Below are 61,663 nucleotides of genomic sequence, written 5' to 3'. Positions count from 1 at the left end.
TAGTAGTGCCTGCGACCTATACAGCTGCCCGCTACGTTAGAAGCGCCGTGCACCAACAGAGCATAAATTGGCATTTTCCGTGGAGTCCACGTTCCGAAAACTTTTGTGGGCGGGTTACATATAGTATAGACACATACAGACACGGGGGCCCAGGGTGGCTTGCCAATATCATTCGCTTCCAGGTTGGACCAACAAATCACTGGACTGCCGAAGTCAGTCGAGCGATTTGAAAGACTACGTTGCGTCATCCTGAAGTTGCTTTGGTTGTTTGTAATTTCCGGTCTGACGCACGACTTCCGGTTTTTACTTTACATTAAAATAAGTTTGCCCTTGAAAGTGTTCTAAATGACAAAATTTGTTCACTCCTGGTAAAGAAAGCTACATTACCAAGCTCACGATTGGGTGACTAGGGCTTTTTTTTTTTTTTTGCGCGGCTATCTCAGTCACGTGAAACGCGTGAAACGGCCTTGACACTCTCTCTAGTCCGGGACATGGACGCCGCTTTGGAGCTGAGGGTCTCTGATGACAGTGGCTCTCCTCGCCTGGCGTTATGGTAACATGTTGTTCCTCCTGAACTGAAATAAGCAATTATTAAATCATCCGTAGACTGCACCTTCCTCTCTATAAGCAAAGCTTGCGATGGAGCCTTGTTCGGAGGGAACGGTTTAGTTGGTATTCCACACGAAACGCTGTCAACCGGAAGGGCACCCAGTGGTGGTGAAGAAGGTACCTTATCTGCGCATTCTCTGGTATAGACTGTATAGAACGCCACCTGTCAATCGGGTGCAGTATTAGTAGCATGCGAAGTTTTGCGTCTATTTTCTTGTCCACCAGTGGGCGCCCGTTCAGTTGACAGTCGGCGTTGTGCTGTTCTACGTGTCCGTGCTTGCGCTTTCTTTCGTAATGCAGGTGATGGGATTTTGTAATAACGATGCCACCCAGTCTACACGCACCAGTAGACTTTTGTCTAAGGTCTCTGCGCTTCCTATAGCCCCAATCAACGCTCGCTCAGCTTTCCTTTTTTTTTTTTTCAGTGCTGCTTCCCAGGCAGGGATCTCGTAAGCGGCAGAGAACGTAGCACTCACGTTGGAACATTCTTGCAGCGGCGTGTAGTGCCGTGCGTTCTTCTTGTCGATGTCCTTGGTACCGCTTTCGCTGGCAACCCAGGAGCTGAAATATGAGAAAATTCGATCATTCCACAACCGCTAATTTCCCAGGAGCACGTAACCAAAATACGAGTCGAAAAATCCGGCGTCGTTCGCGTCAGCACGAACGGTCCAAAAAAGACGCAAAGAGCAAAAAAATGTAACGTGATCTCATCGATGACGTCGTGTTGCGACGTCATGAACCGCGGCCATTTTCGTCGTCATGAATGAGTCGTCTGATGACGGCACCTGATGGCGTCATAACATGACATGAGAGTATGCCAGAATATAACACCACTAGCATCCTCGTGAGACATAATGTAACCCACTTGATCATTCAAGCACGCCACATTCAGACAGAACAAAATAATTACATTACCGATCCATCCATCGCTGTAACAGAAAAGGGAATACAGTACCAGGCAACGAAAGCATCGCCCGTGCTCTCGTTGGGACTGCGATCGAGTGCGAGAGCACGTGTTCTACGGTGCACCAAACGTTTCGCTGTTTTCCATAACCTGCTTTCTCGTATCGATGCACTGGCTAGCTCGTTGGAGCTATCCACATCATTGAAGCTTGTGGGGAATCCTCGATAACCACCAGATCACCACCCTCGCCCATATCCGTACCGGCGGTGATAAGACCCAGCAGCGAGCGCCACTGCGCATGCGCCTTGCTATGCACATGCTTCATAGACAGGCACGGCGAGCGGCCAAGGGGGAGTTGCCGGCGAACTGTCGTGAAGTGTGCGCGTGTGCGCGGCGTGCGGTCCGCTGGGGCCAGGGTTAGCGGTATCAGCGCGGAAGTTGTACGAGCAGACTGTTCGGACGTTTTGTACTGATGTTTTACCCTATCGCCGTAACGTGTTAAAGTTATCTTTTCACTAATAAATTGTTTTCGAGTGGTCTAGACGTCGACGAGCAGTCCATTTCTTTGGAGTTAGACAGCGAACCCCACACGCTCCAAGTTCTACTAGGTAGCACAACGTGATGGGCTTGTTGGGCAAATTCTATATCTAGATGCATTTTGGAGCGGCACACAGACGAAATGATTAGAAAGACTGTGCGTTGTCTTGTCTGAACCGTTCGTCTGTCTACTTCCTTGCTGGCCGCTTATGGCTAAGCTACTAATCGCTGAATTTGACCACTAAGAGAGGAGTCGATGCAGGCGAATTCTCGACAAACCAGGCAAGCAACAGGGCCAAGACCACAAAACGATGCAAGGCATAAACTTATGCGAAATTGCATCAGTAACAGAGGAACGATTTTTTTTCTGTGACAGAACTGTAAGAATGGGCTACTCACTATATGGCGTCGAGGACAATTTTTTTCACGGGTTCCATTTGAGCAACGCCAGGGTACTCGAGGCAGTGGTGCAGCTCGCTCGGGTTCATGTGGTCGAAGCGGACGGCGGCCATGAGCTTTTCGCTGTGGGGAGACCGCTCGCCAGGCGCGTGGTTCAGCCATCGCATTGCCGCCTCGAACACTTCTTCCTCACTGCACGCAGTTTGGTGATAATTAATGAAACTTTGTTCCACACTTGGAATGGAGAAAGTCGGGTGGCAGTCGACAAGGCACAGTGCAACTGTGGCCCTGTACTGCTAGTTTTTAAGCATTAAATTGTTGCTTGTCTCAGACATTGATTAATTTCAGAATTTCTTATGAAATCGTGCGAACACTTCTGTTCTGACTATGCTTTGTTAATTATGTTTTCAGTAATATTTCCCTTTGGGAAAATTAGCTTTTCAATGTTATAGCATGTGTATTGTTCATTGACAATATCGTTGAAATGCATTCTCCTTTTGCTGTCTTACTGCCACAGTGAACCTGGGGAGATTGGGTCTGGTCAGTGTGTTTCGAATGCAGGATTCTAAGCTCCTGCAATGCAGTATTGCGCAGGTGCATGCTAACGCGACTCCTCACCCGAGGAGTGTCGCCAGTTTCTCACCAGCAGGCTGTGCAATATTTAAACGGTATACAGACAACGTCGCGAGGTCACCTTAATGCAGTAGTGTTAAGGATAATCGTGATAGTTAAAGAATAAGAATCAGGGTTCGAGCCGGACTCGAACCCAGGCATTCTGCGTGGCAGTCAACTATTCGAAAATAAGAACATTGCACTCTTTGAAACGTCCAGATGCTTTTGCAGCAAACTAAAGAAAGTACAAGCGTCTGTTGATAAACACGAAGACAACTTGGCAGACTCCACGTGGAAAACGCCAGCTTAAAATTGTCCTGCGCTCGAGGTATACCTTTACGCCCATAAAGTAGTCTGCATTCTGCACAGGACAATTACGAGAAAGCGAGGTGACACTCCTTGCGCGACCGCTTTCCTCTACATGTCCCGTAGTTGAATCGATGTTACAGGGCTTATGTGACATGTGTGTTAGGCCGCTTTCGAGATGCTGAACGCGCGTCCTTAAACACATACATGTGGTCAGCGAAAGAAGTGCGAAAATTGTTACGCATTACGACACATTTATAGGCACGCAAAGGGCAGCGTCCTATTTCGGTCCGACTGAGATATGACTGTGTGCCACGTTATCGCATGTGCGTCTCGACACTTGGTTACCAGTGACATCCAAGAGCGTCGGCGGAGAGCAGCCGGATGACGTCGTCGGCGTCCAGTTCGAGAAACTCGCGGGTGGCCACGGCCGACATGAAATGCGCTGTGAGGAAGTGGTAGGCCCGCTGCTCCTCCTCGGCCATGTTCAGACGTCGCGCCGCGGAGAACATGAGGATCTGCTGACCGGTCGGCGTCGTCTCCGTCTCCATCTGTGCACACGCGCTCAAAGTAAGCCAGCTTTCTTGCTGTGCACATATAGAGGTTCGCATGTACTCGAAGGCGTTCTTAAAGTTCTGACGGACGACGTGTCCTGCTCAATATTCGCCGCGAGATTGGGCTACAGGTGGCAGCACCGTCGCCGCGCCAGTGTGGATAGGCGGTCGTCGGCGCGTACGCAAACGCACACAACAGCGCTTCGTTGTGAGCGATTTGGCCCGATTTCCGGCAAACAAAATGCGTTGACTGCAGCTTTGTGGTAATATGTGCGCTCTTCATTCCCGAACGTTACTATTACCTGTGATAGAAGCGCATTCTGCCAACGAACGGGGTTGCTCTCCTTCGGCAACAGTCGGCGTTTTCGCAATGGATGACGTTTTCTTGTTTTATTTGTACATGTTCAGCTTGTGTTCCACCTACTACGCACTGCTGTAGCGCGACTGGATTAAGTATTTACTTGTTCATATGGATACCCCCAACAAAAAGAAAGCCCGTATTCCTGCACGATGAGTTCAAATAGCACTTTGTGCACTGCGTGCTCAAATATTCATCCGCATTTCTTATTCAGTTCTCCAAAGTAGAACATTTGATAGATTCACTGAGGAAAGCTACGTGGCTGACAGCGCTTTAGCGCTACAGAAGCGTTTAACACGCACACACTTGTTTTTATTCTAGTAACAGTACACAAAGGTAAATGCACACCACGGAACTTTGTTTGATTAATTACTTGCACGACAGTAATGGAAGAAAGGCCCGGTTATTTTACGGGACCAAAGTACGTTTTTTCACGCGAATATTGTTCACTGCCTTCCGTCAATCTATTACAACGCAACACAAACGTTCAAGACAATGTAAAGCAAAAAAGATGTGGCTTCGCGTGAAATTACTGCGACATAAATGTAAAGTACGCCGTTTGGATTAATTTTGACCATCGGGGCTCTTTAACGCGTACCTTAATCTAAGTACGTGGGTGTTCTTGTATAAATTTCGCCACATGTTAAAACTGCGCAAGGCAACTCAGTTTTGCGATTTCCGTACAATCCATTTTCTGTTATTTTAAGGGGACAATTTAAGTACCGAAGTGTCAGACGTGACTTGACAGAAATATTTCTGTGTAGTGGGACCAGGACCATAGACAACTAAACCTCGTCGCGTGACCTATAAACGACAGTCCTGAAGTTATAGCACCTAACCACAACCCGCAAGTGCATGAGAGCCCTTTTTTTACTACTGAGCCGCTAAAAGGCTACATTCACATGAGATTTAATACTTCTCACCTTTAGGGCAACGCCAAGTGCACTTTGCAATGCGCTTGAACCACAGAGCGGCACCTACGCTGATATAACTCGTGAACGGAGGGTACGACGACCACACACAGTATTCTTGACAAGTGCACTCACTGATCTTATTGCAGTACATATACAGCCGATCAAGGCCAAATGCTTCATTACGTCGCGTTAGGCATACGTACGAGCGGTTAAAGTTGCACTAACGCAACGGAACAAACCGCCTTTTGAGGACCTGCATGACGTACGCGCACATGCAAACACAACGTGGCTAGCAGAAGACGCATGGAGCAATCCACACTAGGCGCGGTTCAGTCAGAAGCCGCCAGGTGGCAACTCCGCTCGATCTCGCGGCCAATAGTGTTGCGGTAAATTGTTGGTAAAGTCGCATAGTGATTTACTGAAAAGCGCAAAATAACCAGGACCAAAGAACGACGGTAGACGGCACTGCGCCCGTCCTTTCTTTTGCCCTGGTTATTTAGCGATTTTTAGGGTCCACCATTATGGTGTATTCCTCTGGCGCGTTGTACGCAGCAATTACGCCTTCTCGGCTATTGAAATTTCCTGTCGGGGGTTTTAACAAGAAAGTAACGCGCACTTGCAACCGAAAGAACCCAGCGGACAATCAGGTCAAGGAAAGCACAAGGGACACATTACTGTGTCGACATTTTCTGCTGAACGATATTCGCTCCTTCTTGTTATAACCGATTGCTCACCTGAATGCAGTGCTTGACGACATCAGACATGTGAAGACGGAAGGCCGCGTTGAACACGTCGTCCACATTTTCCGGTGTGACTTGCAGTTCGCCCGTGTTCATGTACTTCAGTAGCACGGCAAATGTCGCTGCGGAGACGCCCGACAATTTGAGCTGGAAGCAGAAGGAGCCGCATGCGTTGCCGTTGATCCTCGACTCGTCAGGGAAGTGAAACACATTCTAGGTTGGGTGCTCTCGATAGGCCTAAGTTAACCAAGTGAAATTTATATGCCCCCGTCTCAGAAAGATCAAAAGAAAAAGACTACAAGCTATCGCGTTTAGTTTATGCGAGAATGGTGGACTTGCTTTCACGAAGCTCGCGTTCTTCATTTGTGAAAAATGAGAATAGATTCCCGACCACGAGCTTCGGTGCTTAGATTTAAACGTGCGTTCGTTCGAGAACTGCCGGTGCTCAAAATGAACCCTCACTACGGCGTGTCTCACATCCTGGGTTCGGCACGCGAAACCGCACTGTTGCATTGCAGCATTGGAAGGGCGCAAAACGGAGATCTGTGCCTGCAATAAATACACTTTTTTGCATTTTCCGATAATGAAGTTTACGGCCCTTAATAATTGATAAAGAAGGAGTAATTCTATATATTTATATCCCAAATGAACGCCGAGAAACGTTTAATTTGTCTTGTGTATCGTGTTTCTCGAAAAATGAAATATACAACATGTCTTGTATATGCAACATGTGTCTTTAAAAAAAAGAAAACGAAAGAAAAAAGACACCGTGAGGTAAGTCCTCATTTGGTTGAAGGAAGTGTATGTTCACTGCAAAACAAAACTGCATAAATACGAAGTGAACTAGTCGTCCGGTCACCGGCCGGCACATCCTTCGAAGTGGGGCGGACGGCCGGGGCCGAGAATACCTACAGGGTATTTTTTAGACAGATTTTTTATAATAAACAACCACGCAACTATCGTTTTCGCGCACGAACTTTACGTCGGAGCGGAGATTTTTTTCTCTGGGTCCGATTGGCCACCGAGGAAGAACCAGAGTGAAAATGACGCAACGCGCACATATGCTGCGCAGCCACGCCCACCTAGCGCTTGAGATCGCGGCTCTCAGTTCTGAGCGCGCAACGAGACATTCCTTTGATAACAGTCTGTCGCCAAGTGCGAAGTGCGTGCCGTAATTGGATTTCTGCATGCTGATGGGTGGGGTGCAGCTTCGACGAATAAATAATGTGCCCGGCCCAGCTTTTATGCATAGCGGCAACAAGGTGTGGCAGTGGTTTCTCTGCTGAGCAGTTCATTTTCCGAAATTTCGCTGTCATCCCTTTACCACCGTGAGTGGCAGATACCTGTGCGAAACCGAAAACTCTGTGCGAGGTCGGTTCCCAAGATGCTGAGCGGCCATCACAAAACGCAGCGAATGACCTTATAGGGACTCTGAAACGGTTTTCACGATTTTGTACAAACGCACTTGAGCCGGTAAACAAGTCCTAATGATCATGTGCAGACCAATTTAAGCTCTCTGCGTCAAGTGTATAATTTGTTTCAAGATTTTAAACATGTGAATCGCTACAGATCGCAGCGGCTCAGCCGAACAAGTTTTCAATTTACAGCTTCCAGTCTACATAGAATTGTCCCGTTATACGTAGCACCTGCGATCGATCCGATTGGATATGCTCCGTCTACTTCACTGAACCTCTGGTGCACAGCGAACGTCGTCTGCCCGTGTTACAACGCGCTTCGTGTTGAGTTGAGCTGCGCCACATTATTCAGTTCAATTCAATTCAAGGTCTATTTTTCTTTCAAAAGAAGAAAGGAGCAGTCCCAAAAAAGCTACTGCAAGGAGTAGCTTGACGGGCTGACAGGCCCCTTAAAATGACAGCGACAGTGCGTAGGACAAAAAAAAAACATAAAAAGAAACATTGGACAAATGGTAACAAGAAATAATGATACACGCTAGTGAAAGACTGTTGAACATTCGTATAACAGGAAACATTGGTGTAAAAGCAGCTTTAGCTAGATGAAACAGATCACGTAAAAAAAAAAAACGACAACGGTGAAATAAGGCAACATATATTTGAAAAGATTTGTACAAATGGACAGTCTAAGAGGAGTAATGTTGTACGATTTTTATATGAACATATCACGAAGCTCTTGTAACGTTATGTTTGCAATTTCAACAGCATTTTTTTTTGTTGCAACCGGTTTAACGCTGATGGTAATGGAGCATTTGCTTCCCATAGTTGGTATGACTTCGTGCTACTTCCTACTTCTCCGGATTACCCCTCGCGCTTGGCGTGAGAAACACCCTGGTATGAGTCGGATCCTTCCCAGGAATATGTAGCCGAAAGAATTTTTCGAAAAGCTAAAGTAGCACCGGAAATATAGACCTTTTCTTCGTGGGCGCCGCCATATTGCCTAGCGAGCGGCGCCGTCTCTGGTCTGGCTTGGATTGAGGTATGACTATTTGTCGTGCATGCAAATGTAAGAAATGAACTTCTTCATGCAATACAAATTGGTGAAACACTGCTCACTCAATTTAACGGCTTGTGTTTTATTACCAAACAATAGAACAAATGATTTACACAGAACACTTTGTGGAAAAGAAATAGGTCACAGGTAGTTAGGCAACAAGTCATCACTGTGTTCTAGCGTAGATTGGGTGATATTTCATCAATCGTAGCCTAATTGAAGGTGTCTCTTGTATAAGTGAACTTGAACATAATGTGCAGGAGGACGAGGGAGGGCACATACGACCGAGTTTTTCCAGTTTTGTGCCTATTTGCTATAGTCCTCGTCTTTCTGTGTTATGTATGTAAAATTCTGAATTGCGAACAAGCCAACCTGTCTACTGCTTTGAATATAGTATACATGCAACTCAAACGAACCATTATTTTCTGAAGAACAGCTATTTCATTGAGGAGGACTGTAATACATATATATTTTTTTAAATTCGTGCTGCGTCATCTGTGCAAGGGGAGCGCCAAGTACACATGGACGTTCAGAAGGGAGAAGTACAAGGGCATTAACCTTTTTATTTTGCGGGAGACATGTCACTGGTAAATTTGTGGATGTTGTGCTTGACCAACGTTACTAGATTATCTTGACATCGGGGCAAGCTTTTGGCATTCGCTTTAAACGCGGCGGCGTGATGCTTAAAAATTGGGAAACGCTTAAGCTTCACCTTTAAGAGTTGAACGCGATAGCGATATCCTGCCCCTATAGTGCGCACTTCGAACACTACGAGTGTTTAACAGAATGCGCGCACTAAGGTGTGTGCCTTAGTAATGGGTAGCATGCTTTCAACCAGGAGAAATTTTTTCGAAGTTGCGATGCACCCACTACGTGGTCTTAAGGGAATACGCGCAGTAATGTGTGTGCCTTTTGTAATGGGTGGCTCTCTTTAAACCACCAAGTCGTTATGATATTGACATGGTGTGACGCCCGATGGCAATGTACGCTTGTACCACGCAATATTACTGCGATATTACATCTCGTACTGTGACAACTGTATACAGGAAGCGTATTTTTGGGAAGCATGAAAGTTACTTTCAGTGCAGCTCCAAGCAGAGGCGTGGCTGTGTGGTAGAACACCTGCTTGCCACGCAGACGGCCTCGGTTCGATTCTCACTCGGGCCCAACATTTTTTATTATTTATTTTATTTGCGGCTTTTTCGATTTTTCGGTCACGGACAAGATGATAATTTTTTGCTCACAACCAACGGCGCCGACGCCGACGGCGGAATTTCTGCGATACGAGCTCTTTAACGCTATCGCGTTAATAACGGTTAATTAGTAAGATAGTAGGTAGTCTCCGAGTATGAAAGCAACTAAATAAAAAAATATCAGTTATAAAGATCCGTTGTATGCCACGCTAAAGCGCGAATTGCAAATAAATGCTGATTGCGGAAATAGATTATCGTTCAGCTGCTCAGAAGGCGCCGCTGCCACTGCGTGCAGCTCCCGACAGTAGGTGCGCTTTAAATGCACTTAATGTAGGCGCGTTACAATATTGCCGCGCGCGTTTCTTATTATCACTTTGCTGCATTCGGTTTTCGCCCACAAAGACTGTCAGCAACGCTCAGCGCAAACCGCGCCTCATTGTTCGAGAAGCTTCGCGATTATTGTAGATCGTTTTGTTAAGATTGCGCGCAAAACGCGAACACTCGAGCTTATTCTAGAACTTGTGCGACAGCCAGCGATAACGGTGGAATATTCGACGGCGCATGTATAAATGCCGACACGCTTCACCGCTTGTCAGTTTTTTGGCGGTCGACGCTCTGTTGGCCGCTATCAGCGTACGCTGTGTATCAGTGTATTGCTGTAGTTTGACTTTCAGTTTCCCGGCCACAAGTTCGGCCAAATAAAAAGTTTCATCTCGGATACGCTGTCTGCTGCCTTCGTCGACGTCACGACCACGTGACAATATCCTTGTAAGTTGTGACTGTGCCGTCTGCGTGTGTAACTTTTATATGCTATGGGAGCGGCAGCCGCGAGCGCGTTGACGGTAAAAGAGAACGATGGACACGGGCGCCCTCGCGGCTCGCGCTCAGTGGCCGTTGACAGTGAGTAGCGGTCGAGTCTTGGAATGATAAAGACGTGTTGCTCAGTGTCTCGTCCTCGTCTCTGGGGGGTTCTGCGCGGCGGTGGGCTGAGACCCCTACAATGCAAACGCAAGTCGTCTTAGAACAGCTCAGAAGACGCTGCTGCCACTGGACGCGTGCAGCTCCCGGAAGACATTACTAAATTTGCCCCACAGCATACGTCCATGGAATGCACATACGTTCGGCCAGCTGAAGATACCTTTGTCACGCTGGCATCCACGAATTTCGGGCGAGCGAAGCATTGTCGATATATGGAGAAGCACTCAAGAGGGCACACATCTATCATTTCTATAACGGCACGACATGACGAACCGAAGAATTCGGAGCCGAAGGTATTCACTTCGGCCTGCATGACACCCCACAAATTATGTTGTGGCCTTACGTAAGCTTAAACACGGGCCTATGGTTGTTCTTTAAAGACGACTGGAAGCAAAAGTACTCTCAGTGAGTTGACAGTGGAATTCAGGTTGTATTATTTCGACCTTACCGCTGAATCCATCTTCGGGATATTTTTGACGTGAAGTGTATTATCCAAGGGTTAAATGATCGTGTGTATTCTCTGGAATGATAATCCACCCCTCATGGCTCACGAGGGGCCGCTTTCCGGCCTGTTAATAGATAACCTGCTTGCAACTCGATCTGTGCACGCACTGATCAAGTGAGAACGAGATACACACAAGTTTTGTAAGATTTGAGGCCAGTTACGACATTCAAAACTAATCGGAACAAGCGAGGCACAAGAGGCTGCGATACCGAAAAGGCAGTGTGGCCAAAGTTAGGTTACGCTCGAACGTGCGCGGGCGCGCTGAGTTCAGCAGACGACAGTTGGCCTCTACCGGAAGTGAGTCATCTTTTTGAAAACTCGCAACAAAGTTTTACCATATTTCAGCCTGTTTATTTCCCTACAGCAACTATTATACTAGAGCACTGCACGGGCCCGGGCCGACCCGAAAGCCCGAGCCCGGCCCGGCCCAGCCCGCGGGCCGGGCCGGGCCGTCCGAAGCGTTTTCCGGCGGGCCCGGGCTGGGCTTGGGCTTGAATGTGCGGGCCTGGGCTTGAAGCCGCGGGCCTAGGCCGGGACCGGGCTTGAGGCTGCGGGCCGGGCCGAACTCGGGCCCGCTCAATAAAAGGCCTAAGTCGGGCCTTCGAGCACACGCGAACGTTATGCATTTCATAGTCTAAGGCATTCTGTGCCAATTAGCTTGATTGTATAATTATATTGTACACGGCGATCACGTTTCCGTGACGATGTTAGAATATGAACGATTTATATTTTGATCGGCTTTCGGTGGGCTCTTCACCATATGTAACGTTAACGTTTTTTATCTTGCTGCAAAAAATTATTAATCAGGAGCCTCTTTTAAAAATATTGTGTAATTAATGTTTCCAACGCGAGTGTAGAAAACAGCATTAAAGAAAATGTCCCAGGTTCGCTTCTATCCGCTTTTTCATGTTAGTTGTACACTTCTTTTAAATAAATTTTGTTGCTATGTTTTATTTTTACTATACTGAATGACTTTGCCATATAAGCAACATTTCATTTATATTCCTTGGTATTACGTGCTAAAACCACGGCATGATTACGAGGCGCGCCGTAGTGGGGACCGGATTAACATCGACCACCTGGAGTTCTTTAATGTGTACCTGAAGATAAGTACACGGATGTTCTTGCATTTCGCCCCCATCAAGATGCCGACGCCGTCGCCACGGGAATCGCACCCGCGTCCCAGGACCACGACCTCCTCTATAGGAGGTCGTGCCCAGGACTTAACAGCGAAACAGCTTAACCGCTGAGCTACCACTGCGGGCAAAGCAACATTTCTATGCATGAACACACCGGATTTTCCGTCCGATCGGCCGCTACAAAGCGCAAGGCATCATTAACAATCATCATCAACAACTAATATCCTCTAGCGGGCCGGGTCCGGGCCTGGTCATGAAAACGCGCGCCCTTGATAAGTTTAGTAATGAACGCCCGGGTCCGGGCAGGGCCTGGGCTTAGAACCACGGGACGGGCCGGGCTCGGGCTGGGTTCGGTCATGCACGCCCAGGCCCGGGCTGGGTTCGTTATGTACGACCGGGCCCGGACAGGGCCATGGCTTGAAACCACGGGCCCGGGCTGGGCTCGGGCTTCATAAAGCGGGCCCGGGCCGAGAAATCAGGCCCGTGCAGTGCTCTATATTATACACAGTGTCAGCGGGAACAAGCGCATCTGATCCGAACGCCGCTCTCGATTTATGTCGGCTATCGGCCAATGAGGATGCTATGTCTTTTGCGACGTAAACTGGCAGATCCGCGACGTCAACGTGCAGACGCCCCGCCCACCGACGAGAGTGAGAACCGGCCTCTGTTTGAAAAGAGGGCGCCTGAGAAAACGGCTGCTTCGCGTTACGCTTGTAGGCTTTACGCGGCGAGCACGACTGCAATATTTGGCTGAGCAGCCGTGTCAGCTTTCCGCAGGATGTGTTTTTTCAACAAGCCCAAGGGTGCTTCATGACCCTTTAAGATTGGCTATCCTTTGCGAAGCGTTGTCTTTGCCTTTTGTGCAGAGTTTGTAATAACGGAATTGCCTGTATTCGTAAAGTGATAGAAGTATTAGGACGCGAAATTTTACAAACTGTTCAGCTGTATGTGACAAATAGGGAATCTTACAAGTTAGTCTGATAATTTGCTTTTGCAGAAGAAACAATTTTGTAATGTTAGCATTTGCGGCTGTGCCCCACAAAAGAGCACCATAGTTCACAGTGAAGAGAATAACGAGTTATAAAGGAGTAGATTTACGGTAACCGGAAACGTTGCACAGTTTCGCTAAAAAAAGTCGAATAGTACGCGAAAGATTTTTAACCAAGAAAGTAACGTGTGCATCCCATGACATTTTAGCAGAAAAATAGATGCCTAGAGTTTTGAAGGACTGAACTTATTCAACTGATGTACCATTGATAAATAGCGGATACGCGAGACATTCCATATGACGCGGACGAAACATGAAAACAACTGGAGGTTTCTTTTCTGAGACACGATTAATTGCCCTAGCTGCGCTATGTGCTTAAAATCTAGCGAACGGCCACTTGTAAAGCTCCGAACTCGTGTAAGGCAACTGGCGAGCGGAGTCGCTTGAGCTCGTCGGTCTCGTCGGTGCACCGGGCTCTCGCTATCCGATGAACGCCAGGATGCACGCGTCTGCGGTTGTAACTTCACCCCTGAAGACCCAACCACAGTGCCACGCTTCTCGGTGATCATTCTCAAATACTTCCAATTCGTCCGCATATTTGGCGCTTGCATATTGTCGGCGTACAGGAGACTGAAATGGGAACGGTTGCGGCACCTGGCGGAGCAGATCACAACCACCTGGTGATGCGCTTCATCGCCTGCGACGTCTGCGCGTCCAGCGAGTGAATGAGGAGAGCAGGGGCGTAGCCAGGGGGGGGGGGGTTCAAACCCCCCCCCCCCCCCGAAATTTTTCAATTTTGCTTGCGTATATATACACGCACACATACAAACGCACGCACGAACATACATAAAGTATGGTTGAACCCCCCCCCCCCGAAAAAAATTTCTGGCGACGCACCTGGAGGAGAGCCACATATTACTGGCCGTAGCTGCCTTAAATTATCGTGCGATCGATTTGATGGTGCCTACAAACTTTCGAAAAGCCGTTTCAGGGTCCCTTGAACGTGTCTCCAGCGCTACCATGATGAAGCATTAACACGGCAAGTTCGGCTAGTTGGTACGCTAACAAAAGCGCGGTTGAGCGCTTTTGTCTACCAGTTTTTGTCCCTCGTCTGTGCCGCGCTGCACGCTGAATAAAAGCTGAACAGAATAGTCACAGGGGACGAGGCAGTTTCGAAACTGAAGAAGCGAAAGCGCCAGGGGAAGCATTCTTATTCTCTGATAGCAAAGTTCAAGAAAACTTTCTCCAGCGGCAAGTGTAATAATAATATTAATAATAATAATAATCAATCAATCAATCAATCAATAATAATAATAATAATAATAATAATAATAATAATAATAATAATAATAATAATAATAATAATAATAATAATAATATCTCGGGTTTAACGTCCCAAAACCACGATATGATTATGAGGGACGCCGCAGTGGAGGGCTCCGGAAATTTCGACAACCTGGGGTTCGTGCACCTAAATCTGAGTACACGGGCCTCAAAACATTTTCGCCTCCACCGAAAATGCAGCCGCCGAGTGGGATGTGTATGGCTGCTGTGTTCTGCGATGGCAAGGGTCTTGGTGGAAATCATGGAACCTGGCACGAACATCAGTGCAGCCTCGTACAGCGTGTCATTTGAACGTCTACGAAGGGCAATTCTGAGCAAGCGACGATGAATGTTGTTAGGAGGCATTTTCCTTCTTATGACAATGCGCGGCAACAAAGAAGCTCAGGCAGTGTTTTCAGTGTTCGATGAGCCAACATGGACTTAACTCCCTCTGATTGCCATCTCTTTGCCCACATGAAATGCTGGCTAGGAGGACAGCGAGCTGCAGAAGGGCGTACAGCTGAAAGTACAGGCCTTCTGCGAGGAAGGCTGGTGCCACGCTCTTACGACAAATTTCTCCATTGAAATGGCGACTCTCTAGAGCTGGTGTGTGCGCCAAAATGTTCCCAATAAAGCAGTTTTAATTTTCACTCTGATTGTAGAACGTGACACTTTATGGCATACTCATCCTTTAGAAATCTCAAAAAACATTGTAATTTGAAATATCAATCATCGATATTTAAGGCCCCCATCGAGGCGATATCGAAATTGAGCGCGCCGGGCGCTCAGGAGACGCCACCGCTTTGTGACGTCAGAACTTCAGGTCACGAATTAAAAAAAAGCCGAGTCGCAGCAGGATCAGGAAAAACGGCAAGCCGTCTCAAACACGCAGGTGGACCGCTTATTCTTTAGGCTTGACGTGTAGTACTTTCTTAAATTTTAAATAAGCGCAAAGAACTCTTTGGCTTGTCTGCGCGAAGAAGCGCCTTAGTGGCTATAGTGGCTGCCCCTACGTTTTACGCTGTACAGTGAAAGAAAAAGTTGAAATTACGGTTTTCTTGTGTGCAGTGCGAAAAAATCATAGAAACACGAAACGTCATACGCAATGCATGAGCGGTCCGTTTGTGTATTTCAGACGACTTGCCGTTTTTCCTGATTGGATTCTGCTGCGACGCGCCCTTTTTTTAAAGTTTGTCACGTGAAGTTCCGGCCTCACGTAACACCTGCGCATTAGGCGTGCTCAGTTTCGATGTCGCCTCGATCGGGGCCTTGAATTTCGATGATTAATATCTCAAACTACGTGTGTTTCTTGGGATTTCTAAGAGATAGGCACGCCATATATTGTCACGTCTTACAACTTTTCCATATTGTTACAACTTACGTCGGGAAGCGTTAACTGAGAATGCTCGGCGGCGGACGGCGAGATGGGGTGAGGCTACGGAAGCAGCAACAAAATCCTCGTCCTCTTCTTCCACCACTCATCTGCCTCGCTGCAGAGGCGCCGTTGTACATCTCCTCGCTCAGACGAAGCCCGCCGGGCGAGTCAGGTGCCCTCGTTGTGTGTATGGCATTAGCCGGGCGACGTGCGTAACTTGAGTTCTTGCAGAACGTCGGCCGCTGGGTGTGAGGCGCGCTATCGTATAGTTATAGCTATCGATGATGACAAACGGTCCAGCATAGTGTGGCAAGAACTATGTGCACAGACCGCGCTTCCGTACTGGGGTCCACAACCACACAGTGACCGGGATAGTGCTCACAAGACAGTGCTTACTGCCGTATATCTGGTCTTTGATGTGGTCTGGGAAGCTAGAGTGCGCAGCCGCGCGAGTCGTCGATCTTCCCCAGCCCGACAGAGAGCAGCTACTGATAGATTATCAGCGGTCATCAAAGGGAGGATAGTGTCCAAGGTATAACGAGGCGGGCATGCGTAAAGAAGGAAGAATGAACTATATGTCGTTTCGTGTCTTGCTGTGTGGAACGCGTATGTTATAAACGGCAATATCTCGTCCCAGTTCTTATGATTGGATGCCACATACATTGAAAGCATGTTGGTAAGCGTCCGGTTCGCACGCTGGGTAAGTCCATTTGTTTGAGGATGGTAGGGCGTTGAATACCAAAAAAGGAGAATCACACAAGCGTAATAATGCCTTCACAACATCTGCAGTGAACTGGTGTTCACGATCGCTGATTATGACTCGAGGCAGCCTGTGCTGGATGATGACGGAGTGTAACAAGAACAGAGACGGCAGCACCAATCCTGGAGGGGACAGCGGCCGTCTCGCAGTAGTGAGTCAGATAATCGACGCAAACCCTAGAAGATCGATGCCCACTTGCTCAAAAGGCGAGCACGCAGGCGACACAGGCTGGAGATGACCGGCGCGAACTTTCGTAGGATGCTTGTGACGCTGACACTTCGTGCAGCTGGCGACAGTGTTCGATAGTCTGACGCATTCGCGGCCAATAAAAACGCTCTTTAGCTCTGCATAGAGTCCGCGCTGCTCCCAAGTGGCCTGAGGTTGGGTCTTCATGGCACAGAATAACGGAAGCTTTCCGGTACAACCAATAGCAGCGAAGGCCCAGGTGCAGTGTAATTCTTCTTGCATAGTCTCCATTGGGAGCACAAAAACGACGCGCTATCGTGGAATTTTGAGCGGCGGAAAAGTATGTCTGCAACTTTGGGTCTCTCCACTGTTCAGCATCGAGCTCGTCCACGTCGGGAAAAGCAGGATCAAGGGTAGATAGGTAATGGTGAAAGTTTTCCGCGTCGTGGATTTTAGTGGCAGTCTTGAAAGGCAGCCAGCGTCAGCATGGCACCGGCCGGTCTTGTAAGATACAGTGAAGTCGTACTCGTGCAATTAGAGAGCCTAGCGCGCAAGCCGACCAGATGGATCTCGTAGACTCACAAGCCAGCAGAGGGAGTGGTGGTATGAGACGATCGTGAAATGCCATCCGTAGCAGTATGACTGAAATCTTGGAACTGAGAAGACTACGGCAGGGCATTCCTGACCGGTCACAGTGTAGTTGCGCTCCGGCTTGCTCAGTGAGCGGCTGGCATAAGCGATAACATGTTCCTTGTCACCAATGCGTTCGGCGAGTACGGTACCGACGCCCACACCACTAGCGTCTGCGTGAAACTTCCATTGGGGCGGAGGGGTCAAAGTGCCACAGTATCGGTTGTGACGTCAAGAGACACTTGAGCTGTCGAAAAGAGGCGTCACGTTCGTCTGCCAATGGAACGGATGATCTTTTCGCAGGAGGCATGCCAGCGGGTGAGCGACGTCAGCAAACCGATCAATAAATATGAGCAACAAGTCCAAGGAAACTGCGCAGCTCCTTCACAGAACGTGGTGACTGGAATGCTTTGACGGCCATAGTCTTCTGCGGGTCAGGTCGGATACCATCTTTGTCGACGAGGTGACCTAAAACGAGTGCTTGCCGCTCACCAAATGGCACTTCTTTGAATTAAAAAAAAGCCCAGCGTTCCTAATACAGGCCAGAACAACATCGAGACGCTGACTGTGTTCACTAAATGTTCGTCCAGATACAACGTCGTCGAGGTAGCACATGCAGATCTCCCATTTTAGAGAAGAGCTATAGGTGGCTAGTTCGTGTTGATTCATCTTCAAAAGTGCGCTTAGTGAACACAAACACAAACGAAAACGTTGCTTTATGTCCTGTATTTCTTTCGTTTGTGTCTGTGTTCACTAAGCGCACTTTTGAAGATGAATGCCATTTTAGGTATCGCATAATTGTATCCATAAAGAGTTCGAAGGTTGCGGGGGCATCACTCAGTCCGAAGGGCATAAGAATGAACTTATAGAGCCCATCCGGAGACACAAAAGCCGTCTTTTCTTTGTCCGCCGGATCCATCGGTATCTGCTAATAACCTGCCCGCAAGTGAACGGAGGAAAAGTAAACGACGCTGAGTGAAGGCAGTCAATCAGGCACGCAGGTAAAGGGGGGGGGGGGGGGGTCAGGGGGGCCCGGCCCCCCTCCCTCCGAAATTCGTCTAGCCTTCTATATTCCTGGGCAACTTTTTTTCTTCTTTCTCTCTAACAACTAGGCCTTGCACCCCCCCCCCCCCCCCCCCCGAAAAAAAATCCTGGCTACGTGCCTGCAGTAATGGCATCGTCAATTCGAGAAAGGGGATAGACGTCTTCTTTAGTGACTGCATTGAGACGTCCACGCAAAACTTCCGGGTGCCATCTTTCTTTCTTACAAGTACTACTTGGCCTGCCCCAGGACTGCACGACTCTTGAATTACCCCCTTTTCCACCATTTCGCGAATTTGCTCATCTTTGGTTCTGCCGGGGAAACTCGATAATATTATCGGATGCACCGCACCTGTGACGTGCGCGAGAATCAGGGATCTGAAGCATTTTGTCTTCTAGCGCAAAGTCGAACAGAGAGAGGTGCCGTGGCGGGGCATCGACCAAGGTGCGGTACTTACTCGTACTGTGTTACGTGTTGACCATGCGAAGAACACGCGAGTTCGAAGGCTGTAGATTTACCGCCTCGCCTGGAGCATCTGCATCTGTCAAGAAGCCACCGTAGAAAGCGCATCTGCTCGGAAGGAAGCGAGTTTCATACTGTCCAGGAGTATTGCGGGCTTTGTGGGGTAGTTAAATGTTCACAAAGCAGCTTTTCCATTATCCAATAGCACCAGGCAATGCAGGATGACGGTGTTCTTTTTAGCACAGGCTGAATGAATGGAATGCACAGTGCCATCAAGCGGGGCGCTGTTAAGAACAGCGCAAGTCACCCACACAACTGATAGGGGTGGCACGGTGGTATTCCCAAAGACAGCAAAAGTGTACTTTCGTGGCCGGGGTTGCTGTCCTTCAATAGTTCGGAAGGAAGGCTGTCGTCTACTGATGACTCCCCATTTCGGCAATCAACTTTCGCAATCAACTGTAGCGCCGCACTGCTTCATTAAGTCAATACCCAATATTTCGTCGTGAGAGCACCCAGAGATTATCAAAAATTCGGACGTGAAAAGCCTACCGCCCAAGGATAAGTCCACAGTATACATTCCAACAGGAGAGTATGATTCGCCGCCCACTGCAACAAACATTCCTTCTTGATCCTACCGAAACATCACCTTGCGGCGTAGAGCCCGCTTAAGTACAAGATTCATTACCGAGACACCTGTGTCCACCAAAGCCATACTCCATCGACATTCACATGCACCTTGTTCCTTGATATAAAAACGGGAGGAGGTATATCTGTTTACAGCAATTTTTCAGCGAACTCACCCCCATCGGCTAAGAACTCACCCCCGCGCTGCTAAGTTTTACGGTGGTGGCGACGGTAAGCGACGGCCGTGGCGATGGAGAACGACGCGGTCGAGGTCCTGATGGCGGCGTCAAGCTCCGGTAAGAGCTTTGTGAGGCGTTTCTGAAGCTTCTTTGTGTGAAAGCATTCCCGAGTGTCGTGTGGACCGGCCATCGAGAACCGGTGTGCCCATCATTGCGCCGAGTACCAGTCGATGGTCGTTCGTATCGAGATGACTGCTGCCGCTCGCAGAACGGCGCGGTGTTACCAGGCACACCACAGCTATAACACACCGGGGAAGACGGTCGCTGCACAGGCGTCTCGTCCAAGTAATCATGGATGTATGGATACTGGGGATAAGCAACACCTTCGAGCTCCGCCTCATAACCAGTGGGCGGTCGTCGATATCGACGGTTGAAGCGAGGGCGCGGTTGGTATGTAGACCTCAGCGAAGGTGGCGTCATTGCACGTGGCACTTCGGTCTGATAACAGACATCTGTAGCGTTCACCGACTGCCATGCTCGAACAGGGCTTGGCAGTGCTCTGAGCAGGCACTCGTGAGACGTGGTGCGGACGAAGTTAGTTCTTCACGCCGAAGCAGCTCTTCTCGAAGAATCTGCCGTATCGTTGAGGCAAGGTCCGACGACGAGCTCGCGTCAAACAATTGCCCTAATAATCGAGGACGTTAATTAACGAGTTTTTGTTAATTACCTAGTACAATGTAACTTCGAAGACGACAGGCGCTTAGCATTTTTACAGTGTAAAAAATCCAACGATGATGGCGCACCTTGTGCTTGTTCCGGTTCTCCGGCCTGTCGAGGGTCTTCCTGAAGAACTGGCTGTGCCTGGTGAGCAAGGGGCGGTCGACGTGAAACGCCTGGCCCTCGACGAACACGACCAGGCTGTTCCGCCGCCCGCCACCGCCGCCGCCGCTGGACAGCGACGACGCCATGGCGGCGGCCGCGCGCCCGCTGCAACCAATTAGATTAATTATATGCAGGCCCTTCCCACGGGCCCCAACTTTGACTACAGTTCAGAAATGTAAAGAAACAAAACCATATTCACAGAGCGAGGACCAAAATGAACAAGAAATGCACATTCTACTTAGATTAGCTGTTAACGTGGACAGGAAAACAACGCTTATGATAAATACCTATAACGCCCTAACAGGCTGCATATGAAGTACGAACAACACTAATACGTTTATTACAGTTTGAAGTCTGAATAGCAAATGGTGTTAATGAATGCATTGACATATAAGGCTCCGTGCAGACGTAACTCCGCTGCTCGAGCGAAGGTGCCCCTAGCGGCAAGAAGCGCAGATTTGGCGGGATGCTCTCACGCGCTCGCACTGGGGTGAAATCGAGGAACGCTGCCTTCTACGATGACTATACTTTTCGTGCTTTTCGCGCTTGGCCAGTGACGAGAGCGACCGTCCGTCCGCGTTATCAACGCGATCAGTCAGCCGCAGGTGGTTAACACTTGCGATGCGCTGTTTTTGAACACGAAGACAGACGGAAAAACAACAGGTAGTGTGTGCTCATTGCGCTCGTGTGTGTACTACCTAATGTTGCGCTCGTGTGTGTAGTACCTGTTGTTTTTCCGTCTCTCTTCGTGTTCAAAAACAGCGCGTCGCAAGTGTTAACATGTACAACCAACTAGCCCCTACCATGGCCCTTCCCGCAGGTGATGGTGAATAATATAGCATAAAACATCGCTCCGCGATTGCACCTCTGCTCGCTCCACGCTCCTGCTGTGACGGCGCGAGGTATTTTCGCGGGCAGTTCGTTTTGTGTCGGTAGCGCTGTTCGTAGGAATGCCGAACTCCAGGAATAATTGCTGCGTTGTTGGGTGCAATAACACCTACAGGAATTCTCCGGGCACGCATGTATACCGCTTTCTATTTAGAGAATATGAACGGAATCGGCGTGAACGGTGGATCGCACTCGTTCGACGACAAAAGTGAATTTTGTGAAGAGATGTTTTTTTTTTCTTTGCGAGTGAGAATTTATGGATGCTACAATGCACTACAGCAACGATGGGTCTAATTGGGCACCCGGGCTGTACAGCAGAATATGCAGCAGGCACTTTGTAGGAAATGCCAAGTCAAACGAAGAGGCGCACCTGGCATGCAATCCATCGATATTTCCTGAGTGCTACAGGTTCACACAGATGGAAAGCGTTTTTTCATTCAGCTGCCGTGACAGTGCAATTGCTGGTATCGCCAGTTTCATGCTGCCACTCAGTTCTCTGCTTGTTAGCCCGAGGGGGATAAGCTGTGATTGTTTAGTGAGCGTGGCGGCCCGCGTTACACGTGCGCAGTTTCGCTCAACGGGCTCGTCACCTCCGTTGTCTTCCCCCAGCTCATGCATTTTATGTTGCCGCGTTCGCTGAGGATACACGAGGTTTGGCGAAAAGAAGCACACGCGCTAACGCTACGTTCTCTGACAGCTGCTAACAATTTGACATCTTTTGGAAGCAAACGGGAACGCCTCAAGCGAAGCATCAAAGCACGGCGCAGTGGCTTGCCGCCGCCTGCGTCGTCTGCTACCTTATCCCGCCAAATCTAGTGCCGTGGGCGCTATGGCGCTGGAGGAAGCGCGCGACTGTGGCGGCTCCTAACGTATGCACGGTGCCCGCATATTCCCAGAGAAAATTGTGTGCGGAAATATTTATGAGTGTAACTATGAATGGGTAGTTGGCATACTGCTCTAGTTTGATTGTCAGCGATGCATGTCGCTTAATGTTTCCATAAGAACCAGCGAACAAAAATTTTAGTCTAGAAAGCACTCTGCGTCGAACCATGTCAGCCTTGAAGCTCGTAATGCTCATTTGACGTGAATATTGGGAAGATACTATGAATATGCTTTCATCAAGGTAGGTTTTCTTGCTGTGGTAATTGTGCCGCCGGGACTTCACGCTTGGACGGCGCATGAAGCCTATACAGGTCGACGGGCCCCGGTTTTCCTCTGCAAAAGATGCTCACTCCGACTGTGGTTGAAGCCTGCTTTGGACTGTTGGGGAGAGTTGGTAACTCATTGTGAGAGAAACTGCGCAAAAAGGCGTCCACAAAGGGAGAACAGCATAGCACAAGCGCTTTGTGCTGTTCTGTTCTCCCTTTGCAGACGCCTTTTTGCGCGGTTTCCCTCATATTGAAGCCTGCTAAAGTAAAACAATAAATCGGTCAGACAGAAAAAAATATTCTTCTAGAGCACTACTGTGATTGATTTCGCCATCATATATTACTTACGAGAAGAAAAATGACGGTCAACATCTTTCATGGTTGAATTCCGCGCCGAAACTTGAGCCAATGAACGTCAACGTGACATCGCGAATTTCAGTCCTTTTGCGTGTTTTGGCCGCGTTGGTTGAATGAAACTTTCTGAAGCTTGCTATGTTAAGACCCTGCGTCTCTGAGAACATACTGTAAGTCACAAACGATTCCTGGCAGACGCCGTCAACATTTGTGACCACATGGCGACGTCGCCACCTGCATTTTATTTTCTCGCTTGCTAGGCGCATCCGTACCTCGTAAATACTACGACGAGATTTTCTCCGTCTCATTGGAAGCTTCGTGTTAAGCCCAGTTGAACAAACAGCCCGCGAGTACCTTCGTCTTGTGCTCAAGTTCAGTGCTGCTGTCGCCTCTTTTTCAGCGATTTATTCACACCTGATGTAAATACCAAGGTAGGCGTAAAACTTGGCGACATTAAAGTATGCGCTACGCCTGTTATCTGCAAGCTTCTTTACAACGCAGATCTAGCGAAACAGAAAGAAAGCCGCATCGACCAACCACGTGCAAACTTCAAAAAAAGGAAAGCGCCCGCTTTTGGCGATGACATGAAGCAGACTAAAAGTAGTCATCATAGGACACACTGCGGACTTGGTCGTTTTCACATGCAAACTTTTTGCCACGTGTCATGTGCATACCGCGACAGTGCAGACGAGCTTCGCTGCGGTCGCGATAAAAGCGAGCTTGGCTCCATTAATGGAGCCTTGTCATGCAGCTGCACTACGGAAGACATCGTATGGCGTCGCGGCCGCTGTCTCTTCGTCGCTCCGAAAGCTGCAGGATGCATGTTGGTGCCGGAACCGCATGACAGTTTCTTTTTTCGAAAGCGTGCACTGTGACTAGTGCGGCGATGCAAGATACGCGATCAGCTCAGTTTATGCCCGTGTGTTGGATTAGGCTTGAATGTGGCGTAGGGGCGAATGAGCAAACGATGACAGGAAAGCGATCACTCTTCAATTGTAAACAGCTATGTCGTCTGAATCCGGTGTAAACGCTCATGGCTACAAAGACAATTGCTACACCCTGTTTCACTGTGTGCGAGAAAATACTCGCGCAGTATTTTACGTAATCAATTCACCAGCTCACACTATGGCTCACACCAGCTCAAAGCGTCGGTGTTGCGTAGTAGGTCGCCTCCGTTAGAGGCAGGCAAATTAACGGTTGACATGGCGCGCTCCACACGGCCTCCAGAGGTTTCGGCGTGAAAAACGATTTCTCTCGTATTAGTAAATTACTCCTTAGTAATACTAGAGTGTACTAGAGCTGTTGAGTGGCGAGAACGTGCCTCGCCGCCTTATGCCTTCAGCGTCGACCGTAGCGGCGGCGCTGCAGTCGCTGAGTACTGAAGGCGCGTGGGTGCAGCGCGCGAGAACTGCTAAGCGCGTCGGTGGCACCAGCGCTATTTTTTATGCGGATTTTGTACTGTGTGCGCCGTTATTAACTAGGTCTTGTCGTAAGCCTTGATGGACGAAACTTTAAAGCTTTTAATGGATGCTTGCTTCGTAAATGCCCTCGAGAGATACTGCAAAATAGTTCTTGTAGCCGAAGCGACTGGGAAGGTACGCAACATATAAAAATGAAGACGGGGTGGTTGCTAGAGTGAAGGTTCACGAGCTCGGTGTAACTGAGCTAGACTCGTTTCTGGGCTAGTTGTCACATTACTCTGAATTAACGATAGACGCCAGGAGAAAGAAGTAGTGGCAAAATAAACAGAAATGGTCCCCCTTATCATGAAATCTTTCTGTTGGTGGTGGTTGAGCGTCTATTTTACTCAAAGCAATTGAGCCGCTTTATTGGAAGTTAAAGGGACACTAAAGAGAAACAATGAATTGGTTTAGATTGATAAAGTTTGCTCGGAGAACTCTTGTGTAGTTTATTTCACCACCATAGGTTTATTATTAGAGGAGAAAATCAAGTTCAAACTTTCATTTTTAAATTTCGCGCTGAACTTTGTAATTCGTGACGTAAAAGACTTCAAAGAGCATTTGTATTTTGGCGCCACTGGCTCGACGAAATTTCCACAAACTCGTTATGTCAAGTCTCTGGCCCCCTCAGAGGACAATGTACTTCGATTTAACCGATTAGGAACTACGTAGACCCAAGCAGGCGCCGTCAAAAATATGTGACGTCATGTCAATTGGTGCGCGAATTCTAAGGTGGTGTCGCCACCTGTATTATTTTCTTTTTGCGCGTTTTCTCGCTTATTAAGCGTCTTCACGCAGAAAGCATGGTGTTTTTGGTATCTTGGAAGACTACTTTACTAATGCGAGAAAAATCGTTTTGCTCTTTAGTGTCCCTTTAAAGGAGCACTGACACAAAATTTCGAAGGCGAGATAATGAGTGAAATAGATGTATGTGGAGCCTGTACACAACGTCTACGAAATATCAAGGGCCAATATAGCCTAGAACATATTTTAAGTCCATTTTAAAGTGCATGCCGCGCGACTGAGCGAGATGCGAGCGCTTCGCGACGCCGACATCAACGCGGCGGATGTGTAAACAAACCTACGTCACGAGTTTGTGTCGGCTGGTGGCTGGTTGTGCCCTTGCGCTTGTGCCGTGCTACCTGCCATTTCTTCCTCCGTGCCTGCGGCTTTGCGTGTGCTAGTTGTGTTCTCTTCCGCTGTTCGCTCGTCGTGCCCGTTGGCAGATGTTATGGCCCGCTCACGCTAGCGGCAAGCTTGCCGCAACGGCGCGGTGCCGCAGAACGTCGGCCGTCGCCGCACGCGCGAGAGCTGTCCAACTTGCACGGCAAGCTTCGCCGGTGAGGCATTCGCGCCTCCGGAAAACATGGCAGCACTGCCAAAAGCGGTTGTCGTCCACTTTGGATCTATCAAGTGGCCGCCGTGCGCTCTGTAACGTGTAAGTTCCGAACTGATGCTTCCATTTGCTTTAGATTCATGTCCCTAAGCTTCGACAGCAATGTATTCGTCCCGATTCGGCGCCGTGTTTGAGAGCCATAGTCAAATAATCGATGCTGTAAGCTTTGCGAGTCGAGATGGGCGCTTCCGAATGCTCGGAGGACATAGATTACGCGTTTGTTAGTTGTTTCTAATCCTCCATAGCTGGCGCCACTTGACCTGGTTCGGCGCCCACCGCACCTAGAGTCACTGCTAGCAACCACAGCTATGCGGTGAAGTCGCACTCCATTTTTGCAGGCGACATGCCTACCGCGTCGCCGATAAACATGTCTGGCGTGTCGAAGGCCGGCGATAAACATTGGCTGTCGATAACTAGTGTTAATTGAGTGAGCTGCAGCGGCGTCGTCGAGAAATACAAAAATTGGCCCGAGCGTCAGCTTCTCCGCAATGCATGGTTGCTAGCGGCGTTGGAAAACAGATGCGCAACTCTGCTACCTAAAGGTAGCATATACAGTGACTCTAGAGTAGCGCATAGGTCCGGCTAGCAACCACAGCTATGCGGTGAAGCCGCACTTCGTTTTTGCAGGCGACATGCCTACCGTGTCGCCGATTAACCTGCCTGGCGTGTCGAAGACCGGCGATAAACATTGGCTGTCGATGGCTAGTGTTAATTCAGTTTGCTGCAGCGGAGGCGTCAAGAAATAAAAAAAAAAAAAATGGCCCAAGCGGCAGCTTCTCCGCAATGCATGGTTGCTAGCGGCGTTGGAAGACAGATGCGCAACTCTGCTACCTAAAGGTAGCATATAGGCTTCCCAAGCAACGCTTAGCGGCGCTGCTGCTCTTGACAGGCAGCGCCATCTCTGGCAGAAAAAGAGAAACTGGGGCGTGATCAGCGAGCGTTTTCCCTTCTTTCCACCGCGTTGCCGCTCGCTTCCGTGCACGTGCAGAGCTCTCGCGGTGCACTTGCGGCGTCTCACAATGTACCGCGTGCAGTGCGGCTTCAAAAGGATCTTCAAGCTTGACTGGCGCTTCCGAAAAGCGAACTTGGTAAAATGAGAAAGGCTATCACGTTAACGGTGAAGAGCAGACGATCGACGACAACCACGCCCGATTCAAAGCGAAATGCATTTCCCAAGTCGCGATTACAACGTGTAGGACTTATACTTCGAGGTAAGTCTCATTCTGTCATGTTAAAGATGAATAATGGTCCACATGCACTCCGAAATGAAGCCGTACACGCTATCGATGTTCTGCGGCGTGGACTACGAATCATATGATTGTTGTTTTGATATGGCATGCTTACAGTAGCAGCCGTGTACTTTCGTGAACAAACGTTTGCGGCGTGCGAAAAAAAGATTATACGGCCATGGCACTGCTTCCTGAGAAGGTTTGAGTCAAGTCCCCCGTGCCGCTGGAGAATCACCCGCCGATTAAGACGCGAGGCAGCTAGCTGAGCTTCAACCACTGTGAAGCAAGATGAACTGCTCGCCTCGTTTTTTCGGCTCTCGCGTCATGCTTGCAGTCTCTTTTTATTATATCGACTTGACAGGCGTATAAAACCTGTTGCGCGAACGCGGCTAGAAAATCGCACAAAGTCAGAAGGTGGTTACTTCAAGGTTGCAACTGCAAAGCATGTATTAAGTGCCAGTTATATTTAGCGGCTTAAATATATATCACCCTAGTAAAGTGACAACAAAGCAAACCTGCAGAACGATGTCAAAGCTTGCTGAAAATGCACAGACGTCCGTTCCGGCGTGATAAAGCAGCCTTCCCGACGCGTGAAATGCAGGCGCCGAACTTCTGACGATGTGCGGAGTTCAGTTGAATTCAACCGACCGCGCAACGCTAACGGTATAACGCGAATGTGAACGTTCAACAACGACGGGTAGGTCTCACGAGCACGGGGAATCAAAACACAGAGTTGCTTCACCTACAACCGTAACTGGACTTTAACAATGCGAGAAGACAGCGAGTAATCATTACTGTAGTCGCTGCGTGCATGCGCCCCGTTACTTACCGATTCAGGTAGTCGGAACGAACGAAAGCGATGAACTCAGACAGCCAAAATAGAAGGGGAGACAGCGCTGTCAGCAATCCACGCTTGCCGCCTTTATTTCTCGTGCGACACGCCCGGGAACCGATACAGTTTAACACGTGAATCGTGTGCCTTGTCTGCACTGTTGTGGCTGGCCACTAAACCGCAATACTTCGGACCACGCTTGCGCTTCCGCGGGGTCGCTTCTGCCATCGTGGAAGTGCGCAGCTTCGCACAGCAAGCCTCTCGGTTCAACGTACCCAGCTGACGGCCTCCCAGTTACCCGCACCGAGAGAAGAACGCGTGCGCACGTGCGCTACCGCTACCGTGAAAGGGGCTGAGTCGGCCGCGCGAAGGTTCAGAGCTTTCCGACAGAGCCGCAGCGCGGCTGGCGCGGCGCTGTCGTCGCGCCGCAAACTTGATGCTTGGGTTCCCTATACAGTAATTCTAACCGCACCCACGCTCGCGCGCCGCCTACGTCACAATTTCGCGTGTTCACGTGGCCAGCTGTGTTTTCCCGTCCACCGGAGGATGCTGCCTAGCTCGGTGCTCTTTGAAACCGAAACTGCGACTGGGCACTCTAAAAACGTCTCTACATAAATAACCGTCGCGCACTCGCGCAAACGAGGTTTGCAGCCGTGATAAGTGGATCATAAGCTATGTATTGTAACAAAAAAAACAAGGTGCAAAATTTTTGTGTCAGTGCTCCTTTAAGTGTGATCAGAAAACTTTGTGTTGAAAATATTATCCTGCCGAAAGCACGCGAAATGTTTACCGTTGGCGAAGCTGTGTATGGTGTGTCTCTTTACACATGCGCTGTGTATATGTGACTTTCTCGACATTATGGAGGCTCGAAGATATCACAAGTCTAACTTAATTGGATCGCGTACAAATAACGGTCGTTCGCATCCGGACACATTATTGACTGTATTTGTGCGTGTGTATATTGCATGCATATACAAATTAACTAAATATTGCAAAGCGTAGAGCAACACCGCCCCTACTGGCTACATTTTTAACAAGTTATAGATAAAACAGTTGAACTTAATTATAATATAAAACATCATCACAGACAAACGTGCACTTGCTTGCAATAGCACCAATAGAAGACCTGGAAAACAGCGAAATATCAGCTATCGATAGAAAAGAAGCACTGGTTATAGTGAATTTAGGCAGAATAATAGACGGGCTATATATGCATCTGTGTATTTTAGTATGCCTAAGATTTTTATTATGCTCAGCTTTCTGGTATTTTAACCCTTTCGGGCCTGGCGTCGTCAATTGACGATACCGCACAAATGTTCCCCTAGCACCTTGGAAATCAAACCAAAACTGCTCATTCTTTGGGAAATACTTCTTCAATGATCCCCACTGTGATTGACACCAAAGTTGCGACATATTTGCGGAGCTGGGAGCCACAAAGAAGAAAAAGCTCGACCGAAGTCATGGGTGACGCCGAGGCGGGTCAGGTGAGGCGGCGCGGCAAGCGCCGTTTTCGGGACGTCGTACAGAAGCTGTTTCAAAGAGTATCACACAGAAAAAGGAGACGTGGTTCACATTTTGTGTACTCTAGTGAGCAGTAGAAACAAAGAAGCCATTTTCCTAATTTCACAACCGCTGAGCCCTGATGACCTAATTTGATTCCATGCTAATTAATTCATAAATACTTGCACCACTTGCTCAATTTTTTGTTTTTGGTCTTCTAAGGCCTTAACTATCAGGAAAACACTCACAAAAAATGTCTACGGCCAAAATAAAAATCCAGGCCTGAAAGGAGGTCGCATAACGGATGGGAGGTCGCATACCGGATGCACAGTAGCCACTGAACCACGCAATTGAAACAAGATATCCTTTCGGCATTGTAGAAACAGCACAGAACAGGCGCAATAAAACTGAGTCCTCACTTATATAAATGTTGTGATGGAGTTATTTGTGCTCAGGTTACTCGTAAAACAATATAGGGATCAATGCTCTGTATATCGTAGGGAATGCCGACAGAACGATCGTAGGCTTTCCTCGCCGGTTTGATACTTCGTTACTCTTCGTAGTGCACACGTAGTCACTTGTGATGTAGCGCGGCACGAATTTTCGCTTCCAAACAATACAACATACAGTGAGCAGTCAAGCGAATTCCGAGTGCGAATTCCGATTGTCGCCTTCTTTGTGGGTCGGCAAACGGGGGATATCTCGGCGCAATTTAGGCACACCTGCATATTCACTCGTGCACCATGGCGCGTAGCAGGCGTTGAGACTCCGATTAAAGCTCAGTAACGCATTATACGCGCTAAAAACGCGTAGTTACACGCTTTCGTGGGCTACGACGCGCGCGCGCCAGGTGCAGACGCTCTAGACAGCTTCAGTTTTTCCAGTGACTCTAAGTACAAAGTGACTACAGCGCCGCCGCTACGATCGCCCGTCGGAGCATCATGCGGCGCAGCCGCTTCGTTCGTTCCACTGCCCCCCCTTCTAGTACACTGTAGCAATACCCAAAACCATAGAGTTTCATACAATACCTACTAGAGGGAACTCTGGCGCTAGTGTCTATGGGAGCTGCAACGCATGGCGCTTCAGACACCGTCGGAATGATGGGTACTAGTACACGGATTTGTCTAAACTTCGTTCTTTCGGCTCCGTTTGGCTCCGCGTCGCCTGCATCCGCTTTGTCGCAAAACAAAGTTCAGCAAAAGTCAGCAGTTCCACTTCCCCACTTTAACTTCTTTAGGCTCACCGATTCAAATCTGGTCACGATGTTCACAACGATCCATTCTTTTATTCGAAAGAAAACCAAAACACAACAATAAACAAAGCCACAAGTGCGTTCGAAGCCCGAAAGTACGAAGACTAGGCAAATCCGTGTACTACCCATCATTCCCATGGTGGCTGAAATATCGCAGCGCCAGAGTCCTCTGTGGGTAATTTTAGGAAACTCTACGCCCAAAATCCCACGCTCGCTGCGAGAAAACGCTTGGTAAGCGTGAAAACGCGCAAAAAGAAAATGTGGGTGGCGACGCCACCTCGAAGTTCCCGCACCGGTCGTCGTGACGTCACTGACTTTCACGGCGCCTGCTAGGGTCTGCGTAGTTCCTAATCGGCAAAAAGTACATTGTCTACTGAGGGAGCCAGATGCTTAACATGCCAAGTTGTGAGAAACCTCGTTGAGCCAATGTGGCCAAAATACGAAAAAAACCCACTGAAAATCAGTTACGTCATTACCGGAGATTTGGGCGGGAAGTTTAAAAGTTATTTTTTTTTTACCATTGATGTCCTTAACTATTAAAAAACCTATGATGGGGAAATTAACGGCACTAGAGTTTTCAGAGCATCATTTATTAGCCTAAACTAAATTATTGTTTCACTTTAGTGTCCTTTCGAAATCGCGGAACATAACGGAGACAATTTGCAATCTTTCCGTGCCATTTGTCGCGAAACCAAGTACACGAGAGCTCGAAACAGTGACAAGTGATTTCGCGGTATTAAAGAATCTGCGCATTCACGCTAAATTTTGTTCTAAACCATGCCATACTTCACTAGTGAAGCAAGCACAGCGACATTTTGTAGCGGCGACTCAACAGCCCCTCTTGACGGCACGGTTGTTTGTGTAGCGCGGAGATGTAATTGCGAAATCAGCGTTATCGCTCACCTTGTGGCGTCTAGGACCTTTGGTGCTAGATTGGGTCCGGCTGGGGCCGGGACATCTTGGCACCGAAGCTTCCAAACCACCACGCGCTGCGCTGCGTACCTGGCACGCGGCAAGGGTGCACTTTGTCGTCGGCGGGCTGATGTCGCTGATCATCGTTCCCATGTCGAGCCCCACTGAGAACAAAAAACGATAGCGTGAATTAATGAGGAAATGCATGCTTTTATTGTGAGATTAGGTCACGGACAACACAAGGAACTTCGATGTCCATAGGGCAGGGTTCTCCGATAGAAGGAGCGCCCATTGTGCTAAATTTTGTTTTGTCGCCTAGGGGAACTGGCTCATACCCACGAGAGGGATTGACACCACTGTCCATCATAAAGGGAAATGGGCGAGAAGCATTAAATGAAGCAATACTAAACGCTTTGCAACATCAAAGAAAAGGACGAAACGCGGCGTAAATAAAAAGAGATAGCCAATTAAAAAAGGGCAAGGTTCTCCCTGCGCAAATATAAGAAGAAGCGAACGAGCTCACCGACGACTCTTAAATGCGCCCGTCGCGCTCCTCGCGCCATCTCGCTGGTAATGAAGAAACGCTTATAAGCGCCTGCCGTCTCTGAGTCCTGCCATCGGTAAAGAGTGTGTATGTAACGCTCGCGGTTAGCTACCTGAAGGATCTTCGCTTTCTGGCGTAGTGGTTAGCGCCACGCGCTGAGGAAACGAACGTATGTGCACGTAACATTGGCCGTTTCAAACTATCCTAAAATGCCCACTGCAAGTACAGTTTCGAGGTGCCCACTACGCCATAATTATTCCTTTTGCGTATGAGCGAAGGGCCCACTACAAGGCAACACGCGAACCTACGCAGCTGCTCACTTTGTTGATGCTTTTGCTGCTGATGATGATAAAATATGTCTTAGCGCTTAGTAATGGGCGGGCCTTAAAAATAACCGCTCATTGCACAATTAAGATGCTTTGACACCTTGCGCGATTCTACGCTTCTGCCATGCAATATTACAACCGTTAAAGGGGTGGTGCCATCAAATTTCGAGGCTATAACAAGCCTGTTGTGGGTTTCCTCTGTATGCAAGGACATTCCACACGAAGGGTCGGACACAGCAAACGTTTAGAATATATTTTAATTCACTTCCAAAGTGTACCTAAATGCTCATTCTCCCGATCGAAACCCATCGCTAGCGCGCCAACAGTGACGTAGATCTGTAGGATGGACAACGAAAGTTGTAGTGACGTCACACCAAATCTGCTGTAGTAACGTGAGTGACCTCCGGACCTCCGCCACTTCCGCAACGTACGTGCCGGCTGTAATGAACTAGAATACATTCTAGTTCACTGTAGTACCGGCAAAGCAGCGGTTGCTACATCACTCCCCGAGTTTCGATCGCTTCCTGGCTATGTGCGTCACAGCCTTGTGTGGTCACGTGACCACGCCTCCTACACTTCTACGTCACTGCCCAACCTCGGCGCCCAGAAACCGAAAACGAAAGTTGTCCAAATCAAAAGGCGATATTAAGTTATTTAGCGAGAATACATGAATCTTGTTGCGTGCATCATGCTTCCTGGAGCTATAGGAAACGCTTACAGCAAAGAATGCGCAAGCCACAAATTTGGTGGCACCACCCCTTTAAGGAGACGATGCTCCCACTACATGACATTCATATAGTGTTTCTTTTACGAAACAGTTTCAAGCAATGTCGCAGCTCTTTGGTAAAACACCTGCTTGTCACAGAGAAGGCATGGGTTCGATTATAACTCATTTACGGTCGCTCAGAGGATTTCACGCTTGACGGTTGCCTGGTCCGCGATGTCCGCTCGCCGATCGGGGCCCCGTCGGCGATCTCCTCTAACCCCTCCCCATCTTTCCTATCCATTTCTTTTAATCCCTCCTTGTCCCTTCCTTTGTGAACCACTGCTGAGGTGTCCTACTCTGCAAGCGACAGTTGGGGGGTTCACTACTCTCTTCATTTACTTGTTATTTTATTATAAGAATCTCTTTTAAAAAATTCTCACTCGAACCGAAGATTTTTATTATTTATTTTATTTTCATGTTTGTTTATTTGCAGAAAACGCTGGTTTTTCGCTCACAACTGCCGACGCCGACACCGTAATTTCTGCAAAACGAGCTCCTTAACGTTATCGCGTTAAAACCATACCGGGCAAGCAGTCTCTGAGCAAGAGCACTACTGCAGAGGAAACCATCCAGAATTTTTTTCTTCTCTTTTTCTGATAGCGACGGAGTGCTGATGCACTTAATCCCCGCTTTTGCTACACAAAATGCTTCTATAATCTTTCGCACTGTATTATCGCAGGCTCGCTTGAGGAACTTAGTTCTGCTTGGACGCTCAGATTAAGTTGCCGCTCGTCTGTGTATTATTGCGTGTCGGTCTGTCCGTCCTCATCCGTATCGCGCTGAAAAAAAAAAAGCAAGGATAAAAAATGCTTCCTGTGGTCGGTAGCAATAGCAGCGTATGTTCCGGATGCTTGAAGCAAGTTATGTAGCGCAGTCAAAATAGCACTGTGGCTTGCACCAAACTGATTGGTCCCAAACGACAACAGGCTAGAAGTATAGCGAATGTTAACCACAGCCCACAGCTTACCAGTCGGCATTCCAGGAAACAATCCGCGGAGTGAGGCAAAATGGCGGCACGAGAGTAAAAAAGTGATCTATCGTTTCCGGTTGATTGCAAACTGTACAGAGGTCAACGTTTTTAGATTACTTCAGTTGGCAAAGAGCGCGGCCTTCCAGTGGCGCGGAGCGGCTCGCCGCGATCGCCAACCAGGCGGGGGCGCTGCGGTCGCGTTAGGATTGGTCTCGGCGCGTCGTCTGCTACTGCGCTACTGATTGAAAGGGGCCGACAAGCGACTACGATAACGATTAACTCGATGTGGTAGTCGCTCTCATTTCACCTGGCTTGAGTTAAATGCGCCGTTTTAGTTGTATCTCAGCATTATAACAAGAAACAAGTAGCATGTAAGACAGGGCATGAAAATAATAATAATATTAATATAAGTGAAAGATAAGGCAAACAGTGCGCTTACCTTCATTCCGTTTCCCTTTGTAACCGGGATTAATTTTTGGCGAGTATATGCGCAAATCATCTATAGGCTCCCGTGATGCTCAGTCATATCCCAGAAATCACCTGAATACGTATTACGCCTGCTGTTGAAAAGCCTACCAAATCAAAAACCAGCAAGACAGCCAGAAAAACACGTCTTGTCATTTTCATTCGATTTCGTGAAACAGAATGCAATAGGTACATTATTTGCAGTGGCGTATTCACGGGGTGTGAGCGACTATTCGAAAATTTCGATATTGAAATGAAACAGTGCCTTCTTCGATTCTATCATCGAATCGAATAGCCCTCATTTGTAAGCCCGAATATTTTATGAATATTTCAAAATGTCAACTGCAACGAAGTAAGGCGAAAATTGGCGCAGAAGTACGATAACTGTCATCCCTGTAGCTGTCATCCCTATAACTGTCATTCCAGAGCGTTCCTCCAACCATACGCCTACAAATGCTGTGTACGAATAGCATGCGCCTATTCTAATACGTATCGACCTTCTTTTACAGCAAACTGGTATATGAGTATAGGCGAAACCCAAATTTCGACAGGAATTTTCGACAATGTATATACTTTCATGTATTCATGTACCCACTCGCACGGGCCGTGAAGGGCCTGCAGTATACTTTTAAAAAAAGAAAAAAAAAGACGAAAACAAAACATTGAATACCCTTCCATCTGACATCGTCCTAACCGACCTTTATGTCTGGCATTACTTGTCATGTAATGTCTAGTTTTGAGACATTTGAATATATTTAATTAATTAATTAAGATAGGAATAAGAGGACGTGAACATCAATTTATATTTGTTTAAGAACGGCTGTTTCAGATTCGTGGCTTATTAAAAATATATATACCATGTTCAATTCTATTCGCTTCTGTCTCTACTCCATTCGGCCTCAAATATCACTATTCGCACACCCCGCGGTCGCTACGTCGGTTCAAGCTGGTTACGATGACGGAACTGTACGGGAAGCCTTCACATTAGCTTTAATTTCTTTTCTGCGGATGCGACCTATTCTGAATTAAGACCTTAGGCTTTTGCAAGCGTCTTTGGCAGCAAAATGTATTCTTAACACCATGTATGAGTGAAGTATTAAGCTCTGCAGCAGTGGTGGTCCGCCTCGGTGGTGCAGTGGTTACGGTACTCGACTGCTGACCCGAAGGTCGCGGGTTTGATCCTAGCCGCGGCGGTCGTATTTCGATGGATGTGCTAGAGGACCGTGTACTGTGCGATGTCAGTGCAGGTTAAACACCCGATGGTCTGCATTTCCGGAGGCAACAACGGCTCGCTTCATAATCATATCGATCGTGGTTTTGGCACGTAAATACCCCAGATACTATTGCAGTAGTGGTGTCCTTGTGAACGGGACAACCGACACTTGTCACATCACAGTCTCGAAGTGCGCCAAGAAGGGTTCAAAAAGTGTCGAAACTGACCCGGTCGAAACTGACCCGGCTAAAGTGAAAACAACTTGGTTTCAATGCCTCTAAACATACAAAAAGCTCCCATGAAGAAATGTCGCGGTACGGGACTTACCACAGCCGAAGCATACACCGAACAACACGGCGCGCTGCACCTCGGCATGTCGAGAATCCGCGCTGACACTTCGCGGTATCTACTCAAATACGTATGCACGATCACTGCAAAGAGCTCATGCCTTGGTGGAACGCGTGGAACCTCACAATACTGGAGTGATTAACGCGCGACCACAAACCAACAAGGCAGCAAAAGCACGCGGCTGAAACAAGCGTCGCCCGTCGTACTGCATCTCAACCGATCTCAACAATACGCCAGCGCAACCTCTCGCGACGGCGACAAAACCTGGCCGCCTCTCGAAGCTAGTTTGCAAACTGAAAATAATCTAAAAACGGTGACAGAGGTTAGTTCATGAGAAACCAGATTTGCGAAGGTAGAAATTTAACCTAGGAACTCTACAGCGAAAGCTTGTGAGGGTCACCTCGCATTGACGTGAGAAACACAAGCTTTGCAATGGATGCAAAAATGAAGTGATGACGTGCTCCTCAGCCTGCTCAAGGTCCCCAGCTTTACGGAGATGGGCATTAAACAGTTCTCGATCACTGCTGCTCGGCAACCATTGCCGTCAAGAACTTGCATAACGCTCTACTTTGAACAACTGAATAAGGTTATGGAGCAGACTTGGCTGATTAGGCCTCCCCACCCCAATGTGCACGCGCACGGCTTTGTTCATGCCTACATCAGCTTCGATAAGGCGTGTTGTTTTTAACACGAAAGTTGGTGTGCACCAAGACTTTCATGATGTATTTCCGTCACGGAAGTACGTCAGCAAAATGAACGCCATCAGATGGCAAAGAAAAGAAATCTATATAAAAAGTCCCGTTCACGGGAGTCGAACCCATGACCGCTCGGTCCGCGACGATGGCTGGCGGGCGTTTAGCCCACTGAGCAACCGCCAAACACATCACGGATGCTACATGAACGCGCCTTTTATCTTTCACACTTTCCTCTCGCAGTGCTCTTGGATGGATAGATCGCGGCTATGAGCGTCACCTTTATAACGGGGCGGTGACATCTGTGCCACCGGGCTCGAAAAAAAAAAAAATGCGCCGTCATAGACCGTCCCATTCGGCGTGTTTCCAATACAAGTTTAATTTCGTCAGCGCTTTAACACACCGTGAGGTGGCGGCTTTAGCCCGAGCCTCACTCATAGCATTCATCCATATCGAAAAAGTTACACCATCTCCCGCTAAAGGGGACCATGAGGCGATGCGAGGCAGCGTTTCGGCATGTCGAGCCCGCGTTTCACCCGTAGCAGTTTCCCGTCGACGTTGCCGTTGGCGCCGGGCTTCCCTAGCCCGGAGCTCGGGGCCCGCTTGCCGGCGTTTACGTTGCGATTCGGCGCGTCGAGCCTTCTGCTGCTCCGCGATCTCTGCAGGCGTTAAGGTATTACTGCAACTGGTGCCGACGTTGACGTTGGAAATCATGACACAGACGGAGCCGGCGCAGTGACTGACCGTGTGTACGACCTAACGCGAACGTTTTATCTAAACGAGGAGGGAGGAGGAGGCGGAGAGGGGGAGTGGGAGTAGAGAGGAAGTGTTTGGAGAGGGTTTGCGCATGCGCAGTAAGGGTAGTCACGCCGCACCCCACCACCGGAATGAACTCCGCCATAAGCTGCTTCGCATCTAAAATAGCTCCCCAACGCTCGCCTGGCTGTCGCACCGCGTTCCCCGCTCGCCCTGTGAGAAGTAACGGCCAGGCTAGAGAAAAAACACGGCGCACGTGGCGTTTCTCTTTGCATTTCACGCTGCTTTGAAGGAGTGCATATCGAGTATCAGTGTTTATTGTGTGCTTGTTTATGCCATCTTTGCGCGGGGTTCACCATATGCGGTGTCCACGTATATGTTAAAAACTTCAGCTACCGCAAGGGTTAAATCATGATCATGGGCGTTAGTCGTCCGTACGGAGATGTGCCACTAGGCGTCAACGTGAGCGCGATGTGTCCACATCAAGCGGTGCTATATCTGCCCAACAACAGTAGACATTGTACAAGCTCTCACGCCCCGCCACGGTGGTCTAGTGGTTATGGCGCTCGGCTGCTGACCCGAAGGTCGCGGGATCGAATCTCGGCCGCTGCGGCTGTATTTTCGATGGAGGCGAAAATGTTTGAGGCCCGTGTACTTAGATTTAGGTGCACGTTAAAGAACCCCAGGTGGTCTAAATTTCCGGAGCCCTCCACTACGGCGTCTCTCATAATCATATCGTGGTTTTGGGACGTTAAACCCCAGATATTATTATTATTATTACAAGCTCTCACACACTAATGCACTATAGACAATAAACTACTTCTGTGACGACACGTTTCACCTTCGTGTTATACCGATTCCTATGACGGAGGGATCAGCTATCTTTTTATTCGCACGCAAAAACTTCGCAACTGAACAAATATTGCTTCTGCCAGCAGACTTCTTGTACAGTCAACCACAAAAGTTTACGGACCACGCGAGCGCGAGAGCTGCGATCGACAGCGGCGCAACGCCCAATACGCATCCCTCTTTTAATCAATGACCTGGCTATTTTCCCACTGGGTACAAATATGTTCCACCTTTCATTTTTTAACGCGACCCGCTCTTCGGCAGCCGTGGCTACGTGCTTCTCTGTCTGGAGAGCAGTCTATCCGCATAACAGTTATCAGTCGCAGTCTTCCTCACAAAGTGACATCTACGCAACCGCCCGTCGTTCGAAACAAATTGTGGTAGCCTTGATTCTGCTACGAAAGTATGTACAAGTGTTACGCTTATACCGCAGATAAGCTCTTTTCTGCGCGGCAGTAGAAAGTTGATATACCGCTGAATAACAAGAACTGTAGTAGGGTACGCATTTAGGTTTAGGTTGGTTCATGATTACAAGTGAAAAAAACGCAAGGCCTGCGTGGAACGCACAGCACAGTCACAGCGAAAGCTGGAAGAGTGGCATTTCTAGAGCCCGTTATAAGCTCTTCTGGGGATACTAATACAGGTGGTCGATTCCACGAAAGATAAATAAAAGTTGTATACTTGATGTTTCCGATTTTCCTCATAATTTTGTGTGGCGTGCGCATACGACTGCATAGCACGAAATCGCAATTCGTTTTCAAATAAACAATTTTTCAATACAGAAAAATTCGACAAGCGTTGCTGGTTCACGACGACCATTTTACGAAGAGTGCGTTTTCGTAAACTCGCAACCATGCCGACCGCCACCGAAGCTATATATCACAAATATATTTCTTTTTAGCGCAAATAAAAGTGAAGAGGAAATAGCTGTTATGATTTTATGGAATTCTGAGCAAATTTTGTATTTTTAGAAATTCTCGAAACACGCTGGGTTTTTGAAAATTAGTCAAATTTGGGACGCTATGGCTACTTCTGTGAACATCTTAGCTTGTTCATATTTGCAGTATGAATATGCCTTTATGTGAATAATGAACCTCTGCATTTGTATTTCTCTAATAATTTTGAAAGTAATAAATTGTCAAGCTCGTAACATAAGAAAGACAAAAGAGCTCCTCGATTCAAAAATCGATAATAAAAATTAAAAATCCGTCTCAATTTTGATCAATGTCACCCAAATTGTTCTCAAAGCACTGCAGAATGTTATTATGTAAAAACTTGTCGCATCGTTTTTATTCCCAGTTAAAAAAATAATTGGAACCAATTGGAAAATTTCCACCTGGTTCCAATTGGTTCCATTTGTGAATTAGTACACAATTGGGCCATTTGAACCAATTAGGCCAATTGGTTGTATGCCAATTGGGTCAAATGGTGCAGCGGTACATAACCAGTTGGGCCAATTGGCTGTATTCCAATTGGGCCGGTTGGTTGCACTCCAATTGGGTCAAATGGTGCAGTCAGCACATAACCCTTTGGGCCAATTGGTTGTATTCCAATTGGTTCAAGTGGCGCATGCCCAGGTGAAATTCTAGGATTAATTATAAAGTAGAATTCAAATTGGCCAGAACTTGCACCGATCTCAGCTGGCTGCTATCGCATGTAACTTAGTTGGTTCCTACTTTGATTGGCTCAGGACCTGCTGGTCCAGCCAACTGCACACAGCCAAGGCAGCATGGTGGGGAAACTCAGAATTTATTTGAACACTTGCAGCAGGTTTTCTTATAATTGGAAGATATCCTTAGATGAGCAGTGTGCTTGCACGTATCCTTGTACGCCACCTGAAAGAAATTAAGGCAATGATGACTCATCAAACGTACAGCAAACGTATAGTTTTACCAAATAACATGCGTGGCATGAGCCTATTCGCGTTTAGCAGCACAACGTTAAAATGGCCCTTAATTAGCCCAGTCTGACAAACACTCGCACAGTTTATGCTGTAGGAAAACTATGTAGCGATTATTAAACGTTCGCCGTCGCGACGGTCCATCATTCACAGTGTTCGGCAAGTTGACCCGAAGGAAACGAGTTCGATCCTGCCCGCAGCGGTCGCATTTCAATGGAGGCGAAATGCGACCCTTACGGCAACCGATTATTTTTCATTCAATACTACTCTGACTAGACGTCAAATGAATTCACTTGTACATTCAAAGTTCAAAGTTGCTGCTCGCGAGACAACACCCCCCTCCCCCTCGTGTCTTTTCGTGGTCGTTAAAGACAGGCGGGGCGTTTCCTGTCTGCTTAGACGGCAGGCCTCCCGAGCGGGGTGATGTTATCGCATGCACCCTCCGAGCGACGGAAATGGGCCGGCTCGTCTGATCTCTGCTTCGGCCGCGTTCGTCGCCCGAGCTCGCGCGCTTTTGCCCGCGGTAGAACATGCGATGCGCGAGGGGATCTTATCAATTTGGACTTCGTACGGGACATGACGGCGACGGCAAAGACCCGTCGAGCCTGTCCATATAATTGCTATCGCAATAAAAACAGTAGCAATTAAGACAGGACTATTCAATATCATGTTAATTACGACCTACCTAATTAATAACACCAATATTAAGACCGAAATGACACGGTCTTTACTCCGAAGCAGACCAAGCATACTAAGTTGACGAGCCACGCAAAAAGATGGAAGAAGCTAGGTGATCACAAGCTCCTCCGATGGCTCCAGCCTTGCACAAGCTGTGCAAAGTGACCAAATTATTTTGTATGCAAAGAAGTTGCTGAGTAGCGTCCACCGCATGAAACGCTTAAAGGGACACTAAAGAGAAACAATGAATTGGTTTAGATTGATAAAGTGTGCTCGGAGAACTCTTGTGTAGTTTATTTCACCACCATAGGTTTATTATTAGAGGAGAAAACAAAGTTCAAAATTTCATTTTCAAATTTCGCGCCGAACTTTGTAATTCGTGACGTAAAAGATTTCAAAGAGCATTTAACGTATTTTGGCGCTACTGGCTCGACGAAATTTCCACAAAATCGTTATGTCAAGTCTCTGGCCCCTTCAGAGGACAGTGTACTTCGATTTAACCGGTCAGGAACTACGTAGGCCCAAGCAGGCGCCGTCAAAAGTACGTGACGTCACGGCAAATGGTGCGGGAATTCCAAAGTAGCGTCGCCACCTGTGTTTTCTTTTTGTGCGTTTTCTCGCTCATTAAGCGTATTCTCGCAGCAAGCGTGGTGTTTTTGGTATCGTGGAGGACTAATGCGAGAAAAATCGTTTTGCTCTTTAGTGTCCCTTTAACAGGCACACCGGCACTATGACAGTCACGAGTTGAACTGGGGCCTTTTCAGAATTAACGAGTTTGTCACCGAGTTCGCGCGTCAATCAGTTTGATTCACAGACGCCCACGGCGAACATCTGATCCGCCCACCGCGTTTGCTCTTGCCGAGCAGCTGTGCGAACGCCGCAACGCCAGCGAGCGGCACGATTCATCTATGAGCTTAATCGCACAGACTATGCACACACGCACGAAGAATTAAGTTTATATCATCACGTGGCTGCGATGTCTAGCATTCAATTTCACCTCGCCTACGACGTATCACTCACAACCATGAAGCAATCGCCCCTGGTGGCATTTGCTGCGAGAAATGTTACTATTTACTTGTTTGTGGAGACATTGTTTCTACCGATTCGTTACTGCAGAAAAATCTTCAGACTTGTTAGGTAAGTATTGCAGTAACCTGTCCATTTATTTATCTGTTATAATCGAGAGAAGCGGAACGAGCTGCAGCAGAGTGGCGCGTGTGCGTCCTTGTTGCCTTCGAGAGTGGAAATTTCCATGCTGCAGGTGGAACGAAAGAACTTTCCGAAAGAAGAAAAACACCCACTAACACGCCCTTGGGAGGCGCGATAATCAGTTGGCAAACAGATAGCGCGATAATCACGCTTACGTCGCTGCACTGTTGAAATGTTGACTGAGTGGTGCGCTCGCACGCGGTGTTCCTTTGAAAACCGCCGCGAAAGCCGCACGTCGGTTTGTGACGCCATGCTCGCTCTTGTAGCCGTTTTTATCAGCGCTGCTATCGCGCGCTCCTCACTGTCTTCCTGTCATGACCGCTGCAGCGCGAGCTCTGAGCAAACTCGTGCGCCCAAGAAGCTCGGGCCATCCTGCATTGCACCCCAGTTCAAGTGCTGGCTGTATTACACCGCAACTTACTGCCTGTAGGTTGTGAAGAGAAGCTTGATGCTTTAAGACTCCACCAGTGAGCCAGTGTGTTGTCTTTTATGCTTTACGTGACAGGTCATACAACTGAAATTTGTTGTTGAAGTGGATTGCGGCCCCTATCACTTACATAGGTGACGCGGCTTCAAGCACACTCCGCGGTGTCTTTATGGCTTGGTGACCTGGCCAGGAGCTGGCTGTCAGCAGAAGCCCGCACCGCTATCGAGGAGAGGAAAGACTACACCTGACGGTACGCCAGCATTCAGGAATTTGCGCCGCCGTCATCCCTTCACTGTGTGTATGGTGCCCGATTGTGTCTTCTGTTCACCTCCAGGGTGCCGTCCGTCGAGCCGGGCGCGCCGCTTCTCTCTTTCCTGGGGTGGGAACGAGGCGGTGCTTGACCTTTCGCATTTGGCGGCGGAGATGAAGACAACTTGTTGATTGGACTGTCCTGGACTCAATGGTTTTCTTCAACAGGAAATCTGGGGAAGACCCAGGCTTTATAACGCGAGCGTCGAGACGCTCCAAAAGACACGCTACCAAATAGTCATGTAAATAAACGTTCTTGTTATCAGCTCCGGCTCCCGAGCTCTACTTCTTCCTGAGGCCTGGCTGGTTCTCGGTCCTATGGGCAACCCTCCGACCACATCAGTATGCACAACTCCTTCAAGTCCTCGATGGTATTGATATCACCCATCAAGCTTTTTAATGCAGAAACACAAAGCGTGGTGTTGGCATAATACACACAAAGACAAACTTCTTGGTGTGGAGCAAGAAGAACCCAACTAGGCCGGAGTGAATAAAATTTTGACAACGCCATAGAGTAGCCTCTTTGAATGCACGATATGCCTCCCGTATTGAGCGAGTCATCGATCTTCTGGCTATGTACTGCTTTTCACCATCGACAAGAACAGCCACAACGTCCTCTTTGTTTGGGCTTTGCCGTGAGCACCCATATTCATTTTTTGTGTAATATTCCGCGGCAGTTTCCAGCATCCTTGGCGCTTAAGCGAGACCTCTGCTGTGGATCAGGGACAGCCCACACGCCGTGCTTCTCCCGCGAACTTCGTGCCTTTTGAAGCGTGTAACTTGATAAACCTGGTATGGCGACTCGAATTATTCGTGTGTCAAGGTTTGCTGGCAGTAGTGTCAACAATTGCAGGCGCTCTTCGTATGATGTCGATGCTTGGTAGGCTTTTCCCAAGTTTGCCGGCTATTCAATACTGTCACCACAATTAGTACGATGGCCCAGGACTGTCGTTTTTCCCAAATATGGCACTGACTCCTGATTGAATTTTCATTCAAACGGCGCTTTAAATTTCTGTCTGTTTTCTTTATGTAAAAGCTTTTCTTCGCATTTGAGGAATACGACTGGGGAGCCTCAGTGGTGAAATTGCTAGAAAACTCCATGAACTTGTTCATCTCACCGACTGTCTCTTCTTCAGGAACAAAGGCGTCACCAGCACCGCCGGAGTCCGGGTAGGATAAAATCACGTCCTTGTATCTCTTGAAGCAGTGCTGGCAGATCTGGTCTCCCTCTTGAATTGAGCGCGCATCCTGCTTCAAGACCCTCTGCAAAACAGAGACTCCGATATCTTCTACATAATGAAACTTCCGCTGCAGCCGAATTTTCTTCTTGTGCACCACTGAGGTAGTCCGCACAAAAAACTCTGTCATGGTTATAACGCCTAGCCATAGCCACCTCCAAAGCGTAGGACAGTGACGGCACCAAAGTGAAGCACAATTTGGAAGCTTAACCTCTATCTATAGGTGGTATTTGGCTGACTGGCACAGCCGTGCTCGTTGCCGTCGTCTGCTCAGGCGGGCGTCTATCGAGCCGACCTTTGCACCCGTCCGCGCAACGCGCGCTACTCCGTTTACACGAAGGCGTGGAGCGCGGGCCGCTCGATCCGCCACACGACCCAGAGACCGGGCGGGAGAGCGACGAGCGGTGAAAAATGTACCGTGTAACCAACGCAATCGACATCCAAGCACTTTCTCGGGCAGAAGCCTGGCAAACCATGTGTGGCTGTTGTCCTTAGGTTTCACTGCGGTACTCACCGTTCGCCATTGTCGCCATTTGCGATTTCTCACATTCTTACAACGCATGATCGCCTCAGCTACACGAATTTCGCGTTTAGCTTCGTTGCTTTTATATAAGCGCATTTACTCAAAAAATAATCCAAAGGAATGAAAATGTCCGTGCTGCCCGTCGACGAGGAATATAAGTGGTGTCGCAAATGCACTTTAATTGGAACGGTCTTTTTCTTTACAAAACAGTTCGAAAATGCATCGTTACTGATATTTAGCGAAGCTCAGAGAAGAAAAAGGACATGTTACTGTATTTTCTTGTCACAAGAGATGTCCTTCACGCAGTAGCGACCACGCTCTGGAAACACAATGTTTGACATTTTCAGCTTTTGTTCCAATAAAAACGATGCAACATGTTTTTTTTTCATAATATCATTCTGCAGTGCTTTGAAAACATTTTGGGGGACTTTGAACAAAATTGAGATGGTGTTTTTTTATAGATTTTTAATCGAGGAGCACTTTTGTCTTTTTGATGTTTCGAGCATGAAAATTTATTACTTTGAAAATTATTAGAGAAATACAAATACAGAGGTTCATTATTCACATAAAGGCCTATTCATACTGCAAATACGAACAAGCTAAGATGTTCACAGAAGTAGCCATAGCATCCCAAGTTTCACTGATTTTCAAAGACGCAGCGTTTTTCGAGAATTTCTAAAAATACAAAACTTGCTCAGAATTCCATGAAATGATAACGGCTATTTCCTCTTCACTTTTATTTGCGCTAAAAAGAAATATGTTTGTGATATATAGCTTCGGTGGCTGTCGGCATGGTTGCGAATTTACGAAAACGCACTCTTCGTAAAATGGTCGTCGTCAACCGGCAACGCTTGCTGAATTATTCTGTATTGAAAAAATTGTTTATTTGAAAACGAGTTGCGATTTCGTGGTATGCAGTCATCTGCGCACACCATACAAAATTATGAAGAAAATCGGAAACATCAAGTATACAGCTTTTTTGATCTTTTGTGGAATCGACCAAGTACACTAGCAAGGTACCCACTACCCCAAAAATCACAATATTTGTGAAGTGGAGAAGCACCCACTACGCAATTATTCATCATTCTGTGGAGAAGCGAGGTACCAGCTACACGTCTTTAAGGATTTATGTGCACTTTGTTGATGCGACGGCTGATGACGATCAAGAATTATGCCTGAGCCCTTTGGAATGGGTTGGAAGCTTTAAACGACCCACTAGGTACGCAATTCACATTGTGTGGCACCCAGTGGTTATTTCACTCTCCCACCACGCTAGGTAACATACGTTAACGTGAGAAAGAGACAGGGAAAGAGCTTTATTGAGGCCCTGAGGAAATGGATCATGGGGGCCTTGTGGGCTTCCTTGGCAACTAGTACAAATACGCTTGCGACCCACTACGCTATAAATCATAATTTTTGCGAAGCAGGGAAGCAGCCACTATTTCATTTTTCGTCATTCTGCGGAGAACCGTGGTACCCGCTACACATCTGTAAGGCAATATGTGCACTTTGTATGCTGTGCCTGATGACGATGAAGAATTATGGCTGAGTCATTTGTAATGGGTTGGAAGCAATCAACGACCTACTCGTTGCGCAATTCGCATTGTGCGACAGCTGGTTGTTATTTTGCTCTTCTACCACGCTATATTACATATGTTAATGTGGTTCCTTCCCGACATGATGCCTGTATAGGGTCTTCTTGCAATGGAGTTTCAAGCACCGGCATGGATCTGGGCTCCCGCGCAAACGGTCCAAGTTCGAACCCTGTTCCATCCTGGATATTTGTTCTTATTTCGCGCGATATCGGTTACGGACACCGGCGGCGGCGGCGGCGAACAACTACGGTGCCAAAAACGGCTGTTGTGCTATCATAACAGCTTTTGCTGTAAAACATCGTTAAATCGGGTTTGGTGACCAAGTTACGTTGTTAATCTGTGTTGATAACGAGTACCTGTTGGGGAATGAAAATTTCTTCATTCGATCAGGAACTCTGTGAAATCAGGTTTTGTTAGATCGAGTTTTAACTGTAGTAAAATATTGGTGCTTTCCTAACGCCCTAATACACTCGAATTTTCACGACATAATGTGCCGAGTGAAGCAAGCTGGCTTATCAACATTGCCTTATATGCAAATAAGGTTCCAAGAACTATAGCTCTACCGATACCGATGCTCGATCTATTAGAACAAGCCTTTACCTAACAAAATATATCTCGGTGTACCATATCGTTTTATTCCTGCTGTCTTTATTCGAAGAGTTTTTGAAATCCTAATTTGATTGTTAGAACAAATGCTTTCTTAGCTGTCCTTATTTTGCATTCCATACATTACCTAAGTCTCTATTGTTTTTTCCGGTGTTGTCGCTGGAATATATCTTTTGTAGCGTGATGCCAAAATAAGCTCTCTGCTTTATTGTTACTTTTAAATGTTTACGATATTTCTGCTACTGTTTACTCATTTATACTTCACTTGAGTTTACTGTTCTGCCAAGAAAGTTTTGAAAACAAATATAGTTATGTGGACGTGCCTTGAGCATGCAGTAATAATAATGTTTGAGGTGTAACGTCCCAGAACCTCGCTATTATTATGAGAGACGCCGTAGTAGAGGCCTCCAGAAATTTCGACCACCTGGGGTTCTTCAAAGGGACACTAAAGAGAAACAATAAATAGGTTTAGATGGATAAATTGTACTTTGAGTACTATAATGTCGTTAACATCACCATCATAGGTGTATTAATAAAGGAGAAAATGAAGTTCAAAGTTTCATTTTTCAATTTCGCGCCAAAATCTCCACGCGTGACGTCATGGATTTCAAAGTGTACTTATCGTATTTTGGCGCCATTGGCTCAACAAAATTTCCTCAAACTTGGCATGTTAACTCTATGGCACCCTCAGAGGACAGTGTACTTCATTTTTACCGTTTAAGAACTACGTTGGCCCTTGTAGGCACCGTCAGAATATGTGACGTTACGGCGAATGGTGGGGAAAATTCAAGGTGGCGTCGCCACCCGAACTTTCTCTTTGCGCAGTTTCTCGCTTACTAAGCGTCTTCTAGCAGCAAGCGTGGTGTTTTTGGTATCGTGAAAGAGTAGTTTACTAATACGAGAAAAATCGTTTTGCTCTGTAGTGTCCCTTTAACGTGCACCTAAACCTCGTTGCCTTACGTCCTGTACCTTTTCGTTTGTGTCTGTGTTCAGTAAGCGCACTTTTGAAGATGAACCTAAACCTAAAAAAAATGGCCGCGTGCCTGCGTGCTTCGCTGCAAATGTCGTCGAAAGTCTTCTGCCGGCCGTACTACATGAGTCCTCCTCCTCTATGTTGAATCGCAGCATCTGGCTCCTAACGTCACATTTGCAGCGCAGCCCCAAAAACACTATAGCATTTTCAGCGCAGCGCAAGAAACGCTAGGGTCTTTAGAATTAAGTATCTATGTATTTGCTAGTACAGGAACCCACCACCTAATACTTACGTATTGACGTTGCGCCTCAGGTATGCGCAACATTTGCTTTTTGATCGACAATGTTCACAAGTATCAACGGCGATACCAGTGCAAGATGGCTGGGCGTACAGAAAGTGGTCAAGCTTTGGCCGGGTGCCTGAATCGGGTGACAGACAGACAAACAGAAAGACAGACCAAAATTTATGCGTCTAAGTTCCCCGAGAAAGACTATCGTCTTTAATACACGGGCCTCAAGCATTTTCGCCTCCATCGAAAATCCGTCCGCCGCGGCCAGGATTCGATCCTGTGACCTTCGGGTCAGCAATCGAGCATCATAGCCCCTAGACCACCGTGGCGGGTCTCGAGTATAAAGTACCAAACATTCTGCTTACCGCTTAATAAAATAGTGAAATTTAGTTTGCATTATAATAATGGAAATTATTAGGAGCCATCTTCAAGGTGTTAGATGGAGGATTCCAGAAACATTTATACAAAATGCTCCGTTTTTCTCATGAGCGTCCCAAAGAGTATTTTCAGGCAATTTACCATACACAATGAGATTTCTATTGTCTTACCTTAGCAGGTAAGTTGACGATGCTTCATTCTTAATTGTCATAACTATTAGGGGTCCCGCCTGTACCGGGTTCCTATACTAATTCACTGAATATTTGATACAGAACCTCGTTTTTATTTTACTTTTTTTTAGGCCTTCCTGGATTTTTTTACTATTACTAATCGCCAGACAATCGGAGCTGTAAGTGGCGACAGCGCGAATAGCGGCGGTGTCCTGCGACACTTTGTGCAACTATACTGCCACGCGCTCTTATTTCTTTATTTTGGTGTGATTGGGTTTAACTATATATATAGCAAAAGCTGTTAGCACCACTTGGCGTAAGCCGCGCCGCAATGCTTCGGAAGCTTCGCGATTTTTCCCAATTGTTTATTAAAATTACGCGTAGGACGCGAGTATTCTAGTTTATTCGGGAGCTTGCGCGAGTACCAGTGATAACGCTGGAAGGCTTGATCCCTGATAAAAAAGGACGCATTCCGCCGATGATCAGATTACCGACGACCGATGGCTCTGATTGCCGCTATCAGCGTGCAGCGTGCTTTGCTTGTACTTTCAGTTACTTAGTTTTCTTGGCACAACTTAGCGCAGTACAGACTGTCGCCTTCGTAATGAAAATACAATGCGTCTGAGATGTTTCCTGGTTGCATATGTTCTTTCGTTGAAGAAAATTTGTTCAACAATTGCATGTTAGTGAGTATATCGATAACGAACTTTACATCAGCAGATACGTAGATTGGTGCTCGACTGCTGACCCGAAGGTCACGGGATCGAATCCCGGTTGCGGCGGCCGCATTTCGGTGGAGGCTGAGTTGTCACAAATGGTCGGAATATTTGAAGAATGTCGCCCGTCGTCATAACACATGGTATTCCCTTCTAGGATTCTGTCGGGTTCCTTGACCTTAGGCTCGATTTCACCCGTGATCATGTTTGCTGGACATATAAACTAGGCTCGTACAAGCTCAACTCCGCACAGTATAAGCTTGTCAAGAGGTTTATTGTTCGGGCTTGCTTGTACAAAGCATTAAACTTGTACAAAGCATTAAAATAGTCATGCTGCCACAGAGTAGGCGCCAGCTTTCAGGCACTGGTCACTCGCTTGTATCACGACGGATTACTAATCTCAGTGGCTGAGATATAATTCGCAGAAAAGGAAAGGAGGGTTTTCTGGGCATACATTGTAGCGCATGCGGCTGCACCTCTGTGTCCCCTGTGTTCGCTGAGACCAATGTGACTTTCTCTTAACCGGACGACCGCACCTGTCTCATTGTGGAAGCAACCCGTATGGCATGTGAAGAATGCCATTGTTAGCGTAATCCAAACAAGAACTGCCATTCCTGGAAGACGGCGGCACGAGCGGTGTGCAATAAGGGGGCCTACCGTGTCGCATTCCTTGAGTCTGTTCTTTTTTTTTTCTATTCCTGTAAAATGCGCTGCGCAATCTTAACGAAAAATGTTGACAGCCGTTCGGCCGCACGCTCACACACGCCTGGCAAGCAATTTTCCAACAAGACGAGGATACAATTAGAGCGAGCTTGTGCAGAAATGCGAGGCATCGATCGAAAATAAGAGATCGGACACACTGTCACTGACAAAGTACTGCAGAGAAGCGCCCTTTCAGTGCAAGTAGCAAGGTAAGGAGGCCTTAAGGTAGCCCTAGAGCTACCTTAACTTGAGGGAGCACCAAGGAGGGCCTCAGTGAGGGAACCTTAGTAAGGAGCGTTCCAGAATACGCGATAAGGCGTCCTCAAGCAGTTAAGGCCCCCTCACTGAGGTAAGGAGTGTTTCAGAATACGGGCCTATGAACAGCCGCTGCAGTTTTATATGTCCCCTATATGCGTCACAAAAATGTCGCTACCAGCTTTGTTGCTGCTGTCCGGTATTGCGTAGCGGTGGTCTACGGACAAGGTAAAACACCATGCCAGTATTTGCACCATCGTGCGAAGGCTTCTTATTGAAGTTCTTGGGATTAGATGGCAACCCGCTAGCTGGTCCGCAAGCTAAGCAGCGACTCCCATCAATTACAAAAAGACAAGCAAGAAGCGCTGTCAGCGAAGTGTATAAAGGATGCCCTGTTAAGCAGCTTATAAAGAAACACCGGTAAGTTCTTTCGGAATTGAACTAACGTACTTCGAGCAAGCAGGACAAAAATTTTAAGATACTAACAGACATTTCATTCAAATGAAACAAAACTGGTCACAGTTAAGAAATTTCAAGCAGACACTTTTGTGCCTTGGCGTTTGCTGCGACATCATGTGGATCTATAATAACAAATTTGCGAATGTATTGAAGTATCTTAAGATACAGTAGGCAAGTATCGTATCGGATACATTTATTGCGGTAGTACCTTGTATCTGTATCTCTAATACTTCTTGTCTGAGTATCTTGTATCACATCGCGATACAGGGTGGTCACGTCGCACACCACCACCACCACCGGATTGAACTCAGCCACAAGATGCTTCGCATCTAAATATAGAGGAACGTCGTTACGCGAAGCACACCTGTATATTTCTACCCAGTATACTGTAGTAGCCACCACACACTTTTTCGTTAATGAGGTTTAGTTAATTAGTCCTATTATGTTCTTAAGTCAACAAGTACTCACCTAATCATTAAAATGTCAATGAGGCATATGTAGGCATACTGCATAGGCATCTAACTGCGCTATACTCAGCAACGTACTAATGACGTACTCATTTTTTCCGGCTGATAAAGCACGCGAAGTATGAAAAATAACGCGTGATAACATGAAATAAGAAAATAACACGTGGGTGGGAGCGTAGTCTTGACTTGCTACCTCACAGTGATCCTGTTTGAGGACGCCTGATACGTGCTGCAGTCTAGCGACGTGTCATTTCGTTGGCTTTCCTTATCAGCCAAAAAAAGCAAGCACGCAATTAGTACGTTGTTGAAAATAGCGCAGTTAGGTGTCATTTGAACATGGATACATATGCCTCATTGACATTTTAATGATTAGGTGACTATTCGTCGAGTTAGAAACATGATTAGGACTAATTAACTGATCCTCATTAACAAAAAATTAGTTGTTACTACAGTATACCGGGAACATTATACTCTATGTGTGCTTCGCGTAACGACGTTCCTTATTTTTAAAATCGTGCTGCGTGATGTTTGAGACGCTCTATATACGTTAGATAAGGTTATGACTTGATATAGCTTATTTCTTTGAAAACGAAGAAAAGAAACACTGAAATTCCTTGGATGACTGGGGGCCTTTGTCACGTCGCGTGACCAGACTGCGTCAATGAAAACGCTCTGGAGACTCAACAACAGTTTGTTAGCGCCAAAAACAAATTTTGTGCTAAAATGAAGGCCGCAAAAAGCATTTATTGCAAAGTTACCTTGCCGAAACTAATGAAAGCAAATCCCCGCCAATTCTGGAAAGCTATCGTATCATCTCGTTCTTCATCTCACACGATGACAATTAACAACGTTTCAGTTTCTGATCCACAGACAATCGCTTCTGCCTTCAACGCCTACTTTCATTCAGACTGGCAATTCGATCATCCTTGCTTTTAGTTCAGAATCTCACCCCGGAATCGACAATTTGTCAGTGTCCTTCCAGGGCATACTCAATCTGATTTTAACTCAGACACCAAAAAATCATGCGGCCCTGGTGACATCCCGACAGCTTTTCTAGAGTTGGTGTCGCAGATACCTCACAATTTTTTTCAGAAAATCTCTCTCGTCAGCGACATTTCCTTCCTCAAGGAAACGTGCTTCAATTCTTCCCTTATCTAAATCGGGTAATGTTCAATTATTAAGCAATTATAGACCAATCTCCTTAACAGCCCATTCAAGTAAAAAAGTTTGACCGTATTATCTCTAAACATGTCATGGAATTCCTTGAAACGAACGAAACATTAAGCACTTCACAGCATGGTTTTAGACGTGGTATTAGCACCACTACTGAACCCACAGAATTCTTTCATGACATCAGCAGCTGTTTAGACATAGGTGACCAGGTTGATAGCACTTTCATGGACTTTGCTAAGGCCTTCGATACTGTCTCACATCCTAAGCTATTGCACAAATTATTAGATGTGAAGCATCTTATGGCGGAGTTCAATCCGGTGGTGGTGGTGGTGTGCGGCGTGACCACCCTTACTGCGCATGCGCAAACCCTCTCCACTTCCCCTCTTCCTTTCCCCTCTCCCCTTCCCCTCTCCACATCACCTCTCCCCTTTCCTTTCCCACTTCCCTTTCCCTTTCCTCTCTCCTTCCCCCTCTCCACTTCCCCTCTCCCCTTTCCCCCTCACCACTCCACCTCTAGAACGCGGGCTCTACATGCGGAAACACTGCTTCGCATCGCCTCATGGTCCCCTTTAGCGGGAGATGGTGTGATTTTCTTTTTGCTGTCATAAAGAGGGCATCCATGGTTGGCCGGATATCCGACTTTCTTTCGCAGCGTTCGCAATATGTGTGTTTCAACTCTACTAACTAGCCTTTGATGCCTGCTTCATCAGGTGTTTCCCAGGGTTCGGGGCGAGGTCCCCTCTTATTCCTGCTTTCTATTAATGACCTCCCCTTGCACACCCCTGCGAAGATACGCATTTTTGTAGATGATTGCGTCCTGTATCATACTGTTAAATCTCCGATTGATCATGCCACCCTCAACAATTCCGTCTCTAATTTTTGTAGCTGGTCCAAATCTTGGCAAATGAATATTAACTTCTCCAAGACCATCATTACGTCACTTACTCGACGTTCATGCCTCTTGACTTTTGAGTATGGTTTTAATATTCTTAGTTTGAGCAGGGTGTTCGAATTGATTACCTAAGTATCAGTACCTCAGTATCCTTATGACAAACAATTTGTCGTGGCCCAGACACATTGATCTTACATTTAACAAAGCCCTTAAGAGATTAGGTTATTTACCCACATAGGAAATGTGATATCAAAAAAGTTAGAATCCATTCAAAAAGAAGAGCTGTGCGTTTTGTATACAAAAGATATGACAACAATTTTTCTGCGTCGAATTTATTTCCCCAGCTAGGTCTCAGTACACTTGCGAAGCATCGCCATGTTGAATGCCTGAAATATATTTACACTCTAATAAATTCTTCCCTCCTCGACACTCCAGACAGTTACCTTAAGTTCTCCAGGCCTTTGTCTACGAGGAGCGAGCACGCCCTTAAATTGCAACCTTTTCCATCCGCACTGACATGTTAAAATATAGCTCTTTTTCCTTCAACAATAGAAGCCTGGAATTCATTGCCCGGAAGTGTCTGTTCCTTACCACCTAAAGAATTTCTTGAAGCCTGTTCATGCATGCTCATTTCTTGTTGTATTCCCACTCCTGCAGTAGCCTCATTGAGGCTGCATGTAAAAATCAATAAAAAAAAATAAAGACGCATACAGGGTGCCTTTGGAAATGCTGATGCTGCTAAGTGCCCACTACTAAGCTAACCTAACCTAACCCAACATAACCTAGCCTAGTATACAGCCTTAGGAAATCTTGAATTTACGCAACACGAACCGTAAGTGCGTCCTCGTGAATCATCGGCGCTGCGGGGGCATTCCATCCAAAGAACGCCCACGATTATGCAGCCCACGTCCCTACTGCCGGAAGCACCTATGCCACCATTCAAGGACGGTGTCCAGGCCTCCTCGGTGGCCCAAGGGGAGGCATATCCCGGCGCCGCCAAGACACGGCCTCCTGTTGCCCGGTGACGCCGTTCACGCTTACCGTTGCGAAAACGACTCACTGAGGACTCCATCGGCATCTGAGCCGCTTTGGGATGCTGTACAAGCTCCCTCGGACAAGCACCCCGTTGCCGTGAGCACCACTACCACCTCCCATCTGTTGGACGTCACCACAATCTCCGCGTGCGTATCATGGGACAGCGCCGTGAAGCTGTTGCGTTTCATCGCGGAACTCCGCGTCAAGATTAACGTTTTGACAGCGTCGAGACCCGAGATAGCTCCTGCCGCCTTTCCAGCATAGTGCGCAACCAATGCTTTGTTGGATGCTGCCGCCTCTCAAGACCTTGAAGCCACCTCACTCGAGAACCGCAGAGAGCTCCGGCGTGCCCTCACGCAGCTCCCACACAACTGGACTACTTGGCCTCGGCACACTCCGGGTTTTCCCCGGCTGCCTGCGAACTACCGCAGTTCCGGGGCATCCAGGACGACGCCGAAAATTGGGTGGCGACCATCAACGCTCTGGGAGATCGCGAGGCCTGGACGGAACAGCAGAAATGGTGGGTAGCCATCGACTACCTTCGAGATGCCGCCAAAGCGTGGCATGCCTACCTAATCTAACCCATCAAACCTAGGCTAGTATATAGCCTTAGCAAATCTTTGAATTTAGGTATTCTCGACTCTTTCGTCAAGTTTTAATGAAATGGGCTGCGGGTGCATTTTCAACCAAAATGTTAAGGCTCTAAGTAAATTAGCGAACTTGACCTTATATAGCCTTTGGAAGTCCTCGAGATTGACGTTTGTTTTCGTTGACACATTGATGTGGACTCATCGTTATTTGTCGGAGCATTCCGTGGTGTTTTCGTTCTCACACTGCCTCGGCTACCCACGAATCCCCTGGCCCCAGTGCCAAAAGCACACGGCAAGTAATACATTTTATGTACCTTTTGGAAATCTTGAAGTTGTGAACTGCCCACTGCTAATTTCAGCTAACCCAACCTAACGTAGCCTGAACTTGTACAGCCTTTGCAAATCTTGAATATTGCTATTTTTGACTGTTTCGTCAGTAACCTAACCCAACCCAAGTCAACCAAACCTAACCTAACCTACCCTACCCTACCGTAACCTGACTGTTTCGTCTACGGGCGTATTCCTGACAAAAAGTTAAGCCTATCCACTACTATTCTAACCTTACCTTATATAGCTTCATATACCATGTATAACCTTATATATAACGGTGCGCGGCGCAGCACCTTTAATTACGTCACACTCGGTGTCATACGTCATAGCTTTAGCTTTGAGCGCGGCGCCCGCTAGAAGAGCAGACGACGTTGAGTTTAAAATGTGAGCTTTTCCGCGGCGCGTAGTGATGTAACTCTTGGCAGACGCGATCGCAATGTAAGCATTGCGCTGCTCAGCTCAAGATGGCCAGACCTGGTGAGGGGCCCTATCGAAGACACACGAGCCGCATTATGTGCTTGCGGAGAATGTAAGCGCTTTCCCTTTGCAATCGTCTTCAGTGGGTTCGGATAAGTGGTTCGTTGGTTACATGCTAGTCCACTATTGATGACCATTTTTATCTAGGAGTATTTTTTGACGCACGGTCGACCATCAAGTTGTGCAAAAAGGCGCGCTGGGAACTGAGGTGACTCTCCAATCATAAGGGCGCATACATTTCAGCCGACATTGCGGTTTTCGTGAAATTTACTGTGCAAAAGATTGTAGCAATTTTTAACTGGGCCATTGATTTCTGCACCGTAGTATCATTTGAATCTGGTCATCAGTCGAGTCCCACTCTAGCCAAATTTGTGTCCTTCTCGAGGACGCGGCGGAGATTATTGATTAGTGCCGAGTGTCGCGTTCCTGCTTGCTGCCAGCATGGCACACAGCCGACAAGGCGTCGCCGTTTTGTTGTTGAGTGCCACCGGTTCGTTCGAGAGATCCTCCATTTCAACGTCGTTGAGGGAGGTCATAGCGGCGTCTTCAGATTCCACGTCTCTCATCTCGACGTCGTTGCTTTGAAGTGTGCTGCCCAACCGCGGAGGCGCTGCTGGGAGGACAAATTGGCTGAACGCCTGGGGCCTCCAGTTGAAACGGTGCGCTGCTCGTGCTCGGATGCGGTCCATGATTCCCGTTCTCTCCCTTAGACCAAAGGACCGGCCCGCAGCAATCAGAAAGCCAGGGCCTCGCAATGAGATCACCGTGCCCTCTCTGAACGCGCGTTCAATTTGGTTCGCCTTGTCATGCGGTCATCACTTAACGGCTGCAGTAGACCGTCGGCGGAGGAACCAAGAGGCACTTGCCCCTCCTGCAATATCAACTCTCGTTATTAGCGCCCGTTGCCCAGGCGTTTGCAGAAACATACAAAAGGAGAAAAACACCAGATATAATGCCGCCTCTACTCTCGCTTGGCGTTTTATACAAAAAAATTGTCTGGGAAAAATATAGTAGCCATTCAACTCTTTGAATGCGGATGATCAGTGAAGCTGTTTAGCACGAGACCCATGAGGTGACATAGTTCGAAGCATAGCCGATCCCACACACTGCAACTAAATCCGAAATGTCAGCCCAGAATGTCCCTTTGAGTTTAGTGTATGCACCTTCGAAGCTTTACATTTGAGCAGCATGCCTCTTTTTGCCTGTGATCACAATTTAAAAAAATGGAATACCAACTAGCCCGTACCCAGACCTTGCTCTTTTTGCCGCCACATGCGTCTTCTTGCCAGCCTTGCGCATTCGCTTGGCGTTTCGGGCACGACCTTGAGGAGCCATTTGAGCAGCATGCCTCTTTTTTTAACACGAAAGTGTTTTATGCCGGGGTCCACCAATACTTCAGTGACGTATTTCCGTCAAGGAAATGACGTCGAAAAAATTTACACGATCAGATGGCAAAGAAAAAGTTCCGGCAACGAACCCACGACCGCTTGGTCCGCAACAACAGATGCCGGGCACGCTATCCACTGCGTCACGGTCACAGATTCTAGAGGCTTTACAAACGCGCCTTTTATATCTACCACTCTTCCGATCGGAGGGGCGGTGTTGCCCTCTGGGAGCGGTAAAGTAAAGTAATTCGTCATTATTGTGGCCTCCGCGATTAGCACCTGCAACGCGTTACACGTCCGTCCCATTCGGCGCGATTTCAATAGAAATTCAATTTTCTCAATGCCTTAACACACCGCGAGGTGGCGATCTTAGCCCAAGCGTCGTAGAGTTACTGTATATGCTACCTTTAGGTAGCAGAGTTGCGCATCTGTTTTCCAACGCCGCTAGCAACCATGCATTGCGGAGAAGCTGATGCTCGGGCCAATTTTTGTATTTCTCGACGCCGCCGCTGCAGCTCACTCAATTAACACTAGTCATCGACAGCCAATGTTTATCGCCGGCCTTCGACACGCCAGACATGTTTATCGGCGACGCGGTAGGCATGTCGCCTGCAAAAATGGAGTGCGACTTCCCCGCATAGCTGTGGTTGCTAGCCGGACCTATGCGCAACTCTGCTACCTAAAGGTAGCATATACAGTAACTCTAAAGCGTCGTAAAAGCGTCGGCCTCGCTCATAGCATCACGGTAATCCAAACCAAAAATAGCTCTGCGACGCGCGCCTGCCTCACTTGGCTGTAAAGGCCCGAACACACGTACGCGTTGCAGCGCGTCAACGCGTGACTTTTTGACGCGGCGTCGTGCCCTCTCCCTATGGGGAGAGAGGGCGCGTGGCTACGCGAAGCTGCGCGCCCTCCCTCTCCACAGGGAGAGGACGCGACGCCGCGTCAAAAAGTCACGCGTTGACGCGCTGCAACGCGTACGTGTGTTCGGGCCTTAACACCGCGTTCCCCGTTCACGCGCTCGCCCCGAGAAAATCGCGGCCGGGGGGCGGTACGACGCGCTTTGCATCCGGCCCAAGGAGGTTTAAAAAAAACTTCTGGAGTGGAGGTCCCCTATGCGCGCCCACGCGAGCGGGTGAAGCCTGGGAAACCGGTTGGCAGCCATCTTGGTCCAGGCAAGAGGCAGCGCAGCTTGAGTGCGGACAGCGTAATTGTGAGCTTCCGCGGGGGCATTTCAGCATGAGAACTGGATAGCTAGTGCCACTTATTTGACCTAATTTTTAGGGGCGAAGCTCCTTAAAGCGGCACCCGTTCGTCCCTCGTAGTCGTAGTGCGTAACCAGTCGTAACGCTAGTACCAGATCTTGATCTCCAAGGTGGTGCCGGTAGGAGATTTCTCCTGTGCGTTGTTGAACAATAAAAAATTCGCAGCGTGCGCGTTAACTAAAAGCCGAATTCTTCTGTCTCTCATTCCCCATTAGCAGCCATTGGCATGTTCCAGTAGGAAACGTTAGTAGAAGTAGAAGTGTAAGTGTTAGCTAAAAGCCGACTTCTGTCTCTCATTCCCATTAGCAGCCATTGTTTACCTCCAAGGTAGTGCCTGGTGAGATTTCTCCTGTGCGTGATTAAACAATAAAAATTTTGTTCAAAACGCCGTTGATTGATGAAATAAACCAACGAAAGACGCCAGATGTTTTCTAAAAGCAAAACGAAAAGACGCCAGATGTTTCTAAAGCAAAACGAAAAGACGCCAGCTGCTTAACGAAAGACGCCAGATGTTTTCTAAAGCAATGGTTTTCTAAACAATGAAAATTCACAGCGTACATGTAAAATTAAAGTGAGCTGCAAGTCGTCATAACTCTCATCGAACCTTTAGTATAAACGCGCCCGATCTCACGTCGGTGATGATGTATACTGGGCAGAATTCACGGAATATTCACGGTTTACCGATGAACCTCCGCAGCTTCGCCCACTCATCATCATTCACTCCGCGGATATGCTGTGATTTTTTTTTTGTCCTTCAAGATTGAAGAAGGCAGTTCTTTACGCCATAATACATGGGATGAAGCGTGCATGATAACACGTACAATTCGCTTCCAGCATTCCCGAAATGAAGCACATGGTGGAGTTAATAAGTGGTACATAAAATTTTATTCATCCCCGGCTTTTTTACAACTTCAAAAGAAAAAAGAAGCATATACAATGTGGTTTATACGTGCACTGATAAAGCAATAGATTCAAAATAACTTCAAAATGCATCATAATGCAGACAGTCACGAAACTAACCGTATGAAACACGCGCCCTTAGAAACTAAACACAGCAAAAGATGAGATACGAAAGCAGATGAATAGACTAGCTTGCTGCCGCTCTTGTTTACGCTCGTCTACAAATTTTTTAAAAATAACAGTCCTTATCAGCCGCGTTCTTACTCCGCTCTGGGAGTTTTAAATGCGAAGCATTTCTTAGCGAACCTTTGGCACATTCAGCGTTTCTATCTACGAATCTATCTACCTAGCCGCCTACGCCTGGGTGCTCTCATGATCGCCTCCTTAACTTGGTGTAGACCAAAATCGGCATGGGAGGGTGAGAGGTTTTGACGAATATGGCTGTCGTACCATGGCATGTATAACGGGAAAATCCTGTCGCGTACGTCGTCAAGCCCTTTCCTCCAGACACGTATGGCACATAGCCGTTTACCACTGGCCAGGGTGTATGGTTATGAGCCACTGGTGACTGACAATTTATATCTACCCAGGAACGGCGAAAACAGATAAAAGTAATTAAATGCGAGAGCATTAAAAAAAACCGACATCGGCAGCGTTGACCCGACGAATGGAAAGAATAAATATTAGGATCACAACAGGAATCGAACAAGCATTCTGCGTGGCAATCAATTATTCTACCACAGAGGCACGTCAGGTATATAGACTGGTTTGGAAAAACAGCCTATGCAGGCGTAATGGCGGTGCAACGTCAAGTGTGGTTGTGGTGCTGGCTATCTAATTTTGCAAGAAAGCAATGCACAGTACGTATGTACTTCTACGATACCGCGGCGTCATATCAGATTAACGTCTGTGGTTCCAGTGTTGGCTCCGCTTTTATAGCAGCGTAATAAACATTAAATTTGTATTCCTATGTTTCAGCAAGCTATATTGAAACATTGCTCGACCCCAGAGGAATACATTAACGACTGTTACGTATGATATTCACATGGTTGCACCATAATGTGCACTTAGTTTCGGTAATAATGACGTATGTACTCTAACGTGAGCGCTGGCGTTACATTGCACCATAAAGATACCCTTTAAATGCAAGTGTTGTCGACGTGCCTGGTAAGCCCACGATGTGCACACAGCTACTACACTTACAAAAACACGTTGATCCATCCACCTCGTAACGCTTGGCTCAAAGCCATAAAATACAGCATAAAAGTACTCGCTGACTGCTTCGCATGAAGCAGATTCCCAAGACGCGGGGGATCTGCCGAATTTTTTTCCGGTTGATTTCTTTTGAAATGTGGTGAAGCCTGATTTTACAGCGAAAGCTGTTATCAGATCACAACGGCAGTGGGGTAGTTGTCTGCTGCCGCCGCCGGTGTCCGTAAGTACTATCGCGCGAAATAAGAAAAAATGAAATAAATAGGCTCAGACGGGATTTGAACCCGGGTCCTCAGCGTGGCAGTCGAGTATTCTACCACAGAGCCACGCTAGTGACTGGAACTCCTTTGCAAAAACATCCTCACAGTTGTCGTGTCGGGCAAGGAATCGCGTTAAATGTGTAATGTAGCGTGTCACAAGAGTGAAATAACGACCAGGCGTGACACAATGCTAATTGCGCAACGAGTGACCAGATCGTTATTTGCTTCAAATTCATTACAAAATGATCAGCCATAATTCTTCATGGTCATCAGCCACAGGCAGCATCAACAAAGTTCACATAATGCCTTACAGATATGTGGCGGGTACCTCGCTTATCCGCAGAAAGACGAATAATGGCATAGTGATTGCTTCCCTACTTCACAAAAATTATGATTTGCGGCGTAGTGGGTACCTTGCAAGTGTACTCGTATTAGTTTCCCCAAGAGAGTTTAGAACGGGCTCTAGAAAGGCGGCTCTTCCAGCTTTCGCTGTTACTGTGCTGCGCGCTCCGCGCAGGCCCGGCGTTTATATGTACAGCTTGGTAATCTTTGACAAATTGTAAATGTGGTTATCGAGTGGATCGCAGTCCAAAAAATGATACATCCACAACACTCGCTTGTCACCAAAGGAGTGCAGAAATTCGCCATCTGTGGAACTTCCGCGCGGGCTCAAGCGACGACCGAC

The 61,663-nt window shown here is 47.6% G+C and overlaps 1 protein-coding gene across 1 annotated transcript; it reads right to left on the bottom strand.

Moving 5' to 3' along the window:
* Positions 1–2,448: 2,448 nt before the first annotated feature.
* Positions 2,449–31,708, bottom strand: LOC125757100 (kelch-like protein 29). Its single transcript, XM_049412205.1, has 5 exons — positions 31,628–31,708; positions 20,587–20,770; positions 5,928–6,080; positions 3,716–3,918; positions 2,449–2,641 (listed from the first exon to the last, which is right to left on the bottom strand). Exons 2-5 carry the CDS (start codon positions 20,749–20,751, stop codon positions 2,449–2,451), a joined length of 714 nt encoding a protein of 237 aa, XP_049268162.1. The 5' UTR covers positions 20,752–20,770; positions 31,628–31,708.
* Between the last annotated feature and the right edge of the window lie 29,955 nt (positions 31,709–61,663).

The sequence above is a fragment of the Rhipicephalus sanguineus genome, chromosome 2 (genome assembly GCF_013339695.2).
Source record: "Rhipicephalus sanguineus isolate Rsan-2018 chromosome 2, BIME_Rsan_1.4, whole genome shotgun sequence".
NCBI lineage: Eukaryota > Metazoa > Arthropoda > Arachnida > Ixodida > Ixodidae > Rhipicephalus > Rhipicephalus sanguineus.
This window is presented reverse-complemented; position numbering and strand designations above follow the sequence as displayed.

Coding starts and splice junctions, on each gene's coding strand:
- LOC125757100 (XM_049412205.1), bottom strand. CDS start 20,751: ATGGCGTCGTCGCTGTCCAGCGGCGGCGGCGGTGGCGGGCGGCGGAAC. Junction 3,919..5,927: donor TCGTCAAGCACTGCATTCAG/GTGAGCAATCGG, acceptor GCGTGTGCACAG/ATGGAGACGGAGACGACGCC. Junction 2,642..3,715: donor GACGCTCTTGGATGTCACTG/GTAACCAAGTGT, acceptor AACTGCGTGCAG/TGAGGAAGAAGTGTTCGAGG.